This window comes from Somniosus microcephalus, unplaced genomic scaffold, assembly GCF_052327205.1.
Source record: "Somniosus microcephalus isolate GS21.2 unplaced genomic scaffold, FLI_Smic_1.0 unresolved_chr1, whole genome shotgun sequence".
Taxonomy (NCBI): domain Eukaryota; kingdom Metazoa; phylum Chordata; class Chondrichthyes; order Squaliformes; family Somniosidae; genus Somniosus; species Somniosus microcephalus.
In genome coordinates, this window is record NW_028225179.1 from 16,026,764 (window position 1) to 16,098,852 (window position 72,089).

At 44.7% G+C, this 72,089-nt stretch overlaps 5 non-coding genes across 5 annotated transcripts; all 5 read right to left on the reverse strand.

The window, feature by feature from the left end:
* Nucleotides 1-1,557: 1,557 nt before the first annotated feature.
* On the reverse strand, nucleotides 1,558-1,645 carry trnap-ugg (transfer RNA proline (anticodon UGG)). The gene is given in 2 exon segments: nucleotides 1,558-1,593; nucleotides 1,610-1,645. It is a non-coding gene; the product is annotated as a tRNA-Pro (tRNA).
* Nucleotides 1,646-4,763: 3,118 nt separating this feature from the next.
* trnap-ugg (transfer RNA proline (anticodon UGG)) lies at nucleotides 4,764-4,851 on the reverse strand. Its single transcript is given in 2 exon segments — nucleotides 4,764-4,799; nucleotides 4,816-4,851. It is a non-coding gene; the product is annotated as a tRNA-Pro (tRNA).
* Nucleotides 4,852-6,372: 1,521 nt separating this feature from the next.
* Nucleotides 6,373-6,460, reverse strand: trnap-ugg (transfer RNA proline (anticodon UGG)). Its single transcript is given in 2 exon segments — nucleotides 6,373-6,408; nucleotides 6,425-6,460. It is a non-coding gene; the product is annotated as a tRNA-Pro (tRNA).
* A 4,701-nt stretch (nucleotides 6,461-11,161) lies between these two features.
* Nucleotides 11,162-11,249, reverse strand: trnap-ugg (transfer RNA proline (anticodon UGG)). Its single transcript is given in 2 exon segments — nucleotides 11,162-11,197; nucleotides 11,214-11,249. It is a non-coding gene; the product is annotated as a tRNA-Pro (tRNA).
* Nucleotides 11,250-12,854: 1,605 nt separating this feature from the next.
* Nucleotides 12,855-12,942, reverse strand: trnap-ugg (transfer RNA proline (anticodon UGG)). The gene is given in 2 exon segments: nucleotides 12,855-12,890; nucleotides 12,907-12,942. It is a non-coding gene; the product is annotated as a tRNA-Pro (tRNA).
* Between the last annotated feature and the right edge of the window lie 59,147 nt (nucleotides 12,943-72,089).

Below are 72,089 nucleotides of genomic sequence, written 5' to 3' on the forward strand. Positions count from 1 at the left end.
ATCCAGCTCACAGAGGACCTGTTTATTCAGTTTAAATATTATTATCTTTTCCTCAATCCACTTCTTTTTTCGAGCAGTTTCCTTGAACCTGCTCAAAAATCGCCCCATAAAAAGAGATGCAGCGGCATTACGGCCGCATAGACTAATGGATAAGGCGCCTGACTTCGGTTGCAAATTCTAAAGTTATCAGAAGATTGAAGGTTCAAATCCTACAAAGGTCGTTTAATTATCTGGGCGACACTTTTTATATTCTGAATCTGGCGTGAAACCGGCCATTTTTGACAGCCCCTCATCTGAAGTAACGGAAGGCCTGTTGCTTCCATTAAGCTGATTGTACATTTTCAACATTGTAGATCTGTGTGCACGGGCAGGATAAGCGGTGAAGTTGAATTTCTTTCAGGGTAGTTCTAATTAGATGCAAAAAGCAAGAAATGGAATGTCTAAGAGCATTGCCTCGGTGAGACGAGGTGGCCGAGAGGTTAAAGCGATGGACTGCTAATCTATTGTGCACTGCACGCGTGGGTTGGAATCCCATTCTCGCCGTTACTGTATTACACGTTTGATGCTGATGCACTTTCCAAGCATTTCACTGAATCTTACTTGAAATACAATTTCGTGAAAATTGTGCTGGTGTTGATGGTCTGTGCCCTTGCATTACTCATATCTTGTTAAAAGTAAAATATTCCAAGAAATTCCTCAACCCACCTTGAAGATTAGACAGGGCTTGATGGCCGGCATGGACACGATGGGCCGAAGGGACTCTATCCGTGCTGTATTACTCTATGACTCTATGAATGAAAGTGGAGTGTGAGATCGCGAATCGGAGACTGAGAACCCTCTCTTCCTTCCTCTGAGATTGGCACCGAATGAAAGACTAGCGGCAACAGAGGCAAATGATTAGGGAGCAGAAACATAAATTTCTCCTTTGGGGGCAATTTAATTTCAAAAATATTTATCAAACTTAATGACGAGATTTTCTGTTTTTGGGACTTTGGTTGAGAGATAAATAATGCGCGAGAAATCCTCGTTCTTTTCAGCATTCTCTCATGGGATCTGAAGCCCCAGTTTAACATCTTACTAGAAAGACGGCACTGCCGACAGTGCAGCACGACCTCAGTACTGCCCTGGAGTGTCAGCCTGGATTATGCACTCAAGTCTCTGGAGTGAGGCTTGAGTATGCTACCGCTGAGCCACGGCTGACACCTAAACTCAGTTCATTTGGGTGGAGTAAAATGACGGAGATAAAGGGAAACATTATAATGGAGTAAACTTTCAACTTGACGTCCAAGATTAAACCGGGCATCGTTTTAGAAACAGCCCGATTTATGTTGCCATAGATTTCATAAGCTTTGAAAATCAGGCCTGTCTATAATGGGCGGGGTCGTGGTCACTTGCGAATCATTCTGGGTCTGTTTAAACCGGGAGTGCTCACAGCCCCGGATCATTCTGTGTCTGTTTGAAATGGCAGAGCTCACAATCTCGGATCATGCCGTTTATTTAGAAGCAGAGCGATTTCAGCTTTGATGACCGAGTTGTTGAGTTTAACAAAATGTGTCAGGGCTCGTCCGGGATTTGAACCCGGGACCTCTCGCATTTTAATCGTGATACGCCCAAAGCGAGAATCATACCCCTAGACCAACGAGCCGCCCATGTTATTCTTCCATTTGCATTGAGTTTCACTGCGCTGGTGCGAATCCAGCTCACAGAGGACCTGTTTATTCAGTTTAAATATTATTATCTTTTCCTCAATCCACTTCTTTTTTCGAGCAGTTTCCTTGAACCTGCTCACAATTCGCCCCATAAAAAGAGATGCAGCGGCATTAGCGGCCGCATAGACTAATGGATAATGCGTCTGACTTCGGTTGCAAATTCTTCAGTTATCAGAAGATTGAAGGTTCAAATCCTACAAAGGTCGTTTAATTATCTGGGCGACACTTTTTATATTCTGAATCTGGCGTGAAACCGGTCATTTTTGACAACCCCTCATCTGAAGTAACGGAAGGCCTGTTGCTTACATTTAGCTGATTGTACATTTTCAACATTGTAGATCTGTGTGCACGGGCAGGATAAGCGGTGAAGTTGAATTTCTTTCAGGGTAGCTCTAATTAGATGCAAAAAGCAAGAAAGCATTGCCTCGGTGAGACGAGGTGGCCGAGAGGTTAAGGCGATGGACTGCTAATCTATTGTGCTCTGCACGCGTGGGTTGGAATCCCATTCTCGTCGTTACTGTATTACACGTTTGATGCTGATGCACTTTCCAAGCATTTCACTGAATCTTACTTGAAATACAATTTCGTGAAAATTGTGCTGGTGTTGATGGTCTGTGCCCTTGCATTACTCATATCTTGTTAAAAGTAAAATATTCCAAGAAATTCCTCAACCCACCTTGAATGAAAGTGGAGTATGAGATCGCGAATCGGAGACTGAGAACCCTCCCTTCCTTCCTCTGAGATTGGCACCGAATGAAAGACTAGCGGCAACAGAGGCAAATGATTAGGGAGCAGAAACATAACTTTCTCCTTTGGGGTCAATTTAATTTCAAAAATACTTATCTAACTTAATGACGAGATTTTCTGTTTTTGGGACTTTGGTTGAGAGATAAATAATGCGCGAGAAATCCTCGTTCTTTTCAGCATTCTCTCATGGGATCTGAAGCTCCAGTTTAACATCTTACTAGAAAGACGGCACTGCCGACAGTGCAGCACGACCTCAGTACTGCCCTGGAGTGTCAGCCTGGATTATGCACTCAAGTCTCTGGAGTGAGGCTTGAGTATGCTACCGCTGAGCCACGGCTGACACCTAAACTCAGTTAATTTGGCTGGAGTAAAATGACGGAGATAAAGGGAAACATTATAATGGAGTAAACTTTCAACTTGACGTCCAAGATTAAACCGGGCATCGCTTTAGAAACAGCCCGATTTATGTTGCCATAGATTTCATAAGCTTTGAAAATCAGGCCTGTCTATAATGGGCGGGGTCGTGGTCACTTGCGAATCATTCTGGGTCTGTTTAAACCGGGAGTGCTCACAGTTCCGCATCATTCTGTGTCTGTTTGAAATGGCAGAGCTCACAATCTCGGATCATGCCGTTTATTTAGAAGCAGAGCGATTTCAGCTTTGATGACCGAGTTGTTGAGTTTAACAAAATGTGTCAGGGCTCGTCCGGGATTTGAACCCGGGACCTCTCGCATTTTAATCGTGAAACGCCCAAAGCGAGAATCATACCCCTAGACAAACGAGCCGCCCATGTTATTCTTCCATTTGCATTGAGTTTCACTGCGCTGGTGCGAATCCAGCTCACAGAGGACCTGTTTATTCAGTTTAAATATTATTATCTTTTCCTCAATCCACTTCTTTTTTCGAGCAGTTTCCTTGAACCTGCTCACAATTCGCCCCATAAAAAGAGATGCAGCGGCATTAGCGGCCGCATAGACTAATGGATAATGCGTCTGACTTCGGTTGCAAATTCTTCAGTTATCAGAAGATTGAAGGTTCAAATCCTACAAAGGTCGTTTAATTATCTGGGCGACACTTTTTATATTCTGAATCTGGCGTGAAACCGGCCATTTTTGACAGCCCCTCATCTGAAGTAACGGAAGGCCTGTTGCTTACATTTAGCTGATTGTACATTTTCAACATTGTAGATCTGTGTGCACGGGCAGGATAAGCGGTGAAGTTGAATTTCTTTCAGGGTAGTTCTAATTAGATGCAAAAAGCAAGAAATGGAATGTCTGAGAGCATTGCCTCGGTGAGACGAGGTGGCCGAGAGGTTAAGGCGATGGACTGCTAATCTATTGTGCTCTGCACGCGTGTGTTGGAATCCCATTCTCGTCGTTACTGTATTACACGTTTGATGCTGATGCACTTTCCAAGCATTTCACTGAATCTTACTTGAAATACAATTTCGTGAAAATTGTGCTGGTGTTGATGGTCTGTGCCCTTGCATTACTCATATCTTGTTAAAAGTAAAATATTCCAAGAAATTCCTCAACCCACCTTGAATGAAAGTGGAGTATGAGATTGCGAATCGGGGACTGAGAATCCTCCCTTCCTTCCTCTGAGATTGGCACCGAATGAAAGACTAGCGGCAACAGAGGCAAATGATTAGGGAGCAGAAACATAAATTTCTCCTTCGGGGGCAATTTAATTTCAAAAATATTTATCAAACTTAATGACGAGATTTTCTGTTTTTGGGACTTTGGTTGAGAGATAAATAATGCGCGAGAAATCCTCGTTCTTTTCAGCATTCTCTCATGGGATCTGAAGCCCCAGTTTAACATCTTACTAGAAAGACGGCACTGCCAACAGTGCAGCACGACCTCAGTACTGCCCTGGAGTGTGAGCCAGGATTATACACTCAAGTCTCTGGAGTGTGGCTTGAGTATGCTACCGCTGAGCCACGGCTGACACCTAAACTCAGTTCATTTGGCTGGAGTAAAATGACGGAGATAAAGGGAAAAATGATAATGGAGTAAACTTTCAACTTGGCGTCCAAGATTAAACCGGGCATATTTTTAGAAACAGCCCGATTTATGTTGCCATAGATATCATAACCTTTGAAAATCAGGCCTGTCTATAATGGGCCGGGTCGTGGTCACTTGCGAATCATTCTGGGTCTGTTTAAACCGGGAGTGCTCACAGTCCCGCATCATTCTGTGTCTGCTTGAAATGGCAGAGCTCACAATCTCGGATCATGCCGTTTATTTAGAAGCAGAGCGATTTCAGCTTTGATGACCGAGTTGTTGAGTTTAACAAAATGTGTCAGGGCTCGTCCGGGATTTGAACCCGGGACCTCTCGCATTTTAATCGTGAAACGCCCAAAGCGAGAATCATACCCCTAGACCAACGAGCCGCCCATGTTATTCTTCCATTTGCATTGAGTTTCACTGCGCTGGTGCGAATCCAGCTCACAGAGGACCTGTTTATTCAGTTTAAATATTATTATCTTTTCCTCAATCCACTTCTTTTTTCGAGCAGTTTCCTTGAACCTGCTCAAAAATCGCCCCATAAAAAGAGATGCAGCGGCATTACGGCCGCATAGACTAATGGATAAGGCGCCTGACTTCGGTTGCAAATTCTAAAGTTATCAGAAGATTGAAGGTTCAAATCCTACAAAGGTCGTTTAATTATCTGGGCGACACTTTTTATATTCTGAATCTGGCGTGAAACCGGCCATTTTTGACAGCCCCTCATCTGAAGTAACGGAAGGCCTGTTGCTTACATTAAGCTGATTGTACATTTTCAACATTGTAGATCTGTGTGCACGGGCAGGATAAGCGGTGAAGTTGAATTTCTTTCAGGGTAGTTCTAATTAGATGCAAAAAGCAAGAAATGGAATGTCTAAGAGCATTGCCTCGGTGAGACGAGGTGGCCGAGAGGTTAAGGCGATGGACTGCTAATCTATTGTGCACTGCACGCGTGGGTTGGAATCCCATTCTCGTCGTTACTGTATTACACGTTTGATGCTGATGCACTTTCCAAGCATTTCACTGAATCTTACTTGAAATACAATTTCGTGAAAATTGTGCTGGTGTTGATGGTCTGTGCCCTTGCATTACTCATATCTTGTTAAAAGTAAAATATTCCAAGAAATTCCTCAACCCACCTTGAATGAAAGTGGAGTGTGAGATCGCGAATCGGAGACTGAGAACCCTCTCTTCCTTCCTCTGAGATTGGCACCGAATGAAAGACTAGCGGCAACAGAGGCAAATTATTAGGGAGCAGAAACATAAATTTCTCCTTTGGGGGCAATTTACTTTCAAAAATATTTATCAAACTTAATGACGAGATTTTCTGTTTTTGGGACTTTGGTTGAGAGATAAATAATGCGCGAGAAATCCTCGTTCTTTTCAGCATTCTCTCATGGGATCTGAAGCCCCAGTTTAACATCTTACTAGAAAGACGGCACTGCCAACAGTGCAGCACGACTTCAGTACTGCCCTGGAGTGTGAGCCAGGATTATACACTCAAGTCTCTGGAGTGTGGCTTGAGTATGCTACCGCTGAGCCACGGCTGACACCTAAACTCAGTTCATTTGGCTGGAGTAAAATGACGGAGATAAAGGGAAAAATGATAATGGAGTAAACTTTCAACTTGGCGTCCAAGATTAAACCGGGCATATTTTTAGAAACAGCCCGATTTATGTTGCCATAGATATCATAACCTTTGAAAATCAGGCCTGTCTTTTATGGGCCGGGTCGTGGTCACTTGCGAATCATTCTGGGTCTGTTTAAACCGGGAGTGCTCACAGTCCCGCATCATTCTGTGTCTGCTTGAAATGGCAGAGCTCACAATCTCGGATCATGCCGTTTATTTAGAAGCAGAGCGATTTCAGCTTTGATGACCGAGTTGTTGAGTTTAACAAAATGTGTCAGGGCTCGTCCGGGATTTGAACCCGGGACCTCTCGCATTTTAATCGTGAAACGCCCAAAGCGAGAATCATACCCCTAGACCAACGAGCCGCCCATGTTATTCTTCCATTTGCATTGAGTTTCACTGCGCTGGTGCGAATCCAGCTCACAGAGGACCTGTTAATTCAGTTTAAATATTATTATCTTTTCCTCAATCCACTTCTTTTTTCGAGCAGTTTCCTTGAACCTGCTCAAAAATCGCCCCATAAAAAGAGATGCAGCGGCATTACGGCCGCATAGACTAATGGATAAGGCGCCTGACTTCGGTTGCAAATTCTAAAGTTATCAGAAGATTGAAGGTTCAAATCCTACAAAGGTCGTTTAATTATCTGGGCGACACTTTTTATATTCTGAATCTGGCGTGAAACCGGCCATTTTTGACAGCCCCTCATCTGAAGTAACGGAAGGCCTGTTGCTTACTTTAAGCTGATTGTACATTTTCAACATTGTAGATCTGTGTGCACGGGCAGGATAAGCGGTGAAGTTGAATTTCTTTCAGGGTAGTTCTAATTAGATGCAAAAAGCAAGAAATGGAATGTCTAAGAGCATTGCCTCGGTGAGACGAGGTGGCCGAGAGGTTAAGGCGATGGACTGCTAATCTATTGTGCACTGCACGCGTGGGTTGGAATCCCATTCTCGTCGTTACTGTATTACACGTTTGATGCTGATGCACTTTCCAAGCATTTCACTGAATCTTACTTGAAATACAATTTCGTGAAAATTGTGCTGGTGTTGATGGTCTGTGCCCTTGCATTACTCATATCTTGTTAAAAGTAAAATATTCCAAGAAATTCCTCAACCCACCTTGAATGAAAGTGGAGTGTGAGATCGCGAATCGGAGACTGAGAACCCTCTCTTCCTTCCTCTGAGATTGGCACCGAATGAAAGACTAGCGGCAACAGAGGCAAATTATTAGGGAGCAGAAACATAAATTTCTCCTTTGGGGGCAATTTACTTTCAAAAATATTTATCAAACTTAATGACGAGATTTTCTGTTTTTGGGACTTTGGTTGAGAGATAAATAATGCGCGAGAAATCCTCGTTCTTTTCAGCATTCTCTCATGGGATCTGAAGCCCCAGTTTAACATCTTACTAGAAAGACGGCACTGCCAACAGTGCAGCACGACTTCAGTACTGCCCTGGAGTGTGAGCCAGGATTATACACTCAAGTCTCTGGAGTGTGGCTTGAGTATGCTACCGCTGAGCCACGGCTGACACCTAAACTCAGTTCATTTGGCTGGAGTAAAATGACGGAGATAAAGGGAAAAATGATAATGGAGTAAACTTTAAACCGGGCATCGTTTTAGAAACAGCCCGATTTATGTTGCCATAGATTTCATAAGCTTTGAAAATCAGGCCTGTCTATAATGGGCGGGGTCGTGGTCACTTGCGAATCATTCTGGGTCTGTTTAAACCGGGAGTGCTCAAAGTCCCGCATCATTCTGTGTCTGTTTGAAATGGCAGAGCTCACAATCTCGGATCATGCCGTTTATTTAGAATCAGAGCGATTTCAGCTTTGATGACCGAGTTGTTGAGTTTAACAAAATGTGTCAGAGCTCGTTCGGGATTTGAACCCGGGATCTCTCGCATTTTAATCGTGATACGCCCAAAGCGAGAATCATACCCCTAGACCAACGAGCCGCCCATGTTATTCTTCCATTTGCATTGAGTTTCACTGCGCTGGTGCGAATCCAGCTCACAGAGGACCTGTTTATTCAGTTTAAATATTATTATCTTTTCCTCAATCCACTTCTTTTTTCGAGCAGTTTCCTTGAACCTGCTCACAATTCCCCCCATAAAAAGAGATGCAGCGGCATTAGCGGCCGCATAGACTAATGGATAATGCGTCTGACTTCGGTTGCAAATTCTTCAGTTATCAGAAGATTGAAGGTTCAAATCCTACAAAGGTCGTTTAATTATCTGGGCGACACTTTTTATATTCTGAATCTGGCGTGAAACCGGCCATTTTTGACAGCCCCTCATCTGAAGTAACGGAAGGCCTGTTGCTTACATTAAGCTGATTGTACATTTTCAACATTGTAGATCTGTGTGCACGGGCAGGATAAGCGGTGAAGTTGAATTTCTTTCAGGGTAGTTCTAATTAGATGCAAAAAGCAAGAAATGGAATGTCTGAGAGCATTGCCTCGGTGAGACGAGGTGGCCGAGAGGTTAAGGCGATGGACTGCTAATCTATTGTGCTCTGCACGCGTGGGTTGGAATCCCATTCTCGTCGTTACTGTATTACACGTTTGATGCTGATGCACTTTCCAAGCATTTCACTGAATCTTACTTGAAATACAATTTCGTGAAAATTGTACTGGTGTTGATGGTCTGTGCCCTTGCATTACTCATATCTTGTTAAAAGTAAAATATTCCAAGAAATTCCTCAACCCACCTTGAATGAAAGTGGAGTATGAGATTGCGAATCGGGGACTGAGAACCCTCCCTTCCTTCCTCTGAGATTGGCACCGAATGAAAGACTAGCGGCAACAGAGGCAAATGATTAGGGAGCAGAAACATAAATTTCTCCTTCGGGGGCAATTTAATTTCAAAAATATTTATCAAACTTAATGACGAGATTTTCTGTTTTTGGGACTTTGGTTGAGAGATAAATAATGCGCGAGAAATCCTCGTTCTTTTCAGCATTCTCTCATGGGATCTGAAGCCCCAGTTTAACATCTTACTAGAAAGACGGCACTGCCAACAGTGCAGCACGACCTCAGTACTGCCCTGGAGTGTGAGCCAGGATTATACACTCAAGTCTCTGGAGTGTGGCTTGAGTATGCTACCGCTGAGCCACGGCTGACACCTAAACTCACTTCATTTGGCTGGATTAAAATGACGGAGATAAAGGGAAAAATGATAATGGAGTAAACTTTCAACTTGGCGTCCAAGATTAAACCGGGCATATTTTTAGAAACAGCCCGATTTATGTTGCCATAGATATCATAAGCTTTGAAAATCAGGCCTGTCTATAATGGGCCGGGTCGTGGTCACTTGCGAATCATTCTGGGTCTGTTTAAACCGGGAGTGCTCACAGTCCCGCATCATTCTGTGTCTGCTTGAAATGGCAGAGCTCACAATCTCGGATCATGCCGTTTATTTAGAAGCAGAGCGATTTCAGCTTTGATGACCGAGTTGTTGAGTTTAACAAAATCTGTCAGGGCTCGTCCGGGATTTGAACACGGGACCTCTAGCATTTTAATCGTGAAACGCCCAAAGCGAGAATCATACCCCTAGACCAACGAGCCGCCCATGTTATTCTTCCATTTGCATTGAGTTTCACTGCGCTGGTGCGAATCCAGCTCACAGAGGACCTGTTTATTCAGTTTAAATATTATTATCTTTTCCTCAATCCACTTCTTTTTTCGAGCAGTTTCCTTGAACCTGCTCAAAAATCGCCCCATAAAAAGAGATGCAGCGGCATTACGGCCGCATAGACTAATGGATAAGGCGCCTGACTTCGGTTGCAAATTCTAAAGTTATCAGAAGATTGAAGGTTCAAATCCTACAAAGGTCGTTTAATTATCTGGGCGACACTTTTTATATTCTGAATCTGGCGTGAAACCGGCCATTTTTGACAGCCCCTCATCTGAAGTAACGGAAGGCCTGTTGCTTCCATTAAGCTGATTGTACATTTTCAACATTGTAGATCTGTGTGCACGGGCAGGATAAGCGGTGAAGTTGAATTTCTTTCAGGGTAGTTCTAATTAGATGCAAAAAGCAAGAAATGGAATGTCTAAGAGCATTGCCTCGGTGAGACGAGGTGGCCGAGAGGTTAAGGCGATGGACTGCTAATCTATTGTGCACTGCACGCGTGGGTTGGAATCCCATTCTCGTCGTTACTGTATTACACGTTTGATGCTGATGCACATTCCAAGCATTTCACTGAATCTTACTTGAAATACAATTTCGTGAAAATTGTGCTGGTGTTGATGGTCTGTGCCCTTGCATTACTCACATCTTGTTAAAAGTAAAATATTCCAAGAAATTCCTCAACCCACCTTGAATGAAAGTGGAGTGTGAGATCGCGAATCGGAGACTGAGAACCCTCTCTTCCTTCCTCTGAGATTGGCACCGAATGAAAGACTAGCGGCAACAGAGGCAAATTATTAGGGAGCAGAAACATAAATTTCTCCTTTGGGGGCAATTTACTTTCAAAAATATTTATCAAACTTCGTGACGAGATTTTCTGTTTTTGGGACTTTGGTTGAGAGATAAATAATGCGCGAGAAATCCTCGTTCTTTTCAGCATTCTCTCATGGGATCTGAAGCCCCAGTTTAACATCTTACTAGAAAGACGGCACTGCCAACAGTGCAGCACGACTTCAGTACTGCCCTGGAGTGTGTGCCAGGATTATACACTCAAGTCTCTGGAGTGTGGCTTGAGTATGCTACCGCTGAGCCACGGCTGACACCTAAACTCAGTTCATTTGGCTGGAGTAAAATGACGGAGATAAAGGGAAAAATGATAATGGAGTAAACTTTAAACGGGCATCGTTTTAGAAACAGCCCGATTTATGTTGCCATAGATTTCATAAGCTTTGAAAATCAGGCCTGTCTATAATGGGCGGGGTCGTGGTCACTTGCGAATCATTCTGGGTCTGTTTGAACCGGGAGTGCTCACAGTCCCGCATCATTCTGTGTCTGTTTGAAATGGCAGAGCTCACAATCTCGGATCATGCCGTTTATTTAGAATCAGAGCGATTTCAGCTTTGATGACCGAGTTGTTGAGTTTAACAAAATGCGCCAGGGCTCGTCCGGGATTTGAACCCGGGACCTCTCGCATTTTAATTGTGAAACGCCCAAAGCGAGAATCATACCCCTAGACCAACGAGCCGCCCATGTGATTCTTTCATTTGCTTTGAGTTTCACTGCGCTGGTGCGAATCCAGCTCACAGAGGACCTGTTTATTCAGTTTAAATATTATTATCTTTTCCTCAATCCACTTCTTTTTTCGAGCAGTTTCCTTGAACCTGCTCACAATTCGCCCCATAAAAAGAGATGCAGCGGCATTACGGCCGCATAGACTAATGGATAAGGCGTCTGACTTCGGTTGCAAATTCTAAAGTTATCAGAAGATTGAAGGTTCAAATCCTACAAAGGTCGTTTAATTATCTGGGCGACACTTTTTATATTCTGAATCTGGCGTGAAACCGGCCATTTTTGACAGCCCCTCATCTGAAGTAACGGAAGGCCTGTTGCTTACATTTAGCTGATTGTACATTTTCAACATTGTAGATCTGTGTGCACGGGCAGGATAAGCGGTGAAGTTGAATTTCTTTCAGGGTAGTTCTAATTCGATGCAAAAAGCAAGAAATGGAATGTCTGAGAGCATTGCCTCGGTGAGACGAGGTGGCCGAGAGGTTAAAGCGATGGACTGCTAATCTATTGTGCACTGCACGCGTGGGTTGGAATCCCATTCTCGCCGTTACTGTATTACACGTTTGATGCTGATGCACTTTCCAAGCATTTCACTGAATCTTACTTGAAATACAATTTCGTGAAAATTGTGCTGGTGTTGATGGTCTGTGCCCTTGCATTACTCATATCTTGTTAAAAGTAAAATATTCCAAGAAATTCCTCAACCCACCTTGAAGATTAGACAGGGCTTGATGGCCGGCATGGACACGATGGGCCGAAGGGACTCTATCCGTGCTGTATTACTCTATGACTCTATGAATGAAAGTGGAGTGTGAGATCGCGAATCGGAGACTGAGAACCCTCTCTTCCTTCCTCTGAGATTGGCACCGAATGAAAGACTAGCGGCAACAGAGGCAAATGATTAGGGAGCAGAAACATAAATTTCTCCTTTGGGGGCAATTTAATTTCAAAAATATTTATCAAACTTAATGACGAGATTTTCTGTTTTTGGGACTTTGGTTGAGAGATAAATAATGCGCGAGAAATCCTCGTTCTTTTCAGCATTCTCTCATGGGATCTGAAGCCCCAGTTTAACATCTTACTAGAAAGACGGCACTGCCGACAGTGCAGCACGACCTCAGTACTGCCCTGGAGTGTCAGCCTGGATTATGCACTCAAGTCTCTGGAGTGAGGCTTGAGTATGCTACCGCTGAGCCACGGCTGACACCTAAACTCAGTTCATTTGGCTGGAGTAAAATGACGGAGATAAAGGGAAACATTATAATGGAGTAAACTTTCAACTTGACGTCCAAGATTAAACCGGGCATCGTTTTAGAAACAGCCCGATTTATGTTGCCATAGATTTCATAAGCTTTGAAAATCAGGCCTGTCTATAATGGGCGGGGTCGTGGTCACTTGCGAATCATTCTGGGTCTGTTTAAACCGGGAGTGCTCACAGTCCCGCATCATTCTGTGTCTGTTTGAAATGGCAGAGCTCACAATCTCGGATCATGCCGTTTATTTAGAAGCAGAGCGATTTCAGCTTTGATGACCGAGTTGTTGAGTTTAACAAAATGTGTCAGGGCTCGTCCGGGATTTGAACCCGGGACCTCTCGCATTTTAATCGTGATACGCCCAAAGCGAGAATCATACCCCTAGACCAACGAGCCGCCCATGTTATTCTTCCATTTGCATTGAGTTTCACTGCGCTGGTGCGAATCCAGCTCACAGAGGACCTGTTTATTCAGTTTAAATATTATTATCTTTTCCTCAATCCACTTCCTTTTTCGAGCAGTTTCCTTGAACCTGCTCACAATTCGCCCCATAAAAAGAGATGCAGCGGCATTAGCGGCCGCATAGACTAATGGATAATGCGTCTGACTTCGGTTGCAAATTCTTCAGTTATCAGAAGATTGAAGGTTCAAATCCTACAAAGGTCGTTTAATTATCTGGGCGACACTTTTTATATTCTGAATCTGGCGTGAAACCGGTCATTTTTGACAGCCCCTCATCTGAAGTAACGGAAGGCCTGTTGCTTACATTTAGCTGATTGTACATTTTCAACATTGTAGATCTGTGTGCACGGGCAGGATAAGCGGTGAAGTTGAATTTCTTTCAGGGTAGCTCTAATTAGATGCAAAAAGCAAGAAAGCATTGCCTCGGTGAGACGAGGTGGCCGAGAGGTTAAGGCGATGGACTGCTAATCTATTGTGCTCTGCACGCGTGGGTTGGAATCCCATTCTCGTCGTTACTGTATTACACGTTTGATGCTGATGCACTTTCCAAGCATTTCACTGAATCTTACTTGAAATACAATTTCGTGAAAATTGTGCTGGTGTTGATGGTCTGTGCCCTTGCATTACTCATATCTTGTTAAAAGTAAAATATTCCAAGAAATTCCTCAACCCACCTTGAATGAAAGTGGAGTGTGAGATCGCGAATCGGAGACTGAGAACCCTCCCTTCCTTCCTCTGAGATTGGCACCGAATGAAAGACTAGCGGCAACAGAGGCAAATGATTAGGGAGCAGAAACATAACTTTCTCCTTTGGGGTCAATTTAATTTCAAAAATACTTATCTAACTTAATGACGAGATTTTCTGTTTTTGGGACTTTGGTTGAGAGATAAATAATGCGCGAGAAATCCTCGTTCTTTTCAGCATTCTCTCATGGGATCTGAAGCCCCAGTTTAACATCTTACTAGAAAGACGGCACTGCCGACAGTGCAGCACGACCTCAGTACTGCCCTGGAGTGTCAGCCTGGATTATGCACTCAAGTCTCTGGAGTGAGGCTTGAGTATGCTACCGCTGAGCCACGGCTGACACCTAAACTCAGTTAATTTGGCTGGAGTAAAATGACGGAGATAAAGGGAAACATTATAATGGAGTAAACTTTCAACTTGACGTCCAAGATTAAACCGGGCATCGCTTTAGAAACAGCCCGATTTATGTTGCCATAGATTTCATAAGCTTTGAAAATCAGGCCTGTCTATAATGGGCGGGGTCGTGGTCACTTGCGAATCATTCTGGGTCTGTTTAAACCGGGAGTGCTCACAGTTCCGCATCATTCTGTGTCTGTTTGAAATGGCAGAGCTCACAATCTCGGATCATGCCGTTTATTTAGAAGCAGAGCGATTTCAGCTTTGATGACCGAGTTGTTGAGTTTAACAAAATGTGTCAGGGCTCGTCCGGGATTTGAACCCGGGACCTCTCGCATTTTAATCGTGAAACGCCCAAAGCGAGAATCATACCCCTAGACAAACGAGCCGCCCTTGTTATTCTTCCATTTGCATTGAGTTTCACTGCGCTGGTGCGAATCCAGCTCACAGAGGACCTGTTTATTCAGTTTAAATATTATTATCTTTTCCTCAATCCACTTCTTTTTTCGAGCAGTTTCCTTGAACCTGCTCACAATTCGCCCCATAAAAAGAGATGCAGCGGCATTAGCGGCCGCATAGACTAATGGATAATGCGTCTGACTTCGGTTGCAAATTCTTCAGTTATCAGAAGATTGAAGGTTCAAATCCTACAAAGGTCGTTTAATTATCTGGGCGACACTTTTTATATTCTGAATCTGTCGTGAAACCGGCCATTTTTGACAGCCCCTCATCTGAAGTAACGGAAGGCCTGTTGCTTACATTTAGCTGATTGTACATTTTCAACATTGTAGATCTGTGTGCACGGGCAGGATAAGCGGTGAAGTTGAATTTCTTTCAGGGTAGTTCTAATTCGATGCAAAAAGCAAGAAATGGAATGTCTGAGAGCATTGCCTCGGTGAGACGAGGTGGCCGAGAGGTTAAAGCGATGGACTGCTAATCTATTGTGCTCTGCACGCGTGGGTTGGAATCCCATTCTCGCCGTTACTGTATTACACGTTTGATGCTGATGCACTTTCCAAGCATTTCACTGAATCTTACTTGAAATACAATTTCGTGAAAATTGTGCTGGTGTTGATGGTCTGTGCCCTTGCATTACTCATATCTTGTTAAAAGTAAAATATTCCAAGAAATTCCTCAACCCACCTTGAATGAAAGTGGAGTGTGAGATCGCGAATCGGAGACTGAGAACTCTCTCTTCCTTCCTCTGAGATTGGCACCGAATGAAAGACTAGCGGCAACAGAGGCAAATGATTAGGGAGCAGAAACATAAATTTCTCCTTTGGGGGCAATTTAATTTCAAAAATATTTATCAAACTTAATGACGAGATTTTCTGTTTTTGGGACTTTGGTTGAGAGATAAATAATGCGCGAGAAATCCTCGTTCTTTTCAGCATTCTCTCATGGGATCTGAAGCCCCAGTTTAACATCTTACTAGAAAGACGGCATTGCCGACAGTGCAGCACGACCTCAGTACTGCCCTGGAGTGTCAGCCTGGATTATGCACTCAAGTCTCTGGAGTGAGGCTTGAGTATGCTACCGCTGAGCCACGGCTGACACCTAAACTCAGTTCATTTGGCTGGAGTAAAATGACGGAGATAAAGGGAAACATTATAATGGAGTAAACTTTCAACTTGACGTCCAAGATTAAACCGGGCATCGTTTTAGAAACAGCCCGATTTATGTTGCCATAGATTTCATAAGCTTTGAAAATCAGGCCTGTCTATAATGGGCGGGGTCGTGGTCACTTGCGAATCATTCTGGGTCTGTTTAAACCGGGAGTGCTCACAGTCCCGCATCATTCTGTGTCTGTTTGAAATGGCAGAGCTCACAATCTCGGATCATGCCGTTTATTTAGAAGCAGAGCGATTTCAGCTTTGATGACCGAGTTGTTGAGTTTAACAAAATGTGTCAGGGCTCGTCCGGGATTTGAACCCGGGACCTCTCGCATTTTAATCGTGATACGCCCAAAGCGAGAATCATACCCCTAGACAAACGAGCCGCCCATGTTATTCTTCCATTTGCATTGAGTTTCACTGCGCTGGTGCGAATCCAGCTCACAGAGGACCTGTTTATTCAGTTTAAATATTATTATCTTTTCCTCAATCCACTTCTTTTTTCGAGCAGTTTCCTTGAACCTGCTCACAATTCCCCCCATAAAAAGAGATGCAGCGGCATTAGCGGCCGCATAGACTAATGGATAATGCGTCTGACTTCGGTTGCAAATTCTTCAGTTATCAGAAGATTGAAGGTTCAAATCCTACAAAGGTCGTTTAATTATCTGGGCGACACTTTTTATATTCTGAATCTGGCGTGAAACCGGTCATTTTTGACAGCCCCTCATCTGAAGTAACGGAAGGCCTGTTGCTTACATTGAGCTGATTGTACATTTTCAACATTGTAGATCTGTGTGCACGGGCAGGATAAGCGGTGAAGTTGAATTTCTTTCAGGGTAGTTCTAATTAGATGCAAAAAGCAAGAAATGGAATGTCTGAGAGCATTGCCTCGGTGAGACGAGGTGGCCGAGAGGTTAAGGCGATGGACTGCTAATCTATTGTGCTCTGCACGCGTGGGTTGGAATCCCATTCTCGCCGTTACTGTATTACACGTTTGATGCTGATGCACTTTCCAAGCATTTCACTGAATCTTACTTGAAATACAATTTCGTGAAAATTGTGCTGGTGTTGATGGTCTGTGCCCTTGCATTACTCATATCTTGTTAAAAGTAAAATATTCCAAGAAATTCCTCAACCCACCTTGAATGAAAGTGGAGCATGAGATCGCGAATCGGAGACTGAGAACCCTCCCTACCTTCCTCTGAGATTGGCACCGAATGAAAGACTAGCGGCAACAGAGGCAAATGATTAGGGAGCAGAAACATAACTTTCTCCTTTGGGGGCAATTTAATTTCAAAAATATTTATCAAACTTAATGACGAGATTTTCTGTTTTTGGGACTTTGGTTGAGAGATAAATAATGCGCGAGAAATCCTCGTTCTTTTCAGCATTCTCTCATGGGATCTGAAGCCCCAGTTTAACATCTTACTAGAAAGACGGCACTGCCGACAGTGCAGCACGACCTCAGTACTGCCCTGGAGTGTCAGCCTGGATTATACACTCAAGTCTCTGGAGTGAGGCTTGAGTATGCTACCGCTGAGCCACGGCTGACACCTAAACTCAGTTCATTTGGCTGGAGTAAAATGACGGAGAAAAAGGGAAACATTATAATGGAGTAAACTTTCAACTTGACGTCCAAGATTAAACCGGGCATCGCTTTAGAAACAGCCCGATTTATGTTGCCATAGATTTCATAAGCTTTGAAAATCAGGCCTGTCTATAATGGGCGGGGTCGTGGTCACTTGCGAATCATTCTGGGTCTGTTTAAACCGGGAGTGCTCACAGTCCCGCATCATTCTGTGTCTGTTTGAAATGGCAGAGCTCACAATCTCGGATCATGCCGTTTATTTAGAAGCAGAGCGATTTCAGCTTTGATGACCGAGTTGTTGAGTTTAACAAAATGTGTCAGGGCTCGGTCCGGGATTTGAACCCGGGACCTCTCGCATTTTAATCGTGAAACGCCCAAAGCGAGAATCATACCCCTAGACAAACGAGCCGCCCATGTTATTCTTCCATTTGCATTGAGTTTCACTGCGCTGGTGCGAATCCAGCTCACAGAGGACCTGTTTATTCAGTTTAAATATTATTATCTTTTCCTCAATCCACTTCTTTTTTCGAGCAGTTTCCTTGAACCTGCTCACAATTCGCCCCATAAAAAGAGATGCAGCGGCATTACGGCCGCATAGACTAATGGATAAGGCGTCTGACTTCGGTTGCAAATTCTAAAGTTATCAGAAGATTGAAGGTACAAATCCTACAAAGGTCGTTTAATTATCTGGGCGACACTTTTTATATTCTGAATCTGGCGTGAAACCGGCCATTTTTGACAGCCCCTCATCTGAAGTAACGGAAGGCCTGTTGCTTACATTTAGCTGATTGTACATTTTCAACATTGTAGATCTGTGTGCACGGGCAGGATAAACGGTGAAGTTGAATTTCTTTCAGGGTCGTTCTAATTCGATGCAAAAAGCAAGAAATGGAATGTCTGAGAGCATTGCCTCGGTGAGACGAGGTGGCCGAGAGGTTAAGGCGATGGACTGCTAATCTATTGTGCACTGCACGCGTGGGTTGGAATCCCATTCTCGCCGTTACTGTATTACACGTTTGATGCTGATGCACTTTCCAAGCATTTCACTGAATCTTACTTGAAATACAATTTGGTGAAAATTGCACTGGTGTTGCTGGTATGTGCCCCTGCATTACTCATATCTTGTCAAAATTAAAATATTCCAAGAAATTCCTCAACCCACCTTGAATGAAAGTGGAGATGAGATCGCGAATGCGGAGATCTGAGAACTCTCTCTTCCTTCCTCTGAGATTAGCACCGAATGAAAGACTCGCGGCAACAGAGGCAATTGATTAGGGAGCAGAAACATAAATTTCTCCTTTGGGGGCAATTTAATTTCAAAAATATTTATCAAACTTAATGACGAGATTTTCTGTTTTTGGGACTTTGGTTGAGAGATAAATAATGCGCGAGAAATCCTCGTTCTTTTCAGCATTCTCTCATGGGATCTGAAGCCCCAGTTTAACATCTTACTGGAAAGCGGCACTGCCAACAGTGCAGCACGACCTCAGTACTGCCATGGAGTGTCAGCCTGGATTATGCACTCAAGTCTCTGGAGTGAGGCTTGAGTATGCTACCGCTGAGCCACGGCTGACACCTAAACTCAGTTCATTTGGCTGGAGTAAAATGACGGAGATAAAGGGAAAAATGATAATGGAGTAAACTTTCAACTTGGCGTCCAAGATTAAACCGGGCATCGTTTTAGAAACAGCCCGATTTATGTTGCCATAGATTTCATAAGCTTTGAAAATCAGGCCTGTCCATAATGGGCGGGGTCGTGGTCACTTGCGAATCATTCTGGGTCTGTTTAAACCGGGAGTGCTCACAGTCCCGCATCATTCTGTGTCTGTTTGAAATGGCAGAGCTCACAATCTCGGATCATGCCGTTTATTTAGAAGCAGAGCGACTTCAGCTTTGATGACCGAGTTGTTGATTTTAACAAAATGTGTCAGGGCTCGTCCGAGATTTGAACCCGGGACCTCTCGCATTTCAATCGTGAAATGCCCAAAGCGAGAATCATACCCCGAGACCAACGAGCCGCCGATGTCATTCGCCCATTTGCATTGAGTTTCACTGCGCTGGTGCGAATCCAGCTCACAGAGGACCTGTTTGTTCAGTTGAAATATTATTATCTTTTCCTCAATCCACTTCTTTTTTCGAGCAGTTTCCTTGAACCTGCTCACAATTCGCCCCATAAAAAGATTTCAGCAGCATCAGCCGCCGCATAGACTAATGGATAAGGCGTCTGACTTCGGTTGAAAATTCTTCAGTTATCAGAAGATTGAAGGTGCTAATCCTATCACGGTCGTTTAATTATCTGGGCGACACTTTTTATATTCTGAATCTGGCGTGAAACCGCCAGTTTTTGCCAGTCCCTCACCTGAAGTAACGGAAGGCCTGTTGCTTACATTTAGCTGATTGTACATTTTCAACATTGTAGATCTGTGTGCACGGGCAGGATAAGCGGTGAAGTTGAATTTCTTTCAGGATAATTCAACTTCGATGCAAAAAGCAAGAAATTGAAAGTCTGAGAGCAGTGCATCGGTGAGACGTGTCGGCTGAGAGGTTAAGGCGATTTTCTGCTAATTCATTGTGCTTTGCACGCGTGGTTTCGAATCCCATCCTTCGTTGTTACTGTATTCCACGTTTGATGCTGATGCACTTTCCAAGCATTTCACTGAATCTTACTTGAAATGCTATTTCGTGAAAATTGCATTGGTGTTGCTGGTCTGTGCCCCTGCATTGCTCATATCTTGGTAAATTAAAATATTCCAAGAAATTCCTCAACCCACCTTAAATGAAGGTGGAGATGAGATCCCGAATTGGAGACTGACAACCCTCTCTTCCTTCTTCCTTCCTCTGAGATTGGCACCGAATGAAAGACCTGCGGCAAATGATTAGGGAGTAGATACATAAATTACTCCTTTGGGGGCAATTTAATTTCAAAAATAGTTTTCAAACTTAATGACGAGATTTTCTGTTTTAGGGTCCTTGGTTGAGAGACAGATAATACGCGAGAAATCCTCGTTCTTTTCAGCATTCTCTCATGGGATCTGAAGCCCCAGTTTAACATCTTACTAGAAAGACGGCACTGCCGACAGTGCAGCATTACCTCAGCACTGCCCTGGAGTGTCAGCCTGGTATAATGCACTCAAGTCTCTGGAGTGAGGCTTGAGTATGCTACCACTGAGCCACGGCTGACACCTAAACTCAGTTCATTTGGCTGGAGTAAAATGACGGAGATAAAGGGAAAAATGAGTGCTCACAGTCCTGGATCATTCTGTGTCTGTTTGAAATGGCAGAGTTCACAATCTCGGACCATGCCGTTTTTTTTACAAGCAGAGCGATTTCAGCTTTGATGACCTAGTTGTTGAGTTTATCAAAATGTGTAAGGGCTCGTCCGGGATTTGAGCCAGGAACTTTTCGCATTTTAATCGTAAAATGCCCAAAGCGAGAATCATACCCCTAGACCAACGAGCCGCCGATGCTCTGCTTCGAGTTGCATTGCGATTCCCTGCACTGGTGCAAACCCAGCTCGCAGAAGTCCTGTTCATTCAGTTAAAATGTTTATCTTTTCCTCAATCCGCTTCTTTTTGCGTGCAGTTTCCTTGAATCTGCTCACAATTCTCCCCATAAAACGAGGCTTAACAGCATCAGTGGCTGCGTGGCCTAATGGAGAAGGCGTTTGACTTCGGTTGCGAGATTTTCAGTTATCAGAAGATTGTAGGTTCGAGTCCTCCCGCGGTTGTTTAATTAACTCAGCGACACCCGTTCTGAATCTGGCTGCGAACCGACCATTTTTGATCGTCCCTCAATTGAAGCAGTGGAAGGCCTTTTGCTTACATTAAGCTGATTGTACATTTTCAACATTGTAGATCTGTGTGCACGGGCAGTTTAAGAGGTGAAGTGCACTTTCTTTCAGGGTATTTCTGCTTAGATGCAAAAAGCAGGAAATGGAATGGCTGAGAGCAGTGCCTGGTTGAGACAAGGTGGCCGAGAGGTTAAGGCGTATGGGCTGTTAATCCATTACCGATCTGTACGCGATGATTCGGTTCCCATCCTTGTCGTTATTATGTTTGATACTGGTACACTTTCCGAGCATTTAACTGAATCTTGCCTAACATAAGCTTTCAAATGCAATTTCGTCAGAATCGCCCTGGTGCTCCTTGACTGTGCCCCATGCATTATTCATATCTTGTTAAAATTAAAAGAGACCACTGCAATTCTTCAACTCCTTGAATGACGGTGGAGCAGTGATCGCGATTCGGAGATTGTCGAATTCCTCCTTTCTTCTGCTGAGATTGTCACCGAATTAAAGAGTAGCGGGACCAGAGGCAAATGATTAGGGAGCAGAAACACAAATTTCTCCTTTAGGAGGCAATGGGGCAGACATTCCTGTTTGAAAGAGAAGAATCCCGGGGAGCGTATGATGTCACGCCGCCCAGGAGTGCAGACAGCGCGAAGCCTGTAGCGCGCTGTGCAAGTGAGACACGCTCCTTGAGGTCTCATTGTAATAGGACACGCCCATAACCTGTGAAAGCAGCTGGAGAGCACTCTTTCTTACAGAACAGAAGTGCAGGTAGGTTCTGTGTATTTTTATCAATGTTTTGGTAACTTTTAAAATTTTTTGAATGATTTTGATGACTCTCAGAAAGTTTTAAAGAGAATTGAAGCTGTTTGAGCCGTTTTTAAAGCCTTGAAAACAATCTTTTAATTCTGTTCAGTTAATTAGCAAATTGAGATGGCTGGAATGACCACATTTAACGTGATTAAAAGAAGTCAGAACTTCACTGAGGATCACCTCAGAAATCTCCTCAGCGAGGTGGAGGCGAGGTGCCTGCGCATCATGGGGAATGAGGAGTCGAGGGCACCGCGAAAATGTCAGATGGCAGCGTGGTCGGAAGTTGCACAAGCTGTCAGCGCGAGCTCCACCATACCATGTACAGCGGAACAATGTCGCAAGAAATTCAGTGACTTGTTGCGATGTGTCAGGGTTTGTACAGTTTTAACGAAAGTGTACCGTTAAATTGCTAAGAGTTTATTTTAACTGGATTGCAAAAGGCTTCTGCATTTAATTTTCTAAAGTAAATTCATGGTAAAGTCACCTGAGCTAGCAATAAAACTTTATGGCTTTGGGGCCAGCTCAGGGTTACCTTCTGTTCTCTTATCTTGATTCCAGTGCTTTGAGCTGTAAAACTTCACTCAGAGATTTTAAGAAACACCCAACCCAGTCTTCAAAGCCTCTGCTGACCATGTCAGAAATGCAGCTGTGTGATTCTATTTTCGCTTCTTTAATATCAGAGTAAGATATCACACAATGCCAGAGAACGCACACGCACAGGCGGTGATTTTGCCATGCTGAGGGTTTTGACCGAGCATAAGGAACGGGTCGAACAGATGTGTGGATTTGCTAGCAATCGCCCTGCTGAAGGATCTGAAACAAACATTGCTGACCCTCACAGTGTGTTGCCCTGCCCAGCTATATGTTGAAGAAGGATAGGTGTCTGCTGAATATCGGTGATGTGGCACATCTTGCTTTACCTTTGCAAATGTTTTCTGCTTCATTCCCACAGCTGGACAGAGTACCTCTCAAATGCGGGATGAGCAGTGCGTGGAGTCAGCGGCCGCAGAGGGCATTGAAAAGGCACAGGAAACGTTAGCATGTCACCTTCTGCCCACTCTGTCTCCTGCAACCCTCAGCCACAGAGGCCAGTGGCAAATTTGTTAAATTGTTATATTTCTCATTTTATTGAAATGTTTAATGTTTTCTTACATATTTAAATTTAAATGTTTATTTCTGCATGAAAGGATATGTTACCTTTTCGTTTAAGCAGTACACCCAGTAGTCAATCTTAAAACAATTTAAACATTTCTTTTATTTCAAATATTTTACAACAGTTACAGAAGTAGAAACTAGCTAGTTCCCACCTTGAATGTTTGTATCGCAATAAGAAAGTAAAAATTACTGTAAAATGTTTACACTTTCTTTGCCAACAGTTAGCATTATGCACGTGTTTGAAAACGTTACATGAGGTTGTACCCATCTTAAATTTTGCCATTTCACTGTGAATCAAACAAAAATTACTTAAACCTGTTTACAAAATGATTTCAAAACTGTTAACTTTAATATTATTAAAGTGCATAAAAGAGGTCCTTAACATCCTGAATGTCTTACTTGCACAACAAAAGAAAGACAAGTAAAAACTAACTGTTTACAATATTTCTTCCTCATTGTTCATTTTTAGAAATGTTTTAAAAGTACAGAAGCTTTACTTAAAATTTACAAGTTATTCACTGTATACATCGAAACTGAAGATGAAAAGTTTTTGATGATGCAATAAAAGGTCACTGTTTCACTTTAATAGGTGTCTGCTTCTGTCTTTGCCTTGCGGGGGGAGGGGTAGGTACAGGGCGTAACTACCGCATGAAACTTTTAGCTGCCAGCAGTTCGCGAGCAGCCTTAGATTCGGCGGCACTTGGCTCCTCCCCATGAGGCCTGGCAACATGCACATTGCCATCGCCTTCATCCTCCACTTCAACAGGCAGCTGTTCATTATTGTTAAGGGTCAGTCCTTCCTGCAGGGCAAGGAGGCCAGCACAATCCGTGCCACTTTCTGGTGAGAGTACTGCAAGGTCCCTCCTGACCAATCCAGGCACCGGAAGCGTGATTTCAGAACTCCTATTGTCCTCTCCACCACTTGACATGTAGTCACGTGTGCATGGTTGTATCTCTCCTGAGACTGATTAATGGTATTGTGGTAGGGGGTCATCAGCCATGATTTTAGCGGGTAGCCCTTGTCGCCCAATATCCATGCGGATACTGTAGGCAATTTGCTGAGAGAATCGTACAATTTAGAGTTACGGAGGACGAAGGAGTCATGATTACTTTCCCGGTGCCCTGCATTCACGTTTAGGATCCGGAGGTGTGCATCACATAATATCATAACATTCAATGAATGATACTCCTTCCTGTTAACGAATGTCACAGGTGCATCCTTGGGTGCCTTCAAAGCAATGTGGGTTCCATCGACAGCCCCAAGCACTTTGGGGAATCCAGCAATGCGATAAAAAGCTAAGGCCATCTCCTTCTGATGTCGAGTGGACAAGTCATAACGAATGAAATCTGAAAGCCTACGGCAAATGGCTTCTGTGACCTGGTGAATGCAGACCTTCGCAGCATTCTTGGAGATGTTGCATATGTCACCGGTGCCTGCTTGAAATGATCCACTTGCAAAGAAGTTCAATGCTGTGGTTACCTTCATGTTCACTGACAAGGCAGTGCGTGTTTTCGAGCGTGGCTACAAGTCCGCCTTCAACATGTCACATAGTCGGCCAACTTCCTCTTTACTGAAGCGCAGCCTCCTGATACACAACTCCTCGGAAAGCATTTCAAATGATCGCCTCTCCCTGTAAACTCTGTGTGGTGGGTGGTTGTTTCTTCTGATCAGGCGACGGTTATGGTTCCTCAATCTTCTATGTTGCTCCCTGGCGTTGCGATTTCTTTGAAGCAAATACACATAGAACATCGTGGCAACATTTCTATAAGAGGGCATGTTTCTCGCTCACAGGACTCCTCACTACACAGGCGTACCTGTTTGGAGTAAATGGAAATAGTTGTTACAGTTATTTTAATAAACTTAGTGCCTATAACATCAACTCGGCCTATGCCAGGAAGCTTGCTTTAACGGCTTGCAAACACATCCTTCCCGCCTGATGAATATCACAGGCCTAGATCCTTTTCTAACAAATTACATTTGCAGAAATTCATCATTACTTTAATACATTCATCCACGTACTGAAAGGAATACATACATAAATGCACATCCTTAATGGAATATATACAGACATACATACAATCATACATACATACTTACTAAATATTACTGATGACAATTTCATTTTGTAAGCATTGTATTATTTCTAAAACTGTAAATTTCACAATTTATAAAAATAAATTCAATGAGGCCTTGCCCACAGCCACAATTGCTCCTTCTACCTACAGTACTGAAAAACCGTTTTAAACAAAAAAATGTTTTTAAACTTACCTCAGCCTTTCTTAAAATAACTTTCCTCCCTTTCCCAAACAGAAATAAAATGTCTTTCAAAAGCTCCACGATGACAGACTTTACCTCCGCAGCTTCTCGATAGCTTTACTCCTGCTTTTTTCATTTCCAAGTTGTCAGGACCTACCCTTACTGAATCCATGAATGAAATCGACGAAGTTCACTGCGCACGCGCTGCCTGTGCAGTCGCACGCGCTGTGCCTCTGAACCCCTTAGGTCAGGGGACAGGAAATGCCAGTTTTCCCCGCGTGTGCTGTGCATGCTGAAAACCGGCAATTCCTCCGGCCACACGCGTGAGTACCCCGTCCGTACTCACGCGTTCAGAGAGGAATTACTGGGCCAATGTAATTTCAAAAATATTTATCAACCTTAATGACGAGATTTTCTGTTTTAGTGTCTTTGGTTGAGAGATAAATAATGGGCGAGAAATCCTCGTTCTTTTCGGCATACTCTCATGGGATCGGAGGGCCCGGTTTAACGTCTTACTAGAAAGACGGAGGCACCAACAGTGCAGCACTACCTCAGTACTGCACTGGAGTGTCAGCCTGGATTATGTGCTCAAGTCTCTGGAGTGGTGCTTGACTTTGCTGCCGCTGAGCCACGGCTGACACCTACACTCATTTCATTTGGCTGGAGAGAAATGACGGAGATAAAAGGAAAAATTATAATGGAGTGAACCTTCAATTTGTTGTCCAACAGAAAAGCGGGCATCGTAATCGGCCGCCTGTTATAGAAACAGTCCGATTTGTGTTGCCATACATTTCATAAGCATTGAAAACCAGGCCTGTCTATAATGGAATGGGTCGTGGTCAGTTGTTAATCACTCTGGGCCTGCTTAAACCGGGAGTGCTCACAGTCCCGGTCATTCTGTATCTGTTTAAAATGGCAGAGCTCACAGTCCAGGAACATTCCGTTTCTTTTAAAGTAGAGCGATTTCAGTTTTCATGACCGAGGTGTTGAGTTTAACTAAATGTGGCGGGGCTCGTCTGGGATTTGAACGCGGGAGCTCTCGCATTTCAAGCCACAGAAATTCCCTAAGACGAGAATCATACCCCCAGACCAACGAGCCGCCGATGCTCTGCTTCAAGTTACATTGCGATTCCCTGCGCTGGTGCAAACCCAGCTAGCAGAAGTCCTGTTCATTCAGTTAAAATGTTTATCTTTTCCTCAATCCGCTTCTTTTTGCGAGCAGTTTCCTTGAATCTGCACACAATTCTCCCCATAAAAAGAAGCTCAGCAGCAACAACAGCCACGTGTTCTAATGGATAAGGCGTCTGACTTCGGTTACGCGTCTTTCCAGTTATCAGAAGATTGCAGGTTCGAGTTCTGCCGCGGTCGTTTAATTAACTGGGTGGCACTTTTTCTGTTCTGAATCTAGCTTCAAAGCGACCATTTTTGACAGTCCCTCAACTGAAGCAGCGGAAGGCCATTTGCTTACATTAAGCTGATTGTACATTTTCGACATTGTAGATCTGTGTGCACGGGCAGGATAAGCGGGAAGTGGACTTTCTTTCAGAGTATTTCTGCTTAGATGCAAAAAGCAGGAAATGGAATGGTTGAGAGCAGCGAATGGTTGCGACGAGGTGGCCGGGAGATTAAGGCGATTGACTGTTAATCTCAGAGCCGATCTGTAGGCGAGGGTTCGAATCCCATCCTTGTCATTATAACGTTTGATACTGGTACACCTTCCGTGCATTTAATTGAATCTTGCCTAAATTAAGCTTTCAAATGCAATTTCGTTAGAATCGCCCTGGTTCTCCTGGTCTGTGCCCCATGCATTACTCATATCTTGTTAAAATTAAAAGAGACCACTGCAATTCTTCAACTTCTTGAATGAAGGTGGAGCAGTGATCGCGATACGGAGATTGTCGAACTCCTCCTTTCTTCTGCTGAGATTGTCACCAAATGAAAGAGTAGCGGGACCACAGACAAATGATTAGGGAGCAGAAACATAAATTGCTCCTTTAGGAGGCAATGTAATTTCAAAAATATTTATCAACCTTAATGACGAGATTTTCTGTTTTAGTGTCTTTGGTTGAGAGATAAATAATGGGCGAGAAATCCTCGTTCTTTTCGGCATACTCTCATGGGATCGGAGGGTCCGGTTTAACATCTTATTGAACGACGGAGGCACCAACAGTGCAGCACTACCTCAGTACTGCACTGGAGTGTCAGCCTGGATTATCTGCTCAAGTCTCTGGAGTGGTGCTTGACTTTGCTGCCGCTGAGCCACGGCTGACACCTACACTCATTTCATTTGACTGGAGAGAAATGACGGAGATAAAGGGAATAATTATAATGGAGTGAACTTTCAATTTGTCACCCAACAGAAAAGCGGGCATTGTAATCGGCCGGCTGTTATAGAAACAGTCCGATTTATGTTGCCATAGATTTCATAAGCATTGAAAATCAGGCCTGTCTATAATGGAATGGGTCGTGGTCAGTTGTTAATCACTCTGGGTCTGTTTAAACCGGGAGTGCTCACAGTCCCGGATCATTCTGTTTCTGTTTAAAATGGCAGAGCTCACAGTCCCGGATCATTCCGTTTTTTTTTAAAGTAGAGCGATTTCAGCTTTCATGACCGAGGTGTTGAGTTTAACGAAATGTGGCGGGGCTCGTCCGGGATTTGAACTCGGGACCTCCCGCATTTAAAGCCACAAAAATTCCCTAAGCAAGAATCATACCCGTAGACCAACGAGCCGCCGATGTTCGACTTTAAGTTGCATTGCGATTTCCTGCGCTGCTGCAAACCCAGCTCGCAGAAGTCCTGTTCATTCAGTTAAAATGTTTATCTTTTCCTCAATCCGCTTCTTTTTGCGAGCAGTTTCCTTGAATCTGCACACAATTCTCCCCATATAAAGAAGCTTAGCAGCAGCAACGGCCGCGTGGCCTAATGGATAAAACGTCTGCACTTCGGTTGCGAGTTTTTCAGTTGTCAGAAGATTACAGGTTTGAGTCCTGCCGCGGTCGTTTAAGTAATTGGACGACACTTTTTATGTTCTGAATCTAGCTTCAAACCGACCATTTTTGACAGTCCCTCAACTGAAGCAGCGGAAGGCCTTTTGCTTACATTAAGCTGATTGTACATTTTCAACATTGTAGATCTGGGTGCACGGGCAGGATAAGCGGTGAAGTGGACTTTCTTTCAGGGTATTTCTGCTTAGATGCAAAAAGCAGGAAATGGAATGGCTGACAGCAGTGTATGGTTGAGATGAGGTGGCCGAGAAGTTAAGGCGATGGGTTGTTAATCCATTGCCGATCTGTACGCGAGGGTTCGAATCCCTCCTCGTCGTTATTGCGTTTGATACTGGTACGCTTTCCGAGCATTTAACTGAATCTTGCCTAAAATAAGCTTTCAAATGCAATTTCGTCAGAATCGCCCTGGTACTCCTGGTCTGTGCCCCATGCATTACTCATATCTTGTTAAAATTTAAAGAGACCACTGCAATTCTTCAACTTCTTGAATGAGGTTGGAGCAGTGATCGCGATTCGGAGATTGTCGAACTCCTCCTTTCTTCTGCTGAGATCGTCACCGACTGAAAGTGTAGCGGGGCCAGAGGCAAATGATTAGGGAGCAGAAACATAAGTTTCTCCTTTAGGAGGCAATGTAATTTCAAAAAAATTTACCAACCTTAATGACGAGATTTTCTGTTTTAGTGTCTTTGGTTGAGAGATAAATAATGGGCGAGAAATCGTCGTTCTTTTCGGCATACTCTCATGGGATCGGAGGGCCCGGTTTAACGTCTTACTAGAAAGACGGAGGCACCAACAGTGCAGCACTACCTCAGTACTGCACTGGAGTGTCAGCCTGGATTATGTGCTCAAGTCTCTGGAGTGGTGCTTGACTTTGCTGCCGCTGAGCCACGGCTGACACCTGCACTCAGTTCATTTGGCTGGAGAGAAATGACGGAGATAAAGGGAAAAATTAAAATGGAGTAAACCTTCAGTTTGTCGTCCAACAGAAAAGCGGGCATCGTAATCGGCCGCCTGTTAAAGAAACAGTCCGATTTATGTTGCCATCGACTTCATAAGCATTGAAAATCAGGCCTGTCTATAATGGAATGGGTCGTGGTCAGTTGTTAATCACTCTGGGTCTGTTTAAACAGGGAGTGCTCACAGTCCCGGATCATTCTGTTTCTGTTTAAAATGGCAGAGCTCACAATCCCGGATCATGCCGTTTTTTTGAGAAGTACAGCGATTTCAGCTTTGATGACCGAGTTGTTGAATTTAACTGAAGGCGTCGGGGTTCGTTCAGGATTTGAACCCGGAACCTGTCGCATTTTAATCCACAAAAATTCCGTAAGCGAGAATCATACCCCTAGACCAACGAGCCGCCGATGTCATTCTCTCATTTGCATTGAGTTTCACTGCGCTGGTGCGAATCCAGCTCGCAGAGGACCTGTTTATTCAGTTGAAATATTTTTATCTTTTCCTCAATCCACTTCTTTTTTCCAGCAATTGCCTTGAACCTGCTCACAACTCGCCCCAGAAAAAGAGATCCAGCCGCATCAGCGGCCGCATAGCCTAATGGATAAGTGCTTCTGACTTTGGTTGCGAATTTTCAGTTGTCAGAAAATTGCATGTTCAAGTCCTGCTACGGTCGTTTAATTATCTGGGCGACACTTTTTCTGTTCTGAGTCTGGCTTCTAACCGACCATTATTGACAGTCACCTGAAGCAACGGAAGGTCTTTTGCTTACATTAAGCTGATTGTACATTATCAGCATTGTAGAACTGTGTGCACGGGCAGGATAAGGAGTGAAGTTGACTTTGTTCAGGATATTTCTACTTAGATGCAAAAAGCAGGAAATGGAATGTCTGAGAGCAGTGCATTGATGAGGCGAGGTGGCCGAGAAGTTAGGGCAATGGACTGTTAATCCATTGTGTATTGCATGCGTGGGTTCGAAATCCCATCCTCGTCGTTACTGTGTTACATGTTTGAAGCTGATGCACTTTCCAAGCATTATCACTGAATTTTACTTGAAATGCAATTTCGTGAAAACTGCACTGGTGTTGCTGGTCTGTGCCCCTGCATTGCTCATATCTTGTTAAAATTGAAACATTCCACTGGAATTTCTCAACTACCTTGAATGAAGGTGGAATAGAGATCGCGACTCGGAGATTGAGAACCCTCTCTTCCTTCTTCTGAGATTGGCACCGAATGAAAGACTAGCGGCAACAGAGGCAAATGATTGGGGAGCAGAAACATAACATTTCTCCTTTGGGGGCAATTTAATTTCAAAAATATTTATCAAACTTAATGACGAGATTTTCTGTTTTAGTGTCTTTGGTTGAGAGATAAATAACGCGCGAGAAATCCTCATTCTTTTCAGCATTCTCTCATGGGATTTGAAGCCCCAATTTAATGTCTTACTGGAAAGACGGCACTAGCCGACAGTGCAGCACTCCCTCGGTACTGAACTGGAGTGTTAGCCTGGATTATGTGCTTAAGTCTCTGGAGTGGGGCTTGAGTTTGCTGCCGCTGAACCACGGCTGACACCTAAACTCAGTTCATTTGGCTTGAGTAAAATGACGGAGATAAATGGAAAAATGATAATGGAGTAAACTTTCAACTTGGCGTCCAAGAATAAACCGGGCATCGTTATAGAAACAGAGAGATTTATGTTGCCATCGATTTCATAAGCATTGCAAATCAAGCCTGTCAAAAATGAGCGGGGTCGTTATCAGTTACGAATCATTCTGGGTCTGTTTAAGCCGGGAGTGTTCACAGTCCCGGATCATTCTGTGTCTGTTTGAAATGGCAGAGCTCACAATCCCGGATCATGCCGTTTTTTTTGAAGTAGAGCGAATTCAGCTTTGATGACCGAGTTGTTGTGTTTAACTAAATGTGTCGGGGCTCGTCCGGGATCTCTCACATTTTAAATCGTCAAATGCCCAAAGCAAATATCATACCCCTAGACCAACGAGCCGCCGATGTCATCTTCCTATTTGCATTGAGTTTCACTGGGCTGGTGCGAATCCAGCTCGCAGAGGACCTGTTTATTCAGTTGAAATATTTTTATCTTTTCCTCAATCCACTTCTTTCTCGAGCAATTGCCTTGAACCTGTTCACAATTCGCCCCATCAAAAGAAATCTAGCTGCATCAGCGGCCGCATAGACTAATGGATAAGTGCTTCTGACTTCGGTTGTGAATTTTCAGTTGTCAGAAAATTTCAGGTTCGAGTCGTACTACGGTCGTTTAATTATCTGTGCGACACTTTTTATATTCTGAATCTGGCGTGAAACCGTCCATTTTTTACAGTACCTCACCTGAAGTAACGGAAGGGCTTAAGCTTACATTAAGCTGATTGTACATTTTCAACATTGTAGATCTGTGTGCACGGGCAGGATAAGCGGTGAAGTTGAATTTCTTTCAGGGTAGTTCTACTTAGATGCAAAAAGCAAGAAATGGAATGTCTGAGAGCATTGCCTCGGTGAGACGAATTGGCCGAGAGGTTAAAGCGATGGATTGCTAATACAGTGTGCTCTGCACGTGTGGGTTCGAATTCCATCCTTCGACGTTACTGTATTACACGTTTGATGCTGATGCACTTTCCAAGCATTTCACTGAATCTGACTTGAAATGCAATTTTGTGAAAATTGCACTGGTGTTGCTGGTCTGTGCCCTTGCATTGCTCATATCTTGTTGAAATTAACATATTACCAGAAGTTCCTCAACCCACCTTGAATGGAAGGTGGAGATCAGATCGCGAATCGGAGACTGAGAACCCTCTCTTCCATATTCCTTCCTCTGAGATTGGCAGCGAATGAAAGACGAGCGGCAACAGAGGCAAATGATTAGGGAGCAGAAACATAAATATCTCCTTTGGTGGCAATTTAATTTCAAAAATATTTATCAAACTTAATGATGAGATTTTCTGTTTTAGTGTCTTTGGTTGAGAGATAAATAATGCGCGAGAAATCCTCGTTCTTTTCAACATTCTCTCATGGGATCTGAAGCCCCAGTTTAACATCTTACTAGAAAGACGGCACTGCCGACAGTGCAGCACTCCCTCGGTACTGCACTGGAGTGTCAGCCTGCATTATGTGCTCACGTCTCTGGAGTGGGGCTTGAGTTTGCTACCGCTGAGCCACGGCTGACACCTGAACTCAGTTCATTTGGCTGGAGTAAAATGACGGAGATAAAGGGAAAAAAGGTAATGGAGTAAACTTTCAACTTGGCATCCAAGATTAAACTGGGCATCGTTATAGAAACCGCGAGATTGATGTTGCCATCGATTTCATAAGCATTGCAAATCAGGCCTGTCAAAAATGAGCGGAGTCGTTATCAGTTGCGAATCATTCTGGGTCTGTTTAAACCAGGAGTGCTCACAGTCTGTGATCATTCTGTGTCTGTTTGAAATGGCAGAGCTCACAATCCCAGATCCTGCCGGTTTTTTTAGAAGTCGAGCGATTTGAGCTTTGATGACCGAGTTGTTGAGTTTAACTAAATGCGTCGGGGCTCGTCCGGGATTTGAAACCGGGACTTTTCGCATTTTAAATCGTCAAATGCCCAAAGCGAGAATCATACCCCTAGACCAACGAGCGGCCGATGTCATCGTCCCATTTGCAATGAGTTATACTGCGCTGGTGCGAATCCAGCTCGCAGAGGACCTGTTTATTCAGTTGAAATATTTTTATCTTTTCCTCAATCCACTTCTTTTTTCGAGCAATTGCCTTGAACCTGCTCACAATTCGCCCCATAAAAAGAAATCCAGCAGCATTAGCGGCCGCATAGACTAATGGATAAATGCTTGTGACTTCGTTTGCGAATTTGTTGTCAACTTCGTTTGTGCTCGGTGTGATTCCAACCAATGGAGAGTTTTCCCCTTGATTCCCATTGACTTCAGTTTTGCAGGTTTCTCTGGTTGTGTTTATCTTTCATTCTTCATCTATGAGCTGTTTCTGAATCCGTGAGTTTGTGCTGCTTTGTGGGTGAGCGGCAGACATGTAGATATGTGCTGTTCGCTCTCCCAGATTGAGAATGTGGAAAATGTGGAGCAGTCTTCTGTGAACAAGCGGATTTACATATTTACCTCACAGTTTCCGCACATCTGGGACTGAATTCCCGCTTTTAATTATAAAATCGCGGAATTTTTAACAGTTTTTGTTTTAAATCTTCTGCAATGTCGCCAAACTGAGGGAATTGGGGATTTTTGATTAAAGAGCGGGGGCTCATCCGCGATTTGGGTCCTCGGCTCTCACTTTTAAATCAATGGATTTTTCTGTGCGAGAATCATACCTCTACACGCTATCTTTCAATGTCTCACGTCTCTGTGACTTGTCTCTCTGTGTTTTCCACTGATGGACGTCTCAGGCTCCCTTCAACTGCCAAGTCTGATCTAACCTGCCGCACCAGCAGGAAAGGGTAAAGAAAGAAATAATGACTGAGGCGGCAGGGAACGTATTTAAAAAGTCAAATTCGAATTTTCATACCGAACCCGATGAAGTAAGGATGATATTGTTGACTTGAAATATTTCGGGTACCACATGATATTGCTGTACATTTTATAGGAACACGAGATTGGAAGGACAGAAGCAGTCTGAAAGAAATCATACAGCTTCGTTTACCAGCGGCTTGTTTGTCTCGGAGTTTGAATCTCGCTCGGGGGGTTCCATTGGTTGCTATGGGAGAGGTTCCCAGATTCAAACGCTGTTTTTGTACAGTTGCAGAATGTGCGCAGATTGAAGCTGACATGATAATTGTTTACAACTCAACTGACCTCATTGGCGATTCTCAGTCCTTGAAGGACATCAATGTGCTTTTGCTTTAAAAGTTCATCACCAAAACCTGACCGAACAGCGATTCTGGCGAGACTCAAACCCACAACCTTTGAAAGACCTTTCCAGCCATTACACTAGAAAAGTCAATGTGCTACCCATTGCGCCACAGAGCCGATTACAGCCAATGACGCTGAATCGATGAGATTGAGCTTCTTTGTGGTGACCGGGAGACTTGACGATATGTTCAGATGATTTCCCTGTAAATAATTTCCAGCTCCGGCTTTTCCCAAAGTTTGTACAAACGTATTAATGAGAGGATCAGATACATCGCTCGGGGAAAATCGTCCACTCAACATTGAAAGTTGACAGTATCTTTGTGAGCGGTTTAGATTTATTCTGGTATGAAAGTCACCGCCATCTGGGCCTGATTCGAGCAGGCGGTCTTATGATCTGGAATCAGACGGGCTCCCGAAATCCTGTTGCGTCTCAAATACCCCCATATACATTATAGGGTGGTACTTTGAGATACCACGCCTTCAATTCTAACTGTGTGACACATGAAGGCTTTCTGAACCCCGCCAGCTCCCGCGGGGTGTGAGACAGCCTTGGGAAGCAGCATTCCCTGTCAGCGCCCATATCCCGCTTGCTTCTGCCGCCAGCTGCCAGTGATCTGCAACAAACACATTTGCAGAGACAGGGCGCAAAGAATCATCAGGGAAAGAGGCATAAACTCAAAATCCAAATTAGAGCGACAGGATCAGAGGGTCAGTTAATGTCCTGGGGTGTGCACTTCCGTCAGAGCTGCAAACAAATAGGTTTAAGAGAGAGAGAATCTATTTCCTCTGTTGGGAGGGTCCAGCACAATGGGGCATAACCGTAAAATTAGAGCAACCCCGTTCAGGGATGATGTAAGGAAACGTTTCTTCACACAGAAGGTAGTAGGAATCTTGAACTCTCTTCCCGAAACAGCTGTTCAAGCTGGGGATCAATTGACAATTTCAAAATGAGATCGATAGGTTTGTGTTCGGCGAGGATGTGAAGGTTTATGGAATCATCGCAGGTAGATGGAGTTCAGATGCAGATCTGCCATGATCTAATTGAACAGCGAGCAGGCTCGAGGGCCTGAATGGCCTCCTGCTGTTTCTATGTTCCTCTGACAGTAACAGCACAGAAACGTCAACAGCTGCAAACATACATCGCATTTTATTCATATTTAACAGCAAAAATATCCGGGCCGTGCGCAACTATGCTGTGGTCAGAAGAATTACGTGAAGCCGACGTGTGGCGCTGTGATGGTATCATGGTTAGTGCCCTGCATTGTGGCCGCAGTAACCTCGGTTCAAACTTAAATCACGTCACAGCTCGCTTTGCATCTTCTGTCCTCTGCGGAACCTGCTAATGGAACAGACTGAAAAATCAATCTTTACGACATTAAAAATGATGTTTTGTTGGCGGTGAAAAGCTATTTACTCCTTTTAAACCCGCGCTCTCACATGCCTGACCTTGATGCTCCATAATTCAATCCCGCCTCTTCTCCCAGCTTTTTCTTCTTCAACAATCAGTAGCCATTCTTTACTTGCCTCCTTACATTTCATTGTCACTTGCCTGCGGTATTACCTTAATCTAACATTCACTTTCATGTGCTTACATGGTTAATTTCTCTCTGCTACCACCGCGGTTCATGGCGGCACATGTCCCATTCGCAGCAATGTACAACCAGTCGATACATTTAGATCTGTGTGACCACTTGACAGATAAGCGCTGCGAAAGCAGGACTGGACTTTAGAAGGACAGCGGCGGGATTGTTCACGAAATTTCCTTGGAGGATCTTGTGATATCTTGTTAACTGAAGAAGTGGGTTCTGTTTTGATGCTGGCTGGCGCTTTTCCCAAAACTTTTGCAGTGCGTGAGCGACAGGCAGCGTTACCTAGCTGCCAACGAGGGGTGAAATCTGAGCTATTGGCCCGCTGTTATGTTGCAGTTAGATCGGAAGTGTTCCGTCTTAATCTTAACAAGTCTTTTGAAGTGTGTGATTGAAATAAATCTATATATATAAATCGGTACATCTCTCTGTCTGTCTCTCTGTCTGTCTCTTTGTCTTTCTGTCTGTCCGGCTATACAATCAAAAGTTATAGAGCGTACCTACACGTATGTTGTATTGAAAGAAACCTTATCATTAGGGGACTCTCGTAGGTGTATTTACTTTTTTGTCAGACAAAAATTGTTTGGACAGTATACAAAAAACTTTCAAAAATCCTCAAAAATCCACTCATTAGCTGTTGACCAATCCTACCTCTCATTAGCGTTAAGTGATGTGCTGCTTGACCAATTCTACAGTTCACTCACCTGATGGTTGACCAATCAGTGCAGCACGGGCGGGTCCTAATCCTCCAGTCTCCCTAAATTTCGCCGCCATTTTTCCCATCCCCACAGGGACAGCAGCAGCAAAAGAAACCCCCACATTGCGGCTCCCGATCCCGCTCCCGCCCCACCGGAGCGGCAGGTATGTTGGGCTCACTCGGGCTGTGCCTCGCAACCGCTGGGCGCGACACACACAGTGGTCCAGCGGGCGGCAGCGGCCGGCCGTCCTCGGCCCTGAAGCGCTAGGCCCCTCATGGCCGCTATCACAACGGCACCGGGCCTCAGGCACTAGGCAGGGAGAGGGGGGGGGAGGGGGAGGGGGAGGGGGAGGACAGCACAGGGGGAGAGGGGGAGAGAGGGGGGACAGACTGGGGCAGGGAGGCCGCGCAGCCCAAAATTGCCCTGGCAACGCCGGGCACCCCCAGTTGTAGATGATAAATGGAAAGAGCACTCGTGGGTGAATGCAGCGATTACAGGAGGTTGACCATAATTGAAATGTTTTTGAATGCCCGTGGCACGGGACCCTGTGTTCTTTATGAAGAGTGGGAGCAGGGATAAAGATTAACAGAAATAAAATGTACTGACTTGTTGCGAATCAGAAAACTGCACTGGTCTGTGATCAGTGAAAGTTTGAAATTAAATTCATTTCCAAAGGATAAAGTTAACCCTTTCTTCCAGCTCCCTCATCATTTGCTGTTTCCGTTAATCTTTCAAGCGGTGTAAGAACATAAGAAGATAAGAAATAGGAACAGGAGTAGGCCATTCGGCCTTTCGAGCCTGCCCTGCCATTCATTGAGATCATGGCTGATTTCTGCCTCAACTCCATTCACCGGCCCTATCGGCATATCCCTTAACGCCCTTACTAGTCAGAAAACTATCGACTTCTGTTTTGAATATACCCAATGAAAGAGCCTCCACAGCCAACTGGGCTAGAGAATTCCAAATATTCACCACCCTCTGTGTGAAGAAATGTCTTCTCATCTCATTCCTAAATGGCCTACCCTTTAACCTGAGACTGTGGCCCCTGGTTCTAGACTACCGAGCCTTGGAAAACATTCTCCCAGCATCCACACTATTATAATATTGCACGCTTCAATGCGATCCTCTCTCATTGTTCTGAATTCAAGAGAATATAGGCCTAGTTTACTCAATCTCTTCTCCTAGGATGGTCCCGCCATCTGAGGAATCAATCTCGTGAATCTTCGATGCAGCCCCTCTATGGCAAGTATATCCTTCCATAGGAAAGATCAAAATTGTACACAGTACTCCAGGTGTGGCCTCACCAATGCCCTATATATTTGGAGTAAGACTTCTTCACTCCTTTAACCAAATCACCTTGTAATGAAGGCCCGCATACCAATTGCCTTCCTAATGACTTGCTGCACCTGCACATTCACTTGCAGTGACTGATATACAAGGACACCCAGGTCCCTTTGATCATCTGCATTCCCCAATTGTTCACCATTTAGGAAGTACTCTGCCTTTCTGTTTTTTCTAACAAAGTGGATACCCTCACATTTATCCACATTATCTTCCATCTGCCATGTTCTAGCCCACTACTGAGCCTGTCGAGACCCCCTTGAAGCCTCCTCACTTCCTTTTCACAACGGACCCTGCCACCTAGCTTTGTATCATCAGTAAATTTGGAAATGTTACATTTAGTCCCCTCATCCAAATCATTGATATAGATTGTGAATAGGTGGGGCCCAAGCACCAATCCTTGCGGTACCCCACTAGTCAATGCCTGCCATCCTGAAAAAGACCCGTTTATCCCTCCTCTTTGTTTTATGTCTGTAAAACTGTGTAAAGCCCGTGTGGATTAGAGTTCGCTCTCAGCTATTCCCAGCGACGTAAAAATGAAACACGAGGAGACGAGGATTACCCCGAACAGCAGAACTGGGCACTGACTTTATTTCGATTGCTGAGTGAGTTGTTCTGGTCCTTTAATATTTCCTTCACCACTAAAACGCCTGTTTTAACTCACAGGCATTAATGGGCGGTTTTATTAAATGGTGGATAGTTTCCATCAAATAGATTTGAATAAATCTGCAAAAAGACGAGGTTAGGACTGGAACTGATAAGATATCGATCACAGCGTTAAAATCAAAGTCAGCCTCATTGTCCAATGAGGCAGGGAAGCACGAACAAAGAGGAAGGGAATGAAGCAAGGAGGGAAGGAAGGGAAGAAGGAGGAATGCGCTCTCGATTCCACCTTCTTTCCATTAGAGCTGGGTGAAATATTAGGTGGAGAAATTGGGAGAATTTTACCAATCAGGGAGAGAAAATATCGTCTAACTTGGGGACTGTAACATTTTCAGTCTACGTATCTTCCAACTCGATTAACAGTCCTGAGACTCCAACCTCTCGCCAACCTCGAAATAACATTATTATCCAAAAGGAATCATCCAAAAATCCCTTTTATTTCAGTATTTCTGTTTCCAAACGGTAGAAACAATCTGCCCGTGCACCCAGATTGACAATGTGGAAAATATGGAGAAGGCTTCTGGAAACAAATGGATTTACATATTTACCTCACAGTTTCGGCACTTCTGGGACTGAATTCCTGCTTTAAATAATAAAATTGCCGTTTTCTTGCAATGTACTGAACACATGCTGATTTTCTGGCAGTTATTATTTGAAGACTTGTTGAATGTCTCCTGGCCGAGGAAAGTGCTTCTATTAAAATATTGGGGCGTGTCCGGGATTTGAACCCGGCACCTCTTGCATTTTCATTGATGTGAAGTCCCAAAACGTGAAACACACCGCTAGAAAAAAGAGCCGCTAACCCTGCACAGACTGTTTAAACTCAGCACTTAACATTTCACATACATAAAGCAGATATTGTAGATCAGAGACAGCATTAAGGGAAATTAGAGAAGCGTGCAGTCAGGGCACAGTAGACATCATGGGCGACATTAATCTACATAGAGATTGGGCTAAGGAAATTAGTAACAATACTGTGGAGGAGGAATTCCTGGAGTGTTTACGGGATGATTTCCCGGACCAATATGTCGAGGAACCAACCAGAGGTCAGGCCATCTTAGACTGGGTATTCGGTAACGAGAACGGATTAATTTGCAATCTTGTTGTACGAGGCCCATTGCGTCGGAGCGATCATTATATGATAGAATTCTTCATTAAATGGAGAATGAAGTAGTTGACTCAGAAACTAAGGTCCTGAATTTAAATAAAGGAAACTACGATGGGCTGAGGCATGAATTGGGTAAGATTGATTGGGGCATGTCACTCAAAGTGGATATGCAATGGCAAACATTCAAAGACGGCATGGAAGAGCTACTCTATTTGTTCATCCCAGTTTGGCATAAAAATAAAACAAAAAAGGTGACGCAACCGTGGCTAACAAGGGAAATTAGGGATAGCATAAGATCCAAGGAGAGGACATATAAATTGGCCAGAAAAAGCATTAAACCTGAGGATTCGGAGCAGTTTAGAATTCAACAAAGGAGGACAAAGGGATTAATTAAGAAGGGGAAAATAGAATATGAGAGTAAGCTTGCTGGGAACATAAAAACTGACTGTAAAAGCTTTAATAGATATGTGAAGAGGAAAAGATTGGTGAAGTCAAGCGTAGGTCCCTTGCAGTCAAAATCAGGGGAATTTATAATGGGGAACAAAGAAATGGCAGACCAATTAAATACATATTTTGGTTCTGTCTTCACAAAGGCGGACACAATAACATCCCAGAGATGTCGGGGAACATAGGGTCTGACGAAAGGGAGGAACTGAAAGAAATCAGTATTTGTAGGGAAATTGTGTTAGGGAAATTGATGGGATTGAAGGCCGGCAAATTTCCAGGGCCTGATAATCTACATCCTAGGGTACTTAAGGAAGTGGTGCTAGAAATAGTGAATGCATTGCTTATCATCTTCCAACATTCGATGGAATCTGGAACAGTACCCATGGATTGGAGGGATGCTAATGTTAACCCACTATACAGAAATGGTGGTAGAGAGAAAACGGGTAATTATAGACCGGTAAGCCTGACATCGGTAGTGGAGAAAATGCTAGAGCCCATTATAAAAGATTTAATAGCAGAGCACTTGGAAAACAGTGACAGGATCGGACAAAGTCAACATGGATTTACAAAAGCTTAATCGTGCTTGACTAATCTACTGGAATTCTTTGAGGATGCAACTTGTAAAATAGATAAGGGAGAACCAGTGTATCTGGTGTATTTGGACTTTCAGAAGGCTTTCGATAAGAGATTAGCGTGTAAAGTTAAGGCACATGGGATTGGGGGCAAGGTATTGACTTGGATAGAGAACTGGTAGGCAGACAGAAAGCAAAGAGTTGGAATAAATGGGTCTTTTTCCACGTGGCAGGCAGTGACTAGTGGTGTACCGCAGGGTTCAGTCCTTGGACCCCAGCTATTCACAATATATATTAATGATCTAGACAAGGGAACTAAATGTAATATCTCCAAATTTGCAGATGACACAAAGCTGGGTGTGCGTGTGTGCTGTGAAGAGGATGCCGAGAAACTCCAGGATGATTTGGACAGGTTGGGTGATTGGGCAGAAGCATGGCAGATGCAATATAACGTGGATAAATGCGAGGTTATCCACTTTGGTGTCAAAAACAGGAAGGCAGATTATTATCTGAATGGCAATAGATCGGGAGAAGGGGAAGTGCAACGAGACCTGGGTGTCCTTGTGCACCAGTCGCTGAAGGTAAGCATGCAGGTGCAGCAGGCAGGTAAGAAGGCAATTGGTATGTTGGCCTACGTAGCGAGAGGGTTTGATTACAGGAACAAGGATGCCTTGCTGCAGTTGTACATGGCCTTGGTGAGACCACATCTTGAGTATTCTGTGCAGTTTTGGTCATCTTATCTGAGGAAGGATGTTCTTGCCATGGAAGGAATTCAGCGAAGATTCACCAGGCTGATACCTGGGATGGCAAGAATGACGTATGACGAGAGATTGGGTCGATTGGGCTTGTACTCCCTGGAATTTAGAAGAATGAGATGGGATCTCATTGAAACTTATAAAATTCTGACAGGACTGGACAGACTAGATGCAGGAAGGATGTTCCCGATAGTCAGGGAGTCCAGAACCAGGTGTCACAGTCTAAGGATAAGGGGTAATCCATTTAGGAGAGAAATGAGGAGGAATTTCTTCACCCAGAGAGTGGTGAACCTGTGGAATTTTCTACCACAGAAGGCAGTAGAGGCCAATTCATCAAATATATTCAAGAAGGAGTTGGATATATTTCTTAAGCCTAAAGGGATCAAGAGGTATGGGGAGAAAGCAGGGACCGGAAACTGAATTTCGATGATCAGTCATGATCGCATTGAATGGCGGAGCAGGCTTGAGGGACCGGATGGCCTACTCCTGCTCCTATCTTCTATGTTTCTATGTTTCTCTTTTAAATCTCAAATATTGCTCAAATGCTTCAAAATGTGAATATGACATTAAATGTGTTTCAATACAGTGGGGGGATTTAAAGCAGATTCGGTGCCAATAGATTCCAAGGTGATCTTCCCTGTACGATAACAACTTCTCCTTTGACTTCACTCATTTCCTCCAAATGAAAGATGTTGCTATGGGTGCCCACATGTATCCTCGCTATGCCTGCCTTTTCGTGGGATATGTGGAACAATCTTTTTTCCAGTCCTACTCGGGTCCCCTCCTGATGCGCTATCAATAACTCAAAAGACTGAGATTAAGCGAGTAATTAACAGGCTTTTATTAACAAGAGAATGAAGGTGTGCCTCGAGTGGTCGACCGGTCCAGAATAGAGAGGGACTGTGGAGCAGTCACCTTTATACCTGGATTCGTGGGAGCAGTCAGCCGAGACATGTACAGGCATGTACACAATGGAATACAAACAGTGGTTTACCACATTCATCCCTTGTTTAAAAATGAGTCTGGCGGGGTGAAGTGTATTAAAAGTTAGTCTATTGGAGTCTCTCCAGAGGTCTTGTCTGCTGCTGTGATCGACGTGGCGATGGCAGGGGTAGTGAAGCTCACGGCGTCGTGTCCCGCGTAGGCTGGGGCACTGGTGTGTAGTCCTCGTAGGTGTCGAGCGGGTCGCAGGGCCCAGTCCTGCCATCTGCTCGGGCTGGATATCGGATCGTGGGGGGTGGTGGTAGTTGGTAGTGGGTTACTGTGGCCCCCGAGGGTGCGAGGTCTCGTATGGAGACTGTGTCCTCCCGCCCGTCCGGGTACGCAATGTAAGCGTACTGGGGGTTGGCGTGGAGGAGGTCGACCCTCTCGACCAGATGGTCCATTTTATGGGTCCCCACGTGTCTTCTCAGTAGGACCGGCCCTGGGGACGTCAGCCATGGCGGTAGCGATGTCCCCGATGTGGACTTCCTTGGGAAGACAAACATTTTCTCATGAGGGGTGGCGTTAGTGGCAGTGCAGAGCAGTGACCGAATAGACTGGAGTGCATCGGGGAGCACATCCTGCCAGCGGGAGGTCGGAAGGCCCCCAGACTTCAAGACTAGCAGGGCGGCCTTCCAAACTGTCGCATTCTCTCTTTTCACCTGTCCGTTCCCCCGGGGGTTGTAACTGGTGGTCCTGCTTGAGGCAATACCCCTAGCTAACAGGTACTGATGGAGTTCGTCGCTCATAAACGATGAGCCCCGGTCGCTATGGATATAGCTGGGGAAACCGAACAGGCTGAAGAGGTCGTTCAGACATTTAATGACCGTGGCACTGGTCATGTCCGGGCAGGGGATGGCGAATGGGAAACGGGAGTACTCATCAATAATGTTGAGGAAGTACACATTGCGGTCGGAGGAGGGGAGAGGCCCTTTAAAATCAATGCTCAGGGGCTCGAAGGGGCGAGTGGCTTTTATCAGGTGAGCCCTGTCTGGTCTATAAAAGTGCGGTTTGCACTCGGCGCAGACTTGGCAGTTCCTGGTCATGGTCCTCACCTCCTCAATGGAGTAAGGCAGGTTGCGGGCCTTGATGAAGTGGAAGAACCTGGTGACCCCCGGGTGGCAGAGGTCATTGTGGAGGGCCCGCAGCCTATCGATCTGCACGCTGGCGCAGGTGCCATGCGATAGAGCATCCGGGGGTTCATTGAGCTTCCCGGGCCGGTGCAAGATCTCGTAATTGTAGGTGGAAAGTTCGATTCTCCACCTCAAGATCTTGTCGTTTTTGATTTTGCCCCTCTACTTGTTGTTAAACATGAAAGCAACTGAACGCTGGTCAGTGAGCTGGGTAAATTGTTTTCCGGCCAGGTAGTGCCTCCAATGACGCATAGCCTCCACAATAGCCTGGGCCTCCTTCACAACATGGAGTGCCTGGTCTCCGAGCCCTGGAGGGTTCGTGAAAAGAAGGCCACTAGTCTCCCTGCCTGATTGAGGGTAGCGGCCAGGGCAAAGTCGGACGCGTCGCTTTCCACCTGGAAGGGGATGGATTCATCCACTGCATGCATGGTGGTTTTGGCAATGTCTTCCTTGATACGGTGGAAGGCTAAGCGGGCCTCTGCCATCACGGGAAAAGAGGTGGACTTGATCAGCGGATGGGCCTTGTCCGCATAGTAGGGGACCCACTGGGCGTAATAAGAGAAAAACCCTAGCCACCTCTTCAGGCCCTTGAGGTAGTGGGGCAGTGGGAGTTCCATAAGGGGACGCATCCGGTCGGGATCGGGGCCGATGACTCCATGTTCCACAATGCAGCCAATGATGGCGAGGCGGGTTGTGCGGAATATGCACTTCTCCTTGTTATACGTCAGGTTGAGGAGTTTGGCGGTGCAGAGGAATTTTTCAAGGCGTGCGTCATGGTCCTGCAAGTCATGGCCGCAGATGGTCACATTGTCCAGATATGGGAAAGTGGCCTGCAACGCATTTTGATCGACCATCCGGTCCATCTCCCTTTGGAAGACGGAGACCCCGTTGGTGACGCCAAAGGGAACCCTAAGGAAGTGAAAGAGGCGGCCGTTTGCCTCAAAGGCAGTATACTGGCTGTCCTCAGGGCGGATAGGAAGCATGTGGTACGCTGATTTCAGGTCAATGCTCGAGAAGACGCGGTACTGCGCGATCTGGTTGACCATATCAGCTTTGCGGGGGAGTGGGTAAGCGTCCAGCAGGGTGTAGTGATTTATTGTCTGGCTGTAGTCGATGACCAGGCGCTGCTTCTCGCCGGTCTTAACGACCACAACCTGGGCTCGCCAGGGGCTGGTGCTGCCCTCAATAATCCCTTCCTTCAGGAGACGCTCCACTTCGGTTTTAATGAAAACCCTGTCCCCGGCACTGTATCGCCTGCTCTTTGTGGCGATGGGCTTAGAGTCGGGGGTGAGGTTAGCGAACAGTGGGGGGGTGTGACTCTGAGTGTGGAGAGGTTGCACCTGGTGCACGGCTGGCAATTTGGAAGCTGCTGGCTGCAGACTGTGAGTGGGGGGAGGGGTCCACCGTACGCCATCGTAACACTTTTAAGGTGGCACTGAAAATCTAACCCCAGTAGAACGGCAGTGCAGAGGTGGGGCAGGACCAGAAGTTTAAAATTATCGTACACATCTAACACAATAGCAACTCACAAATACATTTAAGAACATAAGAACATAAGAGCATAAGAAATAGGAGCAGGAGTAGGCCAATCGGCCCCTCGAGCCTGCTCCGCCATTCAATAAGATCATGGCTGATCTGATCCTGACCGCCAAACCACTATCACAGAACCATCTCCTGAATCTAGCAGAATTAGACAAACGAAATAGGAGCAGGATCAAGCTACATGGCACCTGGGCCCGCTCCGCTACCCACATGGCCATGACCGATCCGAACCTAGACTCATGTCCAAATTCCTGCCCACTCCCCATAACCTTTAATTCCCTTTACTTCTAGGAAACTGTCTATTTCTGTTTTAAATTTATGTAATGATGTAGCTTCTACAGCTTTTGGGGGCAGCATATTCCATGGACCTACCACCCTCTGAGTGAAGTAGTTCCTCCTCATCTCAATTTTGAAAGAGCAGCCCCTTATTCTAAGACTATGCCCCCTAGTTCTAGTTTCACCCATCATCGGGAACATCTTCCCCGCATCCACCCGATCCAACCCCTTCACAATCTTATATGTTTCAATAAGATCGCCTCTCATTCTTCTGAACTCCAATGAGTAGAGTCCCAATCTACTCAACCTCTCCTCATATGTCCATCCCCTCATCCCCGGGATTAACCGAGTGAAACTTCTTAGTACTGACTCGAGAGCAAGTATGTCCTTTCTTAATTATGGACACCAAAACTGTATGCAGTATTCCAGGTGCGGTCTCACCAATACCTTGTACAACTGAAGCAATACCTCCCTATTTTTATATTCTATCCCCCTAGCAATGAAAGCCAACATTCCATTGGCGTTCTTAATCACTTGCTGCACCTGCATACTAACCTTTTGAGCTTCGTGCACCAGGACCCCCAGATCCCTTTGTACTTCAGTACTTTCCAGTTTCTTGCCATTAAGATAATAACTTGCTCGACGATTTTTCCTGCCAAAGTGCATAACCTCACACTTTCCAGTATTGTATTCCATCTGCCAAACCTCTGCCCACTCACTTAGCCTGTCGATGTCCCCTTGCAGGTTTTTTATGTCCTCCTCACTCACTACTTTCCCTCCAACCTTAGTATCATCTGCAAACTTTGATATGTTACACTTGGTCCCCTCCTCCAAATCGTTAATATAGATTGTAAAGAGTTGGGGACCCAGCACTGGCCCCTGCGGAACACCACTAGTTACTGATTTCCAGTCTGGGAATGAACCATTTATCCCAACTCTCTGCCTTCTGTTAGATAGCCAATCCTCTATCCATGCCAGAATATTACCCTCAACCCCGTGATTTTTTATCTTAAGCAATAATCTTTTGTGTGGCACCTTGTCAAATGCCTTTTGGAATTCTAAATACACTACGTCCACTGGTTGCCCTTTATCCATCCTATACGTTACTTCCTCAAAGAACTCCAGCAAATTTGTCAAACATGACTTCCCCTTCATAAAACCATGCTGACTTTGTCCGATTAAATTATGATTATCCAAATGACCTGTTACTGTCTGCTTAATAATGGACTCCAAAATTTTACCTACCACAGATGTTAGGCTAACCAGTCTATAGTTTCCAGCCTTCTGTCTGCTGCCCTTTTTAAAGAGGATGTTACATTTGCAGTTTTCCAGTCTGCCGGGACCTATCTAATTTGTATCTAATATGGACACACACAAATATATTTATAACCATCACTCGTGATTGTTTGCTGAAAAGATACCTTAATTGTTTGTCTTTAAAGCCATGATATTTACATGGCAGCTGCGTTGACGTTCCTCCTGAGCCGCTGGAGATTGATAGGGAATGATTTGGGTCCTGAACGATCATTTCTTAGGCGGATTAAAACAAGTTTGAGTGCAAGTCCAATATTAGAAGTCGACGTTAAAAAGGGGCTCATGTGGGACCTTTCGCAAATCGCAATCTACAATCCCGAAAGCGAGATTCTTACACCTAGATTAAATAGTCACTCTGTCTAGAATACAGGCCCCATCAACTGGTTATCAAACGTAAAATCAAATGACTTTGTCATGTATTGTCCATTGCATTTTGACTGAGACATGTGCCCGCAGTTCCATTCCGGTTCCAAGCCCTCTATTTACTGTCGATGACTTGCCCAGAATGTGTTTGGAGAAGTGTTAGAATCGCAGTACAGCCCTTCCCACTGTCGCTTCCTCTAAATCTCCATCCAGAATTTTCACCAGTGCAAGGTTCATCAACCTGAGCTACTGTTTAATTTGTTCTCGGCATTAACTGTGCTGATCCTTTAATTTGTTCCACTACACCGCATCTCCAAATTTGTCGATTGCACCTCGAGGGCACATTTCATACGTAAACCTGCAACATCTGCCAGAGAAAGATTCAATTTCAGCGGTTCCAACAAAAATGAGTCGATCGATATCAACCTCGACCATCCTTAACTACGCTATAGATGCAAATTTCTGCGCTCCTCTGCTTCAGTGACATTTTGTTTCGCAGCGATGGGCAGTTTATGCTCTCTGAGGCTGCAATTGCTGCTTTCCGCTGGCAGAGGGTGCTTGGCGAGAGCGGGACCGGACAGACGGCCTGAACTTCGCTGCTGTCGCGGCCTCACGGACTCCGGGAGCTGGGGAACAGCAAACCAATTCATGGGTTTGTTGCGGTACCTGAAATGCGGCTCCGAACTGTTGCTATTGACCGAGGCAGCGCTGCAGGATCCTTTAATGATCTCTCACACAGTCGGTATCTCTGTAGCGTTTGAGTGTGTACAGAACTGTATAGATTAACGGCTGTTAATGTATTTTATGAATCTCTACCTACAAAAGATGATTGAACCAGGGACCTGTTGTACTTTAGATGGAAGTGATAACCGCTACACTTCGGAAACCGCTGCTCTTTGAATAATTAGAGAAACAGCTCAGAACAGCAATTGTAATCTACAAATACTCTTACCCTAAGACGGATTCCATTCCAGTCGAGGAGTTAGCTTTAAGAAAACTGTTCTTTTACATAAAACTCATTAGACTGTGTGAAAACGTATTGTAATTGTCATTAATCAACCGGTAACTCACATGGTTAACGAATCATGGACAACATTTTAAAACGTTTTTTGTGTTTTGGAAATGATGAATTTTCATCGGTTCTCATTTTGCAGACTGTATTTTAGGAGTTGGGTAAAACTGTTCAGTGCTTATGACACCAGGATCTGGTGCAGCCTTTGGTAAATTCCCCAGCTCGCTAACACGTGAGAGTAACTCCTGCTTCACTCTTTCACATAAACCCAGGCAATGTGCCTTAATTAAACAACATTGCGCCCCCGCACGATTAGACAACCTGAGATGTGAAAGTAAATGAGCATGGATAAGTAGCACAGGTCAAGCACAGGTCAAGCAGAGCTTTAGTTGCGCAATCGGTTAGCGTGCGGTACTGATCACAACTAGTACTTTGAACTCAGGCTTGGAGTAAATGTCGAGGTTGTGAGTTCGACCCTCATTTAGAGCAGCTAATGTTTTTGCGGTGTGATATTCCACAAACTGTCTAGTTATTAGTTGTTCCAGGTCGGCGCTTTGGATCCTCAGGCCCACCGTGTTGCAATAATTGATGGGAGCTTTAAAGGAGCCCTTCAGTGTTACTTATTGGCAGGAGGGAAGGTGGGGCCAGTTTTAACTGTTAAACCAGCAACTATCAGGCAAATAATAACGTGCTGGAAAGAGTTTCGATTGCAACACAGTGACTGAGACTTTGGCACCAATGAGATGATGTGTAAACTCACGAGTTATCTGTACATGTTTCCGACATCATGTTGAACACAAACAACGATTCACCTGAACATGATGTTGAGAAATACAAGGACGGAAGTTACGTACAGACAATCGCCCAAACACCATATCCACAATTAGGTTGTCGCCGACATTCTTGTTATGGGGAGGTTTGTGAAAAAATTCAGGGAAACTGCTCATATAAAGAAGTGGATTTAAGAAATGATAAACATATTTCAAATTAATGATCAGGTCCTCTGCGAACTGGGGCCGCACCAGCGCAGGGAAACCTGAGGCAAGCTCACACACAAAATCGGCAGCTTGTTGGTCTAGCGGTATGATTCTCACTTTGGGAACTTCGCTGTTTAAAATACCACAGGTGCCGGGTCCAAATCCCGGACGAGCCCCGCCACATTTAGTTAAACCTCACCAACTCGGTCATTACAGCTGGAATCGCTTTTCTTTAAAAAAGACTAACACATTGAATGATCCGGGTCTGTGAGCACACGCGGTTTAAAACAAACACAGGGTGATCCTTGACTGACCACGACCCCGCCTAATATAGAGAGTCCTGATTATTATTGCTTATGAAATCGAGGGAAACATAAATCAGGCTGTTTCTATAACGGGCGGCCGAATAGGATGCGCGAATTTTCTAGGGCGCCAAGTTGAAAGTTTACTCCATTATCATTTTTCCCTCTATCTCCGTCATTTCACTCCAGCCAAATGAACTGAGTGTAGGTGTCAGCCGTGGTTCAGCGGCAGCATACTCAAGCCCCACTCCAGAGAATTGAGCACATAATCCAGGCTGACACTCCAGTGCAGTACTGAGGTAGTGCTGCACTGTCGGCGGTGTCGTCTTTCCTTTATGACGTTCAACCGAGGCCTCAGATCCCATGAGAGTATGCCGAAAAGAATGAGGATTTCTGCCCATTATTTATCTCTCAACCAAAGACACTAAAGCAGAAAGTCTCGTCATTAAGGTTGATAAATATGTTTGAAATTATATTGCCTCCTAAACGATAAAGTTATATTTCTGCTCTCTATTCATTTGGCTTTGTTCCCTCTAGTCTTTCATTTGGTGCCAATCGCAGAGGAACGAAGACAGGTAGAGATGGTTCTTAATCTCCGATTCCCGCTCTACCTTCATTCAAGAACTCCAGTGCTCTGTTTTAATTTTAACAAGATATGAAGAGTGCAGGGGCACAGATTTGAATCACCAGTGCGATTTTGACGAGATTGCGATCACAAAGGCTGTATGAGGCAGAATTCAGTGAAATGCTCGGAAGGTTTATCTGCATCACACTTGCAACGTAATAAAGATGAGGATGGCACTCGTAATCACACGTGCAAAGCACAACCGATTAACAGTCCATGGCCTTAACCCCTCGGCCACCTCATCTCACGAATACACTGCGCTCAGCCGTACCATTTCCTGCTATTTGCATCTAAGCAGAAATATTCTGAAAGAAATTCCCCTTCCCCACTTGGCCTGCCCGTGCACACAGATCTACTATGTCGAAAATGTGCAATTAGCTTCATGTAAGCAAAAGGCCCTCCGTTATCTGCAGGTGAGAGACTGTCAAAACTGGTCGGTTTGCAGCCAGATTCAGAACAGGGAAGAAAAAGTTTCGCCCAGTTATTTAAACGACCACGGCAGGACACATACATGCAATCTTCTGACAACTGATGAATTCGCATCAAAGTCAAATGCATTATCCATTAGGCCACGCAGCCACTGCTGCCGGCAAACTTCTTGTTATGGGAGAATTGTAAGCAGATTCAGGGAAACTGCTGATAAAATAATTGGATTAAGGAAAATATAAGCATATTTCAAATTAATGAACATATCCTCTGTGAACTGGGTTCGCAGCAGCGCAATGAAACCTAATGCAACTTCGAGCCCAAAATCGGTGGCTCGTTGGTCTAGGGGTATGGTTCTCGCTTCGGGAATTTCACTACTTAAAAATCCCGGACTGAACCCCGCCAACCTTAACAGCTGGATCATCACAGCTAAAATCGCGCTCATGTTAAAAGACTTATACAATTGATGATGCTGACTGTGCGCCCACCCAGTTTAATCATACAGTCATAATGGCACAGACGGAGGCGATTCGGCATATCGAGCCAGTGCCATCTCTCTGTAGAGCAATCAAGTCAGTACCATTCCCTTGCACTATCCCCCTATTCCTGCAAGTTTATTTCTCTCAAGTTCCTATCCAGTCTCCCCTTGAAAACATTGAGTGAATTCGGCAGCGGATTCCAGGTCATCCTCACTCACTGCGTAATTTTTTGTCTTCACACCCCCCTCTGAATCTCTTGCCTAAAATCTTCAATCTGTGGCCCCTCGTCCTTGTACCATCAACTAGTGGGAAATGCTGTTCCCCGTCTAGCCTGTCGAAACCTGGCATTATCTTGTACACCTCTATCAAATCACTCCTCAACCTCCTTTACTCTAATGAAAACAAATCCAGCTTCTCCAACCTGTCCTTGTAGCTAAGATCCCCCTCCCCGGAGCCATTCTGGTAAATCTCCTCTGCATCCTCTCAAGGGCCTTCACATCCTTCCAAAAGTGTGGTGACCAGATGTGACGCAATACTCACTTGTCACCAACCAGCGCTCTATAAAGACTCAGTATAACTTCTCTACTTTTGGACTCAATGCCTCTATTTATGAAGCCCAAGGTCACAAATGGTTTGCTAACCACTCTCTCAATATGTCCTGCCACTTCCAGGGACCTATGCACATTAACTCCCAGGTCCCTCTGTCCCTGCACACTATTTCAAACTGTGCCTTTAAGTGTATATTGTATATGTATATTGTAAGTGTATATGTTCCATCTGCAAAAAGGTATCGACTCACACTTCTCTGCACTAAATCCCATCTGCAACTTGTCTGCCCATTATGCCAAAAAGTTAAAGTTATGTTTCTGCTCTCTAATCATTTGTTTTCCCGCTAGTCTTTCATTGGGTTTCAATCTCAGAGGAAGGAAGAGAGAGGAAAAGGTGTAACTGTTATTTGCGATCTTTGTTCTACGTTTATGCAATGAGCCCATGTTTATTTTAGTATTTGCATGAACAGCGCAGTGGAAAGCCCACTGTGCCCAGTAATGATGAGGATGGGATTCAAGCCCATGCGTCCAGTGCACAATGGATCAGTAAGAATGACCATCGGTTTTAATGGTCTCTTTTGAGCTGGATTCAGAGCAGAGAAGAAAATGTTTCGCCCAGTGAGTTAACAGACTGCGCCCCACTCCGCTGCTCTCCCCCATAGTCCGATAATATTTTCCATTCCGCCTATATATCAGTAATTTGAGCCTTGCCATGAGCTAAGTGTTGCATGCTTGGGAGGAAAATGTGACTTTGGACAGAAGGATCTGTAGGGTTTTTGTTTTAGCTCTCTTCACTCTTCAGGGTAATCAGAGCTAAGATCCACAAAGAGCTTTAAACTTTTAAAACAAATCGTTTTATTAACATAATAATACAAGTTTTACACAGAGAGATTTGTACAACCTTTAACTCAGTGATGCAACTCAAAACTCAGAACAGCCAATTCTTCTGCTTCGGGAGACGGAGAGATGAATTATGTGTTGGTGTCCTCCTTGGTGTTTTTCTGGTCAGTCTTCCAGATCTCCACTCCGTTTGTCTGTCTCCTGGACTGTATTCTGCTTTTCACTTTAGAATGGCTGCTCTTGTACCATTGCTGCTGACAGAAACAAGCCTTCTAATGACTTTCTATTCTCTCTCTCCCATGGATACACAGACTGACGCTACCGGACAGCACCGAGTGTATGCGAAGGTTCCTCAGAGACCCTCGAGACCACCTTACCTGGAGCTTCCAGACAATCTGCAGAACACTTTTGGAATTCAGTCAGCAAACCTTCTTGAAGTGAGGAAGTGATCCGGGTCTCTCGGCAATCCTTTAGTTTCCTTAAAACCGGCATTGAGAATTCCAAAATCCTTCCAGAGGGAGCAGATTGAAGAAAATAAAGTATTTTAAGTAATTAATTGCAATTATGAGAGAATCCGCTCCGAGCAGGGCTCGACTCTCCGCAAGGACACCCCGTTGGATTTCAATCCAACGCCTTAACCACTCGGCCATCGCAGCTGCGGCAACGCCATCGCCAACAAATTAAATTCTCAAATCGCTGACCCTGTTTATTATTGGCGATGATGGTTTCGAAATATTTAATTTGCTGCAAATTCAGCAAGTCCAGAAGAATCGCATTGATCATCATTACAATAAAAGAAAACTTCCGATATTTAACGGTATGTAAGATGTTGAGAACAATATGGAATATTCTGCAGGGTAATGGAAATAAACAGCAGGAACTTTGTGTCCTGCTTCCACATGACACAGATCAGCGTCAGCCTCTGCTCCCTGCCCGCCGGCTACAGAAACCTTGTCTCCAGACTCGAAACTGATTTTACGTTGGAGATGAATATTCAGGGTAGAGCCTGAATGCAGGGGGTGGGGTCAAATATATAACGCAGTTATTTTAGACGAGAGACAGCGATAAATTACATATATTGCTCAAATGCATCAATGTATGAGTATGACATTAAATGTGTTTAAATACAGTGGGGGATTTAAAGTAGATTCGGAGCCAATAGTTTCCAAGGTGACATTTCCTGTATCTCTCTTGCCTCTCTCTCCCCTTCCTCCCCCACGCTGCTCGTTTTAAATCCTTGTTTTAAATCTGCTGCTCCGTGCCAGTGCATTCCACAGTCTCACAAACCTTTCTGCAAATACCATTTCACTGCTTGACTTCTCTGTTTATTAGTTATGGATCACCTTGAGGTGCAATGGTGGTGTCTGTGACGTCAAATTATAAAGCGGCCTTTTGGAAAAACGTTGGGGGCATAGTTGAATTTTGCACAGATATGAACGTATATAATGCAAGATGGAATCTTGTATTTGCTGCATCACAATAATCAAAATCTTGTTATAAATATTGGCTCATTATTTCTCCAGTGTCAGAGGAAGAATTGTCTGACCCATCAATTATATAATGTAAGACACAAACACAGGTATTCATTTAGAATCAGCCCACAGATTGAAACTGAGATAAACACAGTGAGATACAGACAGCATCGGGATAAATGGCAGAATAGACAAGAGAGATGGATCAGTAAAAAAACGGCCTCAGACTCCAAAAGGCAGTGACAGGTAGCTGATAGATATCAGTGAGTGGAGGCGAGGTAGTTGAGACATGATTTGGCTCCGTGGCTTAGCTGGTTTAAGCGCTTGTCAAGTAAGCAGGATAGTTCCGGGTTTGACTCCCAGCCGGGCCTTTTGTCCTAATGATCTCTAGGGTTGAGTTTCTTCTCGTTTGAAAGTGATGCAATCATTTTAATTGTAACTGCGAGTGCAGCAGTTACTATAATTGATTACGGCTCCAGTCGCTGTGGGTCATGGTTCGTATTCCAGCGCTCTCAAAATTTCTGGCAGTGCTGATTTTGGCATCTTCACCAAAAACCTATCTTTTCTAAGAAGAGCCGTGCGTGATTTTGCTGTGTTTAGGGCAGCGCTAGATCAGCTGATGTGTGGCACTGTGATCGTATAATGTTCAGTACTCTGCGTTGTGGCCGCAGCAACCTCGGTGCGAATCCGAATTATGGTCTTTATATCTTCTCTGTGGCACCTGCTGATAGAACACAGCGAATAATCAATCTTCACTACATCAAACTGCATTTTTTTTATTGATGGTGAAAACCTATTTACTCCTTCAAACCCCGTGCTCCCACATGCCTGAGCTTGATGCTCCATAATTCAAAGCAGCATCTTCTACCAGCTTTTTCTTCCGTTCACAATCTATAGCCCTCCTTTACTTTCCTCCTTCCAGTTCATTGTCACTTTCCTGCGGCATTACCTTAAATTCACATTCACTTTCACCTACTTACACAGTTAACTTTGCTCTGCTCCCACCGCTGTTCCTGGCGGCACATGTCCCATTCCCAGCAATCTGAATTGATACTTTGAATCCAGTCGATACCCTTAGAGCTGCAGGAGCGCTCGACAGACAAGCATTTCAAAAGCAGGGCTAGCCTTTGGAAGCAAAATGCCCGGATTGCAGAAGACATGTTCTTGGCCTAATGGATAAGGCCTCTTACGTCGTTGCTAATCATAATCAGGATTGCTGTCAGTCGCGGAACATTCTATGTCTGTTTAAGAACATAAGAACATAAGAACATAAGAAATAGGAGCAGGAGTAGGCCAATCGGCCCCTCGAGCCTGCTCCGCCATTCAATAAGATCATGGCTGATCTGATCCTAACCGCCAATCCACTATCACAGAACCATCTCCTGAATCTAACAGAATTAGACACACGAAATAGGAGCAGGATCAGGCTACATGGCCCCTGGGCCCGCTCCGCTACACACAGCGCCATGACCGATCCGAAACTAGACTCATGTCCAAATTCCTGCCCGCTCCCCATAACCCTTAATTCCCTTTACGTCTCGGAAATTGTCCATTTCTGTTTTAAATTTATGTAATGATGTAGCTTCTACAGCTTTTTAGGGCAGCATATTCCATGGACCTACCACCCTCTGAGTGAAGTAGTTCCTCCTCATCTCAGTTTTGAAAGAGCAGCCCCTTGTTCTCAGACTATGCCCCCTAGTTCTAGTTTCACCCATCATCGGGAACACCTCCCCGCATCCACCCGATCCAACCCCTTCACAATCTTACATGTTTCAATAAGATCGCCTCTCATTCTTCTGAACTCCAATGAGTAGAGTCCCAATCTACTCAACCTCTCCTCATATGTCCATCCCCTCATCCCCGGGATTAACTGAGTGAACCTTCTTTGTATGACTCGAGAGCAAGTATGTCCTTTCTTATGTATGCACACCAAAACTGTACGCTGTATTCCAGGTGCGGTCTCACCAATACCTTGTACAACTGAAGCAATACCTCCCTATTTTTATATTCTATCCCCCTAGCAATGAAAGCCAACATTCCATTGGCCTTCTTAATCACTTGCTGCACCTGCATACTAACCTTTTAAGTTTCGTGCACCAGGACCCCCAGATCCCTTTGTACTTCAGTACTTTCCAGTTTCTTGCCATTAAGATAATAACTTGCTCTACGATTTTTCCTGCCAAAGTGGATAACCTCAGATTTTCCAGTATTGTATTCCATCTGCCAAATCTCTGCCGACTTACTTAGCCTGTCGATGTCCCCTTGCAGGTTTTTTATGTCCTCCTCACTCACTACTTTCCCTCCCATCTTCGTATCATCTGAAAACTTTAATATGTTACACTCGGTCCCCTCCTCCAAATCGTTAATATAGATTGTAAAGAGTTGGGGACCCAGCACTGACTCCTGCGGAACACCATTAGTTACTGATTGCCAGTCTGAGAATGAACTATTTATCCCAACTCTCTGCCTTCTGTTAGATAGCCAATCCTCTATCCATGCCAGAATATTACCCCCAATCCCGTGATTTTTTATCTTAAGCCATAATTTTTTGTGTGGCACCTTGTCAAATGCCTTTTGGAAGTCTAAATACACTACGTCCACTGGTTCCCCTTTATCCACCCTATACGTTACTTCCTCAAAGAACTCCAGCAAATTTGTCAAACATGACTTCCCCTTCATAAAACCATGTTGACTTTGTCCTATTAAATTATGATTATCCAAATGTCCTGTTACTGTCTCCTTAACAATGGTCTCCAAAATTTTACCTACCACAGATGTTAGGCTAACCGGTCTATAGTTTCCAGCCTTCTGTCTACAGCCCTTTTTAAATAAGGGTGTTACATTAGCAGTTTTCCAGTCTGTCGGGACCTTTGCCGAGTCCAGGGAGTTTTGGAAAATTATTTCCAATGCATCCACAATCCCTACCGCCACTTCCCTCAAGACCCTAGGATATAAGCCATCAGGTCCAGGTGATTTATCCGCCTTGAGTCCCATTATTTTACCGAGTACCACTTCCTTAGTGATTTTGATCGTGTTTAGCTCCTCCCCCCCTTTAACCCCCTGTTTGTCCAGTGTTGGGATATTCTTAGTGTCTTCTACTGTAAAGACTGATATAAAATATTCATTCAGTGCTTTTGCAATCTCCATATTTCCCACCATTAATTTCCCGGTCTCATCCTGTAAGGGACCAACATTTACTTCAGCAACCCTTTTTCTCTTTATATTACGATAAAAACTCTTACTATCTGTTTTTATATTTTTTGTTAATTTACTTACATAATCTATCTTCCCTTTCTTAATCAATCTTTTTGATATTTTTTGCTGTCTTTTAAAGTTTTCCCAATCCTCTATCCTCCCACTAGATTTGGCTACCTTATATGCCCTTGTTTTTAGTCGAATACTATCATAAATTTCTTTACTTAGCCACGGATGGCTGTCTTTTCTTTTACACCCTTTTCTTCTCAGTGTAATATATATTTTTTGGAAGTTGTAAAATAACTCCTTAAATGTACACCACTGCTCATGTATCGTCTTACACTTAAATCTCTTTTCACAATCCACTCTACTCAATTCCGCTCTCATACCTTCATAGTCTCCTTTATTCAAGCTTAGCACGCTTGTATGAGATCCAACCTTCTCACCCTCTAATTGAATATGGAATTCAACCATGTTATGGTCACTCATTCCAAGGGGATCCTTTACTAGGAAATTTTTAATTAATCCTGTCCCGTAACACAGGACCAGATCTAAGGTTGCTTGCCCCCTGGTCGGTACAGTTACATACTGCTCAAGAAACCCATCCCTAATACATTCAATGAACTCATCCTCAAGGCAGCCCTGCCCAATTTGATTTATCCAATTAATGTGATAGTTAAAATCCCCCATAATTATAGATGTTCCCTTATTACAAGCCTCAACTATTTCCTGATTGATACTCCGTCCAACAGAGTTGCCACTGTTCGGAGGCCTATAGACTACGCCCACTAGTGTTTTTTTTCCCCTTATTATTCCTGACCTCCACCCAAACTGTTTCATTATCCTGATCTTTTGACCCAATATCATTTCTCTGCATTACAGTGATTCCTTCCTTTATTAACATAGCCACCCACCTCCCCTTCCGTCCTGCCTGTCCTTCCTGATCGTTAAATAACCTGGTATGTTTAATTCCCAGGCATTGTCACCCTGCAGCCATGTTTCTGTAATGGCCACAAGATCATACCCATATGTAGTTATTTGTGCCATTAACTTGTCTATTTTGTTACGAATGCTATGTGCATTCAGATAGAGAACTTTCAAATATGTTTTGTTACACTTAGTTCCTGTTTTTGTCCTTATTATTACTTTACCTTTTACTCCTTAACTTCTGCCCCTTCCTGACACGCTCTGGTTTTTAATTTCTCCCCTGCTACCTAAGTCTATGATCTTCTCTGTTGTCATTTTAATTATTTGCCCTCTTGGAACCTCCCCCCTACTAGTTAGTTTAAAGCCCTCTCTACAGCCCTAGTTATATGATCCGCCAGGACTTTAGTCCCAGCACTGGCCAAGAGAAGCCCGTCCCAACGGAACAGCTCCCTCCTGCCCCAGTACTGGTGCCAGTGTCCCAGGAAGCAAAACCCATTTCTCCCACACCAGTCTTTGAGCCACGCATTTAGCACTCTAATTTTATTTGTCCTAGCCAAATTCGCTCGTGGCTCAGGTAAGAGTTTATTACCCTTGTGGTTCTGCTTTTTAATTTGGCCCCTAGCTGCTCAAACTCCCTCAGCAGACCCTCCTTCCTTGTCCTATCTATGTCGTTGGTACCAACATGGACCACGACAACTGGATCCTCCCCCTCCCACTCCAAGGTTCTCTCCAGTCCAGAGGAGATGCCCTTAACCCTGGCACCGGGCAGGCAACACAGCCTTCGGGACTCTCGCTCTCGGCTGCAAAGAACTCTATCTATCCCCCTAACGATACTATCCCCTACCACTACAACATTTCTTTTAACTCCCCCCACTTGAATGGCCCCCTGCTCCATGGTGCTGTGAGCAGGTTGCTCATCCTCCCCGCAGTCCCTGTTCCCATCCTCACAGGGAGTAAGAGCCTCGAACCTGTTGGACAAGTGCAAGGGCTGCGGCTCCTCCAACACTACCTCCTGGATTCCCGTACCTGCCTTACTTCTAGTCACACCATCCTGACCCTGGCCACGGACTACATCTGAATTAATTAATCTAATTGGTGTGAATACCTCGTGATACACAGAGTCCAGGTAACTCTCCCCCTCCCTGATGTGTCTCAGTGTTTGAAGCTTGGACTCCAGCTCTTCAACACGGAGCCGGAATTCCTCGACCAGCCAACACTTACTGCAAATGTGATCACCGTGAGCATCAATGGTGTTCACCAGCTCCCACATATTGCAGCAGCAACATATCACCTGATCTCCCATTCTATGTAATTAATTAAATTTCTTAATATTATTCTTAAATATCCTCTGCCCCGATTCTAGATGGTGAATAACACACCGTAGAAACTATAAACCAAAGAGATTTAAGCTTAAAAAGGGAGAAATACATACCAACCAATCACTTACACGCTTTCTGGTGACGTCACACTTGGATTACTTTTTACCTCTCCCCTTCCCTCCGAGTTCCCAGACTGGAGATTGGTCTCTGGGGCCTTAACTGGTCTCTGGGACTTTTATAGCACCGCTCTGCCGCTCAGGATTCCCGCCGACGCTGTGAGGCCTTAACTGGTCTCTGGGACTTTTATAGCACTGCTCTGCCGCTCAGGATTCCCGCCGACGCTGTGAGGCCTTAACTGGTCTCTGGGACTTTTATAGCCCCGCTCTGCCACTCAGGATTCCCGCCGACGCTGTGAGGCCTTAACTGGTCTCTGGGACTTTTATAGCCCCGCTCTGCCGCTCAGGATTCCCGCCGATGCTGTGAGGCCTTACCTGGTCTCTGGGGCCTTTAATAGCCCCGCTATGCCGCTCAGGATTCCCGCCGATGCTGTGAGGCCTTAACTGGTCTCTGGGACTTTTATAGCCCCGCTCTGCCACTCAGGATTCCCGTCTACGCTGTGAGGCCTTACCTGGTCTCTGGGGCCTTTAATAGCCCCGCTCTGCCGCTCAGGATTCCCGCCGACGCTGTGAGGTCTTACCTGGTCTCTGGGACTTTTATAGCCCCGCTCTGCCGCTCAGGATTCCCGCCGATGCTGTGAGGCCTTACTGGTCTCTGGGACTTTTATAGCCCCGCTCTGCCGCTCAGGATTCCCGCCGATGCTGTGAGGCCTTACCTGGTCTCTGGGGCCTTTTATAGCCCCGCTAAAACAGGTTTGCTCACAATCTTGCTTTGGTGTTTCACAGTTGCGAGAAATCCCGGGTTCAAATCCCGGACGAGTCCCGCTACATTTTAGTCAAAACTGAGCTTCTTATAGCCAATCAACATTGCAGAAAACTTAAATACTTTCTATTAAAAACAAGTGATTTCGTGTCATTTTGTCCATATCTTTCGAAATCACAGAGCTTCACTGAAGCAACTGAAAACCAACCTGCTGAGAAAAGTTAAAGGCTCCCAGGTGTATTCTGCTCGGTGTCTCATTGGACGCCTTGCACCCGTGTTCGATTCCGACCAATGCAGGAACTTTACATTTTTCTTTCTGCATCCATGAGCTCGCCTGAATTGGGATAAACTTACATTCAGCGTCAATCTTCTTGAAACACCCTCTTCCCTGAATATTGGTCAGTCCTGCTTTCTCTGGCGCTGAAAGGATGTGAGAAGCTGCCTTGTGAATTGGTCCTATGTGTGCCGAATTCAAACCGTACAGGGTTCTGTACCGGCCAGGAGTCAAACCGGCATGACCAGCCTGCCTGGTCTGATTAAAAGGGATGCACACCTCATCTTTCATTTAAGCACTTTCCACCCTGTCTGAACTAATGGAAAGCCTTTTGCTTACAGAAGCTGATTCTACATTTTCACCATTGTCGATCTGGGTGCACAGGCAGGACAAGCGGTGAAGTGGACTTTCTTGTGGAGTATTTCTGTTTGGATGCAAAAAGCAGGAAATGGAATGTCTGAGTTGTCGTAGCCGGGAGACGAGAGGTTAAGACGGTGGAATGTTAATCCATTGTGCTTATTTATTGTGTTGAATGTTTGATGCTGAAAAACCTTCCCAGCATTTGACTGAATCTTACATAAAATTAGCTTTAAATTCTAATCTCGTCCAAACCACTGGACTTGGCCCCTTCATTGTTCATATCTTGTTTAAATCAACACAGACCATTGGAATTCTTCACCTTCTTCAAAGAAGGTTAAACAGAGACCGCGAATCAGAGAGAGAACTTTCATCCTTCTTCCTTCAGTTCATTCGGCTAGAGTGAAATGACGGAGATAAAAAGGATGACATCCAAACAGAAACAATGTGCATGAAAGTCCTCTTCACCGCAAGTCCTGCCCGTTACACCCGGATCCACAGCGTTGCAAATGTACAGTCAGCTTCTGTGAACAAAAGGAATTGAGATATTTCCGTTACATGAGGTCAGTGATTGTTAGAAATGGTCAGGTGTAAAACAGGTCCGATCCAGGTTGGAACCCAGTGTGCAAACCGACTGCAGAAGACTGTAAACTACAATTGTCTGACAACATTAAATACACCACAAAGTTAAACACCTTATCCATTATGTGATGCGGTTATTATTATCTGAGTTCTAATTGTTCTGGAAATGGGGATGGGCACCAGAATTTACTGACTGGCGGAATTGCGTTAACTCCAAGTGATTGTCTCGGCACATGCTTCGGCCGAGTGGCGAGTGGTGGAAACAAATTCTGCAACTGAATCATTAATGTTCTTTAAGGTTGGGAAACTGCTCCCTACACTTCCTGTCACACAAGTGGCTCCGGTCCCATCCTACTTTCATGATGCTTAATCCCCTCTGAGCTGGACTGATGAACCATTTTGAAGAAGGAGGCTCATCGTCTGCTCAGCAGAAAAGTCAATCTGCTGGAGGTCCAGCTCTGCTGGACTACATGTTCTTTCAGACAGCTTTCCAACTGGACACAGGCATCCAACTGCCGTGCGAGCATTGCTGACTCGTTCAAGTCAACAATATCAGACTCTCATTACAAAACTAGTTTTGAATCTACGACTTACATTACCAAATAAGATATTGCAGAATTAATAGCTCAACATTGACGTCTGTCTCAGCATCCACAAATTATAAACTCTAGAAAAGTCAACTGTACTGAAAATGTTGCGTTATTTCACTGTGATTGCGAAGAATCATTTGAGTGAAGACATTGGCCACGAGGTCTCACCATTTCTTGTCCTACATGCGTGGCTGGAGAGACGGTGCAGGAGGGAGGGCATTAGATTCCTGAGGCATTGGGACTAATTCTGGGGAAGGTGGGGCGATTACAAGCTCAGCAGGTTACACCTCAAGAGAGCCAGAACCAATATTTCCGTGGGGAGGTTTGCTAGTGCTTTTGGGGAGCGTTTAATCTAGCTTGGCAGGGGGATGGGCACCAGATTATAGGAGTACAAAAGAGGAATACGGTGCGTAGAAGAGTGAGTGATGTTGGATAGTACTAGAGAAGGAAGTAGTACTAGAGGAGGAAGTAGTACAATATTAGATAGGAGCAGACTAAGCAAGATTATGAAAAAATTAAAAATTGGGTTAGAATGCATGTATGTAAAAGCAGAAACTGTGGTGAATAAAGTAGGTGAGTACAAGCGCAATTAGCCGTGTGGCAATATGATGTTGTGGCAACAACCGAAACATGGCTTAAATATGGTAAGGTCTTGGCATTTAATATTCAAGGGAACAAGGTGTTCAGAAAGGATATGGAAGGAAAAATGGGAGATGGGGTGACAGTGCTTGTTAAGGAAGATATTGTAGTGTTCGAAAGGGAAGATGTGCGTGAGGGGACAAGGAGAGAATCCATTTGCTTGGAGTTGAGAAGTAAAAAGTGTGTGATCACGATATTGGGGGTGTAGTGTATGTACCCGTCTACCTTTAAGGGAACTACTTTAGGTGTGGCACTATTTGTTTGGCTTCTGTATACTGTAATACCGATAGTGACCACACCAGTATATAAGTGTTGTGCCAGGAGTTATTGGGCAGATTCGCCCGGACCTTCGAATAGTAAAGACCTGTTTTGTTTGTTACTTCTGAAGTCTGTGTATTTATTAACTGCACAACCCACAGACTTTACAGCGGCGACGAGTCCGATCGTACCCTGCGGCAAGATTACCAAAAGCAACGAAGAGCGTCGAAGAGAGACAACCGCCCTCGTCGTGCTACCAAAAGAAAACACGAGGCTGCAACAACAGAAAGCAGGAAGACTAACAGCAAAAGCTGTATCAGCAACAGGCACTGACTACCCTTCTGCCGCGGTGCGGAGTGAGCCGACCAGCAAGAAACCAGGTGGCTGAAGAGACTGTGAGTAGGGGAAGGTGTAGAAGTATCCGGAGGATAAGGGCAGAGCACTCGACCTCGGTCGAGGGGGAGCTGTGCCGGCCAAAAGTCGGGTCCAACGGCGTCGGGTGACAGCCGGACCGCGATCGGCGGGAAAACTCCGGGCAGCGACCGCAGCCATGAAGCGCTGAGCCTGCGAGTAGGCGCGGGAAGAGAAACCCAGCCACAGCCGGGGAGGGAAACACCGGTCTGCGAGAGGGCTGGGGAGGTGAACGGGAACCGTGCGGGTGAGAGCCGGGTGCGGAGAGAGAGACTGCGAGGAGCCAGTCCAGCGGCTGAGGTGTTCTCCACCAACGGGGTACTCAGAGCCGGCAAAACCGAACGTGCGGGAGTGGGAGAGAGACACAGCCGAAAACGGGGTGAGAGACTGCGCGAGAGCCAGTCCAGCGGCTGAACTGTCCTCCATTAACGGGGTGTACCCAGCACCGGTAGAGCCGTGCGGGCGGGAGGAAAAGACAGAGCCGAGTAAGGGGAGCTGTGCGGAAGCCAGCCCAGCGGCTGAACCTGTCCGCTGTGGGGAAAGCGTACCCCTTCCACCAGGGAAGAAACGCGGGAAGCCGCCATTAGGCGGGGAAGACGATTGAAGTGGGCGGGGCGAGAAGGAAAGAGCGGGAAACCGCCATTTTCGCGGGAAAACCGCCATCTTAGAAATAAACAAATAAATAAGAATACTTGCAGAAATACTTGTGTTGTACCCAAGGAAAGAAAGATGCCTAAGCGGGCGGACATCAACGAGTTCAATTCGGAGATAGAAGACTGGGCCACGTACGTAGAACGTATTGAGATACATTGTAAGGCTAACAAAATAGCTAAGGAGGAAAAAGCTTTAACCTTACTTAACATGATGGGTGCGAAAACATTCGGGGTGTTGAAGAATCTTCTCTCACCAGCTAAACCAGCAGATCAGACTTTCGATGATATTGTAGCAGTGCTGAAGGATCACTTGAACCCCACACCGTTGATGCTGGCTGAACAATTCAAATTCTACGCAAGAACGCAGAGGAAAGACGAAAGCAATGCGGAATACTTGGTCGAACTGCGTAGGATAGCGAAATACTGCCAGTTTGGAGGGAATCTGACAGAGGCACTGCGTGACAAGTTCCTTTGCGGATTGTCCAATGAAGGGACGCAGAAGCGACTACTGGAAGAAAATGACCTCACACTGGACAGGGCTGTCCTTATAGCTGCAGCGCACGAAGCCGCAGCGAAAGGAACGGCGGAAATGCAACTAAAGGCGGCGGCACTTGGGGTGGACCAAATTACTTCAAGCACAACAAAATGCTACCGTTGTGGGAAGACCAGGCATGACCAAAATCAATGCTTGTTTAAGAACCAAGAGTGTAGGAAATGTGGCAAACTGGGTCACATTGCGAAGGTATGCCAGTCCGGGAAAAAGACGAATAATCAAAGGAAGCCACCACAAGAAAAGTACAACAAGGTACACAAGGTGGCTGAGAAGAGTTCAGACGAACAGAATTCAGACGCAGACCCAAACAACCAGGAGCTGGGTAGGCTGAGAATCCACAATGTGGGTAAAGAAACGGATCTACAGGCCATCTGGGTCATACTAAAAATAGCTGGAGTCCAAGTAAGAATGGAGCTGGACACTGGATCAGCTCGATCAGTCATCAACCGAAGGGACTACCACCGGCTATTCTCTCACATACCTTTAAGAAATACCAAGTTCGTATTACAGACATACACGGGGCATAACGTATACCCCGTGGGGAAAATAAGAGTCAAGGTGAGAGATAGGGGTAATGAACACCCAAGAATGAACTTGTACGTATTACCTGAGGGAGGACCACCACTTCTAGGACGGGAGTGGATTAAGAAAATAGACATGGAATGGCATTACCTAAAAGCCATAATGAGGGAGGACTCGGTGCAAGCTATTAGCTCAGATTCTGAAATGGATGATGATAAGACCAAGTCGAATATGGAAGACAAGGCTAAAAAGGACTTGCCGACGATGGGAAAGAAAACGAAGACATGCAGAAGGACTTATGGTACCAAGAAGAATAAAGCTGCAGAGCAGAACTTCAGGTTGACAGAGAATTCTGAGCCTGTTCAAGCAAAGGATTCATCCATGACGGAAGAACACCGAGCTCGGACGCAAACTTATGTCAAAGTACGACAACAATTAGAACAGTTGAGTGACCGTCTCGTACAAGAGATGAAAAATATGGAAAGGTTCTGGGACACCGAATGGGAGAACCTGGAAAGATTACAGAGACAGCTAGCTCAAGCAGAGAGCGACCATAGAGCCATCGTGGTCAAATACCAATCACATTCCCCTGATGCTGTTCAGGAACTAGAATATTTACAGAATGAACCAAAGGAAGAGGAATCTTCAGGGAGCCAGGATTTTATTCCAGTTCTTCTCTACGACTCCTTACAAGCAGAGTGTGAGAAGTTGAAAGAACAGTATGAACAGGCCCAGGCTACAATTCTGGAGGGGGTTAACTCGGCAGCCTCCGAAAAGCTAGTTTCAGTAGAAGCTTATGAACAACTAAAGGTTGAACATGAGCAAGAAGTCCAAAGGCTGCAGGAAATTCTTGATGAGCTCAAGGCCAAGACAGACTCATCGGTAGGAGCTCCATCCATAGATGAGAAATTAGAGGTGAAATTCATGGCAGAGCATGAAAGACAGGATGTCCAAGAACTTATAAAAACATTGAAGGACACCCAAGACAAATATGAGGCGGCAATGACCGAGGTTCAACAACTTGAAGAACAGATTCAACTGGGAATCCTTTCAGTGGAAGAACAGGACACTGTAAGAATGGTCCCTGAACATGAACTAGAGAGCATCAGGGCGCAACTTTTCTGAGCGCTGAAAGCCAAAGTTCAAGAGGAACGTAAGGTGGAAGTATTGGAGAAAGAGGTGGAGGAAATGGAGAAGACTCTGATCCACCGTGTTCCCAGGGAAGAGTTAACGGTCAGCCAACTCCTTCATATGCTGAAGGACAAGACTCTGCAAGGGGAACAATCTGAACACGAGCTTCAATCTTCAGGGGGAATGAGTTCGGAGCTCTCAAAGGTCACGGAGATAGCTGAGGTGGCAACACAAATTTTACAAGGATGCCAAAAGTACGTTGAATCACGTCAAGGTGAACAGAAGAATGTGGAAACCGTTACTTCAGTAGAAGGGTTAAATAGCCTGATAACGCAATTACCGATGGAAAGGAAGGTATTGAACTCACAAATGAGGTCCGTCGTGAAGGAATGGCAGATAACCCAGGAAGAGCGGGATGAATATGAATGCATGAAGAAGGCTTTTCAAGAAAGATGTTTAGGGAAGGAACCACCGTCAGCTAACGTCCAGACGGGTGAGGAGGAAGAAGAAGTCTCTCTCGCTGGCCTAACTCAGGACGAACCCGAATATTACCATGATCTGTTGAGTGACACTGAATATTACGAGGATGTGGTCTGCCCAGCTTGTGATGAAAACTCTCAAAGTGCTGAAATCCGGAGGAAGCACTTAAGGTCTAAGGAACATAGAGAGTTGGTGGCGCTACAGCTGGCAGCCGAGAAAGGAGCTCCGAGAGTTTCAAAAAGGCAGAAAAGAAAAAGAAGAAGCAGAAGATAATAACTGTCTAAAATATTAGCACTTCTACCATTCCAGGCGGGACATTACGAAAGGAGCTAAATTAGTTGAAAAACTGGAAAATGTCAAGACAGCCAGTTGGTTGTAAAAGTTCGCACTGCTGGTTCAACAGGACGAAGGTTCAAGCTGTTACGTCAAGAAAAAGGCTATGGAGGAGTCACGCTAGCCAGGTAATCCGGCTACACCAAAGAAATGTTGTTCGGAACGAGTCAAGATCAGAGACTGAATCTATGAACTGTTTCCGCAGAGACTGAACCTGTGAACTGTTTCCACCGAGATTATATTTGTAAATTGTTTTATATGACATTGACTCCACCGAGATTATATGTGTAATTTGTTTTATAGGAAGTTGAAGATATGTATGTTTAACGGGGACTCTGTAAGTAATAAGCTAAAAAGGGAGGATTGTAGTGTATGTACCCGTCTACCTTTAAGGGAACTACTTTAGGTGTGGCACTATTTGTTTGGCTTCTGTATACTGTAATACCGATAGTGACCACACCAGTATATAAGTGTTGTGCCAGGAGTTATTGGGCAGATTCGCCCGGACCTTCGAATAGTAAAGACCTATTTTGTTTGTTACTTCTGAAGTCTGTGTATTTATTAACTGCACAACCCACAGACTTTACAGGGGGTATTCTACAGGTTCCCCAAATAGTGAGAGGGAGGCGGAGGGGCAAATCGGCAGGGAAATCGCAGATATATGCAAGAGCTATAGAGTGGTGATATTGGGGGACTTTAATTGCCCAAATAGCGATTGTGATAATGCTAGACTAAAGAGAAAGGAGGAGGAGGAAGTTCTGAAATGTCCTCAGGAGAATTTCCTTGATCAGTATTTTCTTGGCCCAAGTAGAAAGGAGGCATTGCTAGATCTGGTGCTGGAGAATGAGGTATGGCAGGTCGACCAAGTGTCTGTGGGAGAACACTTGCGTATGAGTGATCATCGTATCATAAGATTTAGATTAGCAATGGAGAGGAGCAAGGAACAATCTAGAGTGGAGCTTCTAAACTGGAATAGGGCTAACTTCAATGGGAAGCGAAAGGATCCAGCCAGATTAAAATGGAACCAAAGGATGACAGGAAAAAGTGTAACAGAACAATGGGTGATCTTTAAGGAGGAGATGTTCCAAGTACAGGCTAGATATATTCCAACAAGAGGGAAGCTAAGGGAACCAAAGCAAGGGCGCCTTGGATGAGGAGGGAGATAGAGAAGATGATGAAACAAAAAAAGAGGGTGTATGGTGAATTCTTCAACGGTGAACCAGACCAAATACAATAAGTTGAGAGGGGAAGTGACGATGAAAATAAGATTGGCAAAGAGAGAATATGAGAGTAGAATGGCGGTTAACATAAAAGGGAACCCAATAATCTTCTACCAGCATGTAAACAGTAAGTGAGTACTACGAGGCGGGTTGGCGCCTATCAGGGACAAAGAAGATGATATATGCTGAGAGGCGCAGGGCAAGGCTAGAATACTCACTAAGTACTTTGTATCTGTGTTTATTAAGGAGGTGGATGCTGACAAAATATCAGTAGCAGTGGAAAAGGTAGAAGCAATGGAAGGGGTAAAAATTGATAAACAAGATGTACTAGATAGGCTGGTTATACTTAGAGTGGATAAGTTGCCTGGTCCAGATGGTTTGCATGCCAGGTTGCTAAGGGAATTGGGGGAGGAGATAGCGGAAGTGCTTGCCATAATTTTCCAATCTTCCCTAGATGCGGGGGAGGTGCCAGAGGATTGGATATTGGCAAATGTGACAGCATTGTTCAAGAAAATGTCTAAGGTCCAGCCTAATAACTACAGGCCGGTCAGTTTAACAGCAGTGGTGGGTAAGGTTTTAGAAACAATAATGAAGTCTAAAATTAACGGGAAATTGGAGAGGTTTAAGCTAATTAAGGAGAGGTAACACGGATTTGTAAAGGGCAGATAGTGTTTGCGTAATCTAATTGAATTTTTTGATGAAGTAACAGGGAGAATTGATGAAGGGAATGCAATGGATGCTGTCTATGTGGATTTATGGAAGGCGATTGACAAAGTACCACATAGAAGGCTAGTTGACAAAATCGAGGCTCATGGAACAGGTGGGTCAGTGGCAGCTTGGATAAGAAATTGGCTTAAGGACAGAAAAGATCTGCAGTTCTCTTCCATTTTTCTTCTTTTGCTCCATGTAACTTTATTCCCTTACCTAACAACATCGTGTAGCTCTCAGTCTTGGAAGCAACAATTGAACCCCCAGCATCCAAAGCCTCTTCGGATAGAGAGTTCTGGATTTCTACAAACCTTTGAGAGCAAATTTGCTTTCGGATTTAATTTCTCAATGGCCCAGCTTTAATTTTGAGTTTATGACCCTTGTCTTTGATTCCACAACCAGAGGAAGTAGTTGATCCCTATCTACCATAATAATCCATTTAACATGTTAAACACCACAATCCGATCCCCCTCAATCTTTTAAACTCACGTGAACAGAAGGCAAATTTATACAATCAATCCTCATAATTTAACGCTGTAAGTCTCGGTGTTAATCTGGTACATCTGCACTGCACAACTCCAAAGCCAACATATACATCCTGGATGCCGTGCCCAGAACAGAACACAATACTCCAGATTGGGTCCAAATAGAACGTTGTAAACTGGAGAATATCTTCCTCCTCTTTAGTATTTCAGCCCTCTTGAGGTAAAGGGAACCTGGTTTGGAAAGTGTGCAGAGGAGAACCCCTCGACTAATTCATAGTATAAAGCAGCTGAGTTGTCAAGATCGGCTGAACGAGTTCCGTGTCGACACTTCACAGATGCCTAGACTGAGGGTTGATCTGATCGATGTTTATAAGATGATGAAGAGTGGAGTTTGTTCCAGTTCACAATTTGTTCCAAAGAAATATTTAGAGGGAGGAACAGTGGTGACAATTTTAAGTTGCATAAGGCCAGATCTTGATCAGATGTCTGGACGTGGTTCTTTTCCCAGGGAATAGTGGAACTCTGAAACAATCTGCTGGCTCGGGCAGTGGACACCGATTCGCTGAATTTCTTCAAGCAAGAGCTGGACCTGTTTCTGGCTGGGGCAGATTCACCTCGTACAACAGCTCGGTCCTGCGAGGAATACAGGGCCAGTGTGATTTCCTGGACTAATTCCGCTCACCTCGATGGGTCAGAGAGGAATTTCCCCGAATAGAAACCGAGATGGAATGGACACAAGCTGTCTGAAAGGCCAGCTGATGGGGTGTTGGTGGCAGATAAATTCCTGACTGGCTGAACGGCTACGTTGTTTTGTTGGTTTGATTCTCGCTCAAGGGTTCCACTTATAGTTATGTGAGAGATCTCATGTAAAAATCCCCGGACAAGCACAATATGTTGCCATTTGTAGCGAAAAACCATCAGTTTATGGTGCAGTGCAACCCATCTCGCCTCGCGATTGCTGCACCATTTATGTAATAATAATGATGCACGCCTTTAATGCATCATTATTATGATTCGAGTTCCCAGCAATGTCAGGCTCCATAATCATAATTGATCATAAGCTGCCATTCAGCGATTCTGGTATGTCTAAAGTTAGACGCAAAATGAAAAAGTCCTCCTTCGTGACGGGTTTCAATAGCCTCCCACGTGCCTATAATGTCCGATTCTCACCGTTATTCACAAAGAAATAGTTTCCCTGCCAATCCAGATCAGTAAGCACAGGGGTGATGGCTGGACGGAACTTGGTGCGAGTCAGGACACAGGCAGGCAGGATTACCTCAGTTTTCCGAACGATAGAATTTAGGAGGCCAGCCAGGCGTGCATTGGAATAGTCAATAGCAAAATACTGCACATGCTGGAAATCCGAAATAACAGAAAAAGATGGAAAAACTCAGCAGGCCAGGCAACATCCGTGGAGAGAAATTAGAGTCGACGTTTCGGGTCTAAAACTTTTTGAAAACGTTTTGAAAAAGGGTTAGACCCGAAACGTCGACTCTAACTTCTCTCCACGGATGTTGCCTGGACGGCTGAGTTTTTCCAGCATTTCCTGTTTTTATTTTGGAACAGTCAAATCTGTTGTGTTCTGTTCTGGGCACCGCACGCAGGAAGGATATATTGTCCTTGGAGTGGTGCAGCGCAGATTTACCAGATTAACACCGAGGCTTACATGGTTAAATTATGATGATTAATTGTATAAACTTGGCTTTTGTTCTCTTGAATTTAATAGATTGGTGGGTGAGCTGATCATGGTGTTTAAAGTGTTAAAATGTTTAATAGTGTAGATAGAGTTAAACTAGTTCTTCTGACTGGGGAAACAAGTTCAAGGGCAGAAATGTAACACTAAAGCCGCTCCATTCAGAAGTCAAATCCGAAAGCATCTTTTCACATAAAGGTTTGTAGTAATCTGGAACTCTCTCCCCGATAAGTCCGTGGGGGTCAATTGTTGCTTCCAAAACTGAGATCGACACGTTGTTGTTAGGTAAGGGGATCAAGTTATATGGAGCAACGGCAGAAGAATGTAGGTGAGGTGCAGATCTGCCATGATCTAATGTAATGTCGGAGCAGGTAGAAGGTTGAAAGGACTACTCCTGCTCTAAGTTCGTGAATTCTCTTCTCTTCCTTCTCAGATAAGTTTACCCTACATTAGGTGTCAGCAGACTGGATCAAGAAATCGTCTTTTCACTCCTTCTAATCTGCAAGGTCGCTTCTCCACCCTTCATTCTCCTCTTCCAGTTCTGGCACAGCTTGAACCAGCGGAGGTCGAAGTTGTATTCGGTTCAACCGTACACAGCAGTACTGCGCAGCAGCCAGCAGAGGGAGCAGGTGGTGCAATACTGCACAGCGGCCAGAGGAGGGAGCAGCAGTACCAGGTGATGCAATACTGCAACGCGGCCAGAGGAGGCAGCAGCAGTACCAGACAAACATACACAGGTGGAGGGATTTTACCCCTACCCGCTGGGAGATAAAATCGAAATTTTCAGCCTAGAACAGAGGCATCTGCGACATGGTATTGCAGAGATCTACAAGAAAGTAACTCGTGTGGAATACCAGATTACATTGTAAGAGAAATAACAAGAAGAAACAGCATCAAAAGTAAAAGTGAACTCTTTAGGACTGATATCAGGAGAATGATCAACACTTACAATGGACTCCAGGCAGAGTGGTGGTGGTGAAAACCCCGGAATGATTTAGGAAAAAACTGGATTAAACAATGAGGTGCAGACTACGGATGCTCTGGAGGGCTGTATTAGAATGGGCTGAATGGCCTTCTTCAAGGAGCATGTGATCATTGCGGGTAGGTGTGAAAACGGTGTCCTTCCCAGTCGCAATCATTATTTTTCTTAATGACTGTCTCTATACTGATTAAAACTGGGACATCAATCATTCTGGCCATTTTTTATACCTCAATCAACATAACAAAAATACTAGATGATCTGGTCAT